The sequence below is a fragment of the Heterodontus francisci genome, unplaced genomic scaffold, assembly GCF_036365525.1.
Source record: "Heterodontus francisci isolate sHetFra1 unplaced genomic scaffold, sHetFra1.hap1 HAP1_SCAFFOLD_241, whole genome shotgun sequence".
NCBI lineage: Eukaryota > Metazoa > Chordata > Chondrichthyes > Heterodontiformes > Heterodontidae > Heterodontus > Heterodontus francisci.
This window is the reverse complement of record NW_027142246.1, coordinates 293,365-360,179: the sequence shown is the minus strand read 5'-3', so window position 1 is coordinate 360,179 and position 66,815 is coordinate 293,365.

The following is a 66,815-nucleotide window of genomic DNA, read 5'->3' as shown; positions in this document are numbered from 1 at the left end:
TAGTTTGAGGGTCTGCATTAGTTTGAGGGGCTGCATTATTTTGAGGGGCTGCCTTAGTTTGAGGGGCTGCCTTAGTTTGAGGGGTTGGCTTAGTTTGAGGGGCTGCCTTAGATAGACTTCGGCATTAGTTTGAGGGGCTGCATTCGATTGAGGGTCTGCATTAGTTGATGGGCTGCATTATTTTGAGAGGCTGCCTTAGTTTGAGGTGCTGCCTTTGTTTGAGGGGTTGGCTTAGTTTGAGGGGCTGCCTTAGATTGAGGGGCTGCATTCGTTTGAGGGGGTGCCTTAGTTTGAGAGGCTGCCTTAGTTTGAGGGGCTGCCTTTGTTTGAGCGGCTGCCTTAATTTGAGAGGCTGCCTTAGTTTGAGCGGCTGCCTTAGTTTGTGCGGCTGCCTTAGTTTGAGAGTCTGCCTTACTTTGAGCGGCTGCCTTACTTTGAGGGGCTGCCTTAGTTTGAGAGTCTGCCTTAGTTTGAGCGGCTGCCTTAGTTTGAGGTTCTGCCTTACTTTTGGAGGCTGCCTTAGTTTGACAGGAGGCCTTAGTTTGAGAGGCTGCATTAGTTTGAGGGGCCGCCTTAATTTGAGCGGCTGCATTAGTTTGAGGGGCTGCCTTTGGTTGAGGCGCTCCACTAGTTTGAGTGTCTGCCTTACTTTGAGAAGCTGCCTTAGTTTGACAGGCTACCTTAGTTTGAGCGGCTGCCCTGGTTTGAGAGGCTGCCTGAGTTTGAGGGGCTGCATTAGTTTGTGCGCCTGATTAGTTTGAGGGGTAGGCTTCGTTTGAGGGGCTGCATTAGTTTGATGGGCTGCTTTAGTTTGAGCGGCTGCCTTAGTTGAGGGGCTGCCTTAGCTTCAGAGGCTGCCTGAGTTTAAGGGGCTGCCTTAGTTTGAGCGGCTGCATTAGTTTGAGGGGCTGCCTTAATTTGAACGGCTGCATTAGTTTGAGGTGCTGCCTTTCGTTGAGGGGCTCCCTTAGATTGAGGGTCTGCCTTAGTTTGAGAGGCTGCCTGAGTTTGAGGGGCTGCCTTAGTTTGAGCGGCTGCATTAGTTTGAGGGGTAGGCTTAGTTTGAGGGGCTCCCTTTGATTGAGTGGCTTCATTAGTTTGAGAGTCTGCCTTTGATTCAGTGGCTGCATTAGTTTGAGGGGAGGAATTCGATTGAGGGACTGCCTTAGATTGAGGGGCTGCATTAGTTTGATGGGCTGCTTTAGTTTGAGCGGCTGCCTTAGTTGAGGGGCTGCCTTAGATTGAGGGACTGCATTAGTTTGAGCGGCCGCCTTAGTTTGAGGGGGTGCCTTAGTTTGAGGGGCTGCCTTAGATTGAGCGGATGACTTAGTTTGAGCGGATGACTTAGTTTGAGAGGTTGGCTTAGTTTGAGATCCCGCCTTAGTTTGAGCGGCTGCCTTAGTTTGAGGGCCTGCCTTAGTTTGAGAGTCTGCCGTAGTTTGAGCGGCTGCCTTAGTTTGAGGGTCTGCCTTACTTTGAGAGGCTGCCTGAGTTTGAGGGGCTGCCTTAGTTTGAGCGGCTGCCTGAGTTTGAGGGGCTGCCTTAGTTTGAGCGGCTGCATTAGTTTGAGGGGTAGGCTTAGTTTGAGGGCTGCCTTTGATTGAGTGGCTGCATTAGTTTGAGAGTCTGCCTTTGATTGAGTGGCTTCATTAGTTTGAGGGGCTGCCTTAGATTGAGGGGCTGCCTGAGATTGAGGGGCTGCATTAGTTTGATGGGCTGCTTTAGTTTGAGCGGCTGCCTTATTTGAGGGGCTGACTTAGATTGAGGGACTGCCTTAGTTTGAGCGGCTGCCTTAGTTTGATGGGCTGCCTTAGTTTGAGGGGCTGCCTTAGTTTGAGGGGCTACCTTAGTTTGAGGGGCTGCCTTAGATTGAGCGGCTGACTTAGTTTGAGAGGTTGGCTTAGTTTGAGAGACCGCCTTAGTTTGAGCGGCTGCCTTAGTTTGAGGGCCTGCCTTAGTTTGAGAGGCTGCCTTAGTTTGACTGTCTGCCTTTGGATGAGGGGCTCCCTTAGTTTGTGGGGCTGCTTTACTTTAAGGGGCTGCAATAGTTTGAGAATCTGCCTTACTTTGAGAAGCTGCCTGAGTTTGAGGGGCTGCCTTAGTTTGAGCGGCTGCATTAGTTTGAGGGGCTGCCTTTGGTTGAGGCGCTCCCTTAGTTTGTGGGGCTGCCTTAGTTTGAGTGGTTGGCTTAGATTGAGGGGCTGCCTTTGGTTGAGGCGCTCCCTTAGTTTGAGGGGCTGCCTTAGTTTGAGGGGCTGCCTTAGTTTGAGGGGCTGCCTTAGTTTGAGTGGTTGGCTTAGTTTGAGGGGCTGCCTTTGATTGAGTTGCTGCATTAGTTTGAGAGTCTGCCTTTGATTGAGTGGCTGCATTATTTTGAGGGGCTGCCTTAGATTGAGGGGCTGCATTAGTTTGAGGGGTTGCAATAGTTTGAGGGGTTGCAATAGTTTGAGGGGCTGCCTTAGATTGAGGGGCTGCCTTAGATTGAGGGGCTGCATTAGTTTGAGGGGCTGCATTAGTTTGAGGGGCTGCATTACTTTGAGGGGATGCCTTAGTTTGAGGGGCTGCCTTGGATAGAGTTCTGCATTAGTTTGAGGTGCTGCCATAGTTTGAGAGGCTGCCTAAGTATGAGGGGCTGCTTTAGTTTGAGAGTCTGCCATAGTTTGAGGGGCTGCCATAGTTTGAGGGGCTGCCTTAATTTGAGCGGCTGCCTTAGTTTGAGGGGCTGCTTTAGTTTGAGCGGCTGTCTTAGATTCATGGGCTGCATTAGTTTGAGCGGCTGTCTCAGTTTTAGGGTCTGCCTTAGTTTGAGCGGCTGCATTAGTTTGAGGGGCTGCCTTAGTTTGAGCGGAAGACTTAGTTTGAGCGGCTGCCATAGATTGAGGGGCTGCCTTAGTTTGAGCGGCTGACTTTGTTTGAGGGGCTGCATTAGTTTGAGGGTCTGCCTTAGTTTAACGGGCTGCCTTAGATTGAGGGGCTGCATTTATTTGAGGGGCTGCATTAATTTGAGGGGCTGCTTTAGTTTGAGGTGCTGCCTTAGTTTGAGTGGTTGGCTTAGTTTGAGTGGCTGCTTTTGATTGAATGGCTGCATTGGTTTGAGAGTCTGCCTTAGTTTGAGGGGATGCCTCAGTTTGAGGTTTTGGCTAGTTAGAGGGGTGCCTTTGTTTGAGTGGCTGCATTAGTTTGAGGGGCTGGCTTAGTTTAAGGGGCTGCCTTCGTTTGAGGGGCTGCCTTCGTTTGAGGGGCTGCCTTGGTTTGAGGGGCTGCCTTAATTTGAGCGGCTGCCTAAGTTTGACGGGCTGCCTTAGTTTGAGGGGCTGCCTTGGTTTGAGGGGCTGCCTTGGTTTGAGGGGCTGCATTAGTTTGAGGGGCTGCCTTAGTTTGAGTGGATGGCTTAGTTTGAGGGGCTGCCTTTGATTGAGTAACTGCATTGGTTTGAGTGTCTGCCTTCGTTTGAGGGGATGCCTTAGTTTGAGGTATTGGCTTAGTTAGAGTGGCTGCATTTGATTGAGTGGCTACATTAGTTTGAGGGGCTGGCTTAGTTTAAGCGGCTGCCTTCGTTTGAGGGGATGCATTAGTTTGAGGGGCTGCCTTAGAATGATGGGCTGCCATTGATTGAGGGGCTGCATTAGTTTGAGGGGCTGCATTAGTTTGAGCGGCTGCGTTAGTTTGAGCGGCTGCCTTAGTTTGAGGGGCTTCCTTAGTTTGAGGGGCTTCCTTAGTTTGAGCGGCTGCCTTAGTTTGAGGGGCTGCCTTAGTTTGAGAGGCTGCCTTAGTTTGAGATGCTGCCTTAGTTTGTGAGGCTGCATAGTTTGAGTTGCTGCCTCAGTTTGAGGGGCTGCCTTAGATTTAGGGGCTGCCTTAGTTTGAGAGTCTGCCTTAGTTTGAATGGCTGACATAGTTTGAGAGGCTGCCTTAGTTTGTCTGCCTTACTTTGAGCGGCTGCCTTAGTTTGAGAGGCCGCCTTAGTTTGACAGGCTGCCTTAGTTTGAGCAGCTGCCTTAGTTTGAGAGGCTGCCTGAGTTTGACAGCCTGCCTTAGTTTGAGGGGCTGCCTTACTTTGAGCGGCTGCCTTAGTTTGAGCGGCTGCCTTAGTTTGAGCGGCTGCCTTAGTTTGAGAGGCTGCCTTAGTTTGAGGGGCTGCCTTAGATTGAGGGGCTGCCTTAGATTGAGGGGCTTCATTAGTTTGAGGGGCTGCATTAGTTTGAGGGGCTGCATTACTTTGAAGGGATGCCTTAGTTTGAGGGGCTGCCTTGGATAGAGTTCTGCATTAGTTTGAGGTGCTGCCATAGTTTGAGAGGCTGCCTAAGTATGAGGGGCTGCTTTAGTTTGAGAGTCTGCCATAGTTTGAGGGGATGCCATAGTTTGAGGGACTGCCTTAATTTGAGCGGCTGCCTTAGTTTGAGGGGCTGCTTTAGTTTGAGCGGCTGTCTTAGATTCATGGGCTGCATTAGTTTGAGCGGCTGTCTCAGTTTTAGGGTCTGCCTTAGTTTGAGCGGCTGCATTAGTTTGAGGGGCTGCCTTAGTTTGAGCGGAAGACTTAGTTTGAGCGGCTGCCATAGATTGAGGGGCTGCCTTAGTTTGAGGTTCTGCCTTACTTTTGGAGGCTGCCTTAGTTTGACAGGAAGCCTTAGTTTGAGAGGCTGCATTAGTTTGAGGGGCCGCCTTAATTTGAGCGGCTGCATTGGTTTGAGGGGCTGCCTTTGGTTGAGGCGCTCCACTAGTTTGAGTGTCTGCCTTACTTTGAGAAGCTGCCTTAGTTTGACAGGCTACCTTAGATTGAGCGGCTGCCCTGGTTTGAGAGGCTGCCTGAGTTTGAGGGGCTGCATTAGTTTGTGCGGCTGCATTAGTTTGAGGGGTAGGCTTCGTTTGAGGGGCTGCATTAGTTTGATGGGCTGCTTTAGTTTGAGCGGCTGCCTTAGTTGAGAGGCTGCCTTAGCTTCAGAGGCTGCCTGAGTTTAAGGGGCTGCCTTAGTTTGAGCGGCTGCATTAGTTTGAGGGGCTGCCTTAATTTGAACGGCTGCATTAGTTTGAGGTGCTGCCTTTCGTTGAGGGGCTCCCTTAGATTGAGGGTCTGCCTTAGTTTGAGAGGCTGCCTGAGTTTGAGGGGCTGCCTTAGTTTGAGCGGCTGCATTAGTTTGAGGGGTAGGCTTAGTTTGAGGGGCTCCCTTTGATTGAGTGGCTTCATTAGTTTGAGAGTCTGCCTTTGATTCAGTGGCTGCATTAGTTTGAGGGGAGGAATTCGATTGAGGGACTGCCTTAGATTGAGGGGCTGCATTAGTTTGATGGGCTGCTTTAGTTTGAGCGGCTGCCTTAGTTGAGGGGCTGCCTTAGATTGAGGGACTGCATTAGTTTGAGCGGCCGCCTTAGTTTGAGGGGGTGCCTTAGTTTGAGGGGCTGCCTTAGATTGAGCGGATGACTTAGTTTGAGAGGTTGGCTTAGTTTGAGATCCCGCCTTAGTTTGAGCGGCTGCCTTAGTTTGAGGGCCTGCCTTAGTTTGAGAGTCTGCCGTAGTTTGAGCGGCTGCCTTAGTTTGAGGGTCTGCCTTACTTTGAGAGGCTGCCTGAGTTTGAGGGGCTGCCTTAGTTTGAGCGGCTGCCTGAGTTTGAGGGGCTGCCTTAGTTTGAGCGGCTGCATTAGTTTGAGGGGTAGGCTTAGTTTGAGGGCTGCCTTTGATTGAGTGGCTGCATTAGTTTGAGAGTCTGCCTTTGATTGAGCGGCTGCATTATTTTGATGGGCTGCCTTAGATTGAGGGGCTGCATTAGTTTGAGGGGCTGCATTAGTTTGAGGGGCTGCATTAGTTTGAGGGGGTGCCTTAGATTGAGGGGCTGCCTTAGATTGAGGGGCTGCATTAGTTTGAGGGGCTGCATTAGTTTGAGGGGCTGCATTAGTTTGAGGGGCTGCATTAGATTGAGGGGCTGCATTACTTTGAGGGGATGCCTTAGTTTGAGCGGCTGCCTTAGATAGAGTTCTGCATTAGTTTGAGGCGCTGCATTAGTTTGAGGGGCTGCCATAGTTTGAGGGGCTGCCTTAATTTGAGCGGCTGCCTTAGTTTGAGGGGCTGCATTAGTTTGAGGGGCTGCATTAGTTTGAGCGGCTGTCTTAGTTTGAGGGGCTGCCTTAGTTTGAGAGGCTGCCTGAGTTTGAGGGGCTGCCTTAGACTGAGGGGCTGCATTAGTTTGAGCGGCTGTCTCAGTTTGAGGGGCTGCCTTAGTTTGAGCGGCTGCCTTAGTTTGAGCGGCTGCCTTAGTTTGAGGGGCTGCCTTAGTTTGAGCGGCTGCCTCAGTTTGAGCGGCTGCCATAGTTTGAGGGGCTGCCTTAGTTTGAGGGGCTGCCTTAGTTTGAGAGGCTGCCTGAGTTTGAGGGGCTGCCTTAGACTGAGGGGCTGCATTAGTTTGAGCGGCTGTCACAGTTTGAGGGGCTGCCTTAGTTTGAGCGCCTGCCTTAGTTTGAGGGGCTGCCTTAGTTTGAGCGGATTACTTAGTTTGAGGGGCTGCATTAGTTTGAGCGGCTGCCTTGGTTTGAGGGGCTGCATTAGTTTGAGGGGTTGCCTTAGTTTAAGGGGCTGCCTTAGATTGAGGCGCTGCATATGTTTGAGGGGCTGCATTACTTTGAGGTGCTGCCTTAGTTTGAGGTGCTGCCTTAGTTTGAGTGGTTGGCTTAGTTAGAGGGGCTGCCGTTGATTGAGTGGCTGCATTAGTTTGAGGGGCTGCCTTAGTTTGAGGGGCTGCCTTAGTTTGAGGGGCTGCATTAGTTTGAGGGGGTGCCTTATTTTGAGGGGGTGCCTTAGTTTGAGGGTGTGCCTTAGTTTGAGAGGCTGCCTTAGTTTGAGGGGATGCCTTAGTTTGAGCGGCTGCCTTAGTCTGAGGGGCTGCATTAGTTTGAGGGGGTGCCTTAATTTGAGGGGCTGCCTTAGTTTGAGGGGATGCCTTAGTTTGAGCGGCTGCCTTAGTTTGAGGGGCTTACTTAGTATGAGCGGCTGCCTTAGTTTGAGGGGCTGCCTTTGTTTGAGAGGCTGCCTTCGTTTGAGATGCTTCCTTAGTTTGAGAGGATGCCTTAGTTTGAGCTGCTGCCTTCGTTTGAGGGACTGCCTTAGTTTGAGCGGCTGCCTTAGTTTGAGAGGCTGCCTTAGTTTGAGATGCTGCCTAAGTTTGAGCGGCTGCCTTAGTTTGATGGGCTGCCTTAGTTTGAGCGGCTGCCTTAGTTTGAGCGGCTGACTTAGTTTGAGAGGCTGCCTGAGTTTGAAAGGCTGCCTTCGTTTGAGGGGCTGCCTTACTTTGAGAGGCTGCCTTAGTTTGACAGGCTGCCTTAGTTTGAGCGGCTGCCTCAGTTTGAGCGGCTGCATTAGTTTTTGGGGCTGCCTTTGGTTGAGGCGCTCCCTTAGTTTGAGGGGCTGCATTAGTTTGAGCGGCTGCCTTAGTTTGAGCGGCTGCCTCATATTGAGGGGCTGCATTAGTTTGAGCGGCTGCCTTAGTTTGAGCGGCTGCCTTAGTTTGAGCGGCTGCCTTAGTTTGAGGGGCTTCCTTAGTATGAGCGGCTGCCGCCGTTTGAGAGGCTGCCTTAGTTAGAGATGCTGCTGCCTTTGGTTGAGGCGCTCCCTCAGTTCGATGGGCTGCATTAGTTTGAGCGGCTGCGCAGAGTTTGAGGGGCTGCCTTAGATTGACCGGCTGACTTAGTTTGAGAGTCTGCCTTAGTTTGAGCGGCTGCCTTAGTTTGAGGGGCTGCCTTAGTTTGAGAGTCTGCCTTAGTTTGAGCGGCTGCCTCAGTTTGAGGGTCTGCCTTACTTTGAGTGGCTGCCTTAGTTTGACAGGCTGCCTTAGTTTGAGCGGCTGCCTTAGCTGGAGAGGCTGCCTGAGTTTGAGGGGCTGCCTTAGTTTGAGCGGCTGCATTAGTTTGAGGGGCTGCATTTGGTTGAGGCGCTCCCTTAGTTTGAGGGGTTGCCTGACTTTAAGGGGCTGCATTAGTTTGAGAGTCTGCCTTAGTTTGAGGGGCTGCCTTAGTTTGAGGGGTTGGCTGAGTCTGAGGGGCTGCCTTTGATTGAGTGGCTGCATTAGTTTGAGAGTCTGCCTTTGATTGAGTGGCTGCATTAGTTTGAGGAGCTGCATTAGATTGAGTGTCTGCATTAGTTTGAGGGGCTGCATTATTTTGAGGGGCTGCCATAGTTTGAGTGGCTGCCTTAGTTTGAGGGGTTGGCTTAGTTTGAGGGGCTGCCTTCGATTGAGTGGCTGCATTAGTTTGAGAGTCTGCCTTAGTTTGAGAGTCTGCCTTAGTTTGAGGGGATGCCTTCGTTTGAGGGGTTGGCTTAGTTAGAGGGGCTGCATTAGTTTGAGGGGTTGCATTAGAATGAGGGGCTGCCTTAGATTGAGGGGCTGCATTAGTTTGAGGGAGTGCCTTAGTTTGAGAGGCTGCCTTAGTTTGAGGGGCTGCCTTAGTTTGAGCGGCTGCCTTAATTTGTGAGGCTGTCTTAGTTTGAGTGGCTGTCTTAGTTTGAGCGGCTGCCTTAGTTTGAGAGTCTGCCTTAGTTTGAGCGGCTGCCTTAGTTTGAGGGTCTGCCTTACTTTTAGAGGCTGCCTTAGTTTGAGGGGCTGCCTTAGTTTGAGAGTCTGCAATAGTTTGAGCGGCTGCCTTAGTTTGAGCGGCTGCCTTACTTTTAGAGGCTGCCTTAGTTTGAGGGGATGCCTTAATTTGAGCGGCTGCATTAGTTTGAGGGGCTGCCTTTGGTTGAGGCGCTCCCTTAGTTTGAGGGTCTGCCTTACTTTGACAGGCTGCCTTAGTTTGAGCGGCTGCATTTGTTTGATGGGCTGCCTTAGATTGAGGGCTGCCTTAGTTTGAGGGGCTGCCTTAGTTTGAGGGCCTGCCTTAGTTTGAGGGGCTGCATTAGTTTGATGGGCTGCCTTAGTCGAGGGGCTGCCTTAGATTGAGGGGCTGCCTTAGATTGAGGGGCTGCATTAGTTTGAGCGGCTGCCTTAGTTTGAGGGGCTGCCTTAGTTTGAGGGGCTGCCTTAGATTGAGAGTCTGCCTTAGTTTGAGCGGCTGCCTTAGTTTGAGCGGCTGCCTTAGTTTGACAGGCTGCCTCAGTTTCAGCGGCTGCCTTTGTTTGAGAGGCTGACTGAGTTTGAGGGGCTGCCTTAATTTGAGCGGCTGCATTAGTTTGAGGGGCTGCCTTTGGTTGAGGCGCTCCCTTAGTTTGTCGGGCTGCCTTACTTGAAGGGGCAGCGTCAGTTTGAGAGTCTGCCTTAGTTTGAAGGGCTGCCTTAGTTTGTGGGGTTGGCTTAGTTTGAGGTGCTGCCTTTGATTGAGTGGCTGCATTAGTTTGAGAGTCTCCCTTAGATTGAGTGGCTGCATTAGTTTGAGGGGCTGCCTTTGATTGAGGGGCTGCATTAGTTTGAGGGGCTGCATTGGTTTGAGTGGGTACATTAGTTTGAGGGGCTGCCTTAGATTGAGGGGCTACATTAGTTTGAGGGGCTGCCTTAGTTTGAGGGGCTGCCTTAGGTAGAGTTCTGCATTAGTTTGAGGGGCTGCATTAGTTTAAGGGGCAGTCTTAGTTTGAGAGGCTGCCTAAGTTTGAGGGGCTGCCTTCGTTTGAGAGTCTGCCATAGTTTGAGGGGCTGCCTTAATTTGAGCGGCTGCCTTAGTTTGAGGGGCTGCATTAGTTTGAGCGACTGTCTTAGTTTGAGGGGCTGCCTTAGTTTGAGCGGCTGCCTTAGATTGAGAGGCTGCCTGAGTTTGAGGGGTTGCATTAGAATGAGGGGCTGCCTTAGATTGAGGGGCTGCATTAGTTTGAGGGAGTGCCTTAGTTTGAGGGCCTGCCTTAGTTTGAGGGGCTGCATTAGTTTGATGGGCTGCCTTAGTCGAGGGGCTGCCTTAGATTGAGGGGCTGCCTTAGATTGAGGGCTGCCTTAGTTTGAGGGGCTGCCTTAGTTTGAGGGCCTGCCTTAGTTTGAGGGGCTGCATTAGTTTGATGGGCTGCCTTAGTCGAGGGGCTGCCTTAGATTGAGGGGCTGCCTTAGATTGAGGGGCTGCATTAGTTTGAGCGGCTGCCTTAGTTTGAGGGGCTGCCTTAGTTTGAGGGGCTGCCTTAGATTGAGAGTCTGCCTTAGTTTGAGCGGCTGCCTTAGTTTGAGCGGCTGCCTTAGTTTGAGCGGCTGCCTTAGTTTGACAGGCTGCCTCAGTTTCAGCGGCTGCCTTTGTTTGAGAGGCTGACTGAGTTTGAGGGGCTGCCTTAATTTGAGCGGCTGCATTAGTTTGAGGGGCTGCCTTTGGTTGAGGCGCTCCCTTAGTTTGTCGGGCTGCCTTACTTGAAGGGGCAGCGTCAGTTTGAGAGTCTGCCTTAGTTTGAAGGGCTGCCTTAGTTTGTGGGGTTGGCTTAGTTTGAGGTGCTGCCTTTGATTGAGTGGCTGCATTAGTTTGAGAGTCTCCCTTAGATTGAGTGGCTGCATTAGTTTGAGGGGCTGCCTTTGATTGAGGGGCTGCATTAGTTTGAGGGGCTGCATTGGTTTGAGTGGGTACATTAGTTTGAGGGGCTGCCTTAGATTGAGGGGCTACATTAGTTTGAGGGGCTGCCTTAGTTTGAGGGGCTGCCTTAGGTAGAGTTCTGCATTAGTTTGAGGGGCTGCATTAGTTTAAGGGGCAGTCTTAGTTTGAGAGGCTGCCTAAGTTTGAGGGGCTGCCTTCGTTTGAGAGTCTGCCATAGTTTGAGGGGCTGCCTTAATTTGAGCGGCTGCCTTAGTTTGAGGGGCTGCATTAGTTTGAGCGACTGTCTTAGTTTGAGGGGCTGCCTTAGTTTGAGCGGCTGCCTTAGATTGAGAGGCTGCCTGAGTTTGAGGGGCTGCATTAGTTTGAGGGAGTGCCTTAGTTTGAGAGGCTGCCTTAGTTTGAGGGTCTGCCTTAGTTTGAGTGGCTGCCTTAATTTGTGAGGCTGTCTTAGTTTGAGCGGCTGCCTTTGTTTGAGCGGCTGCCTTAGTTTGAGAGTCTGCATTAGTTTGAGCGGCTGCCTTAGTTGGAGGGGCTGCCTTAGTTTGAGAGTCTGCCTCAGTTTGAGCGGCTGCCTTAGTTTGAGGGTCTGCCTTAATTTTAGAGGCTGCCTTAGTTTGAGGGGCTGCCTTAATTTGAGCGGCTGCATTAGTTTGAGGGGCTGCTTTTAGTTGAGGCGCTCCCTTAGTTTGAGGGTCTGCCTTAGTTTGAGAGTCTGCCTTAGTTTGAGCGGTCTCCTTAGTTTGAGGGGCTGCCTTAATTTGAGCGGCTGCATTAGTTTGAGGGGATGCCTTTGGTTGAAGCGCTCCCTTAGTTTGAGGTTCTGCCTTACTTTGACAGGCTGCCTTAGGTTGAGCGGCTGCGTTAGCTTGAGAGGCTCCCTGGGTTTGAGGGGCTGCCTTCGTTTGAGCGGCAGCATTAGTTTGAGAGTCTGCCTTTGATTGAGTGGCTGCATTAGTTTGAGGGGCTGACTTAGTTTGAGTGGCTGACGTAGTTTGAGGGGCTGCATTTGTTTGATGGGCTGCCTTAGATTGAGGACTGCATTAGTTTGAGGGGCTGCCTTAGTTTGAGGGTCTGCCTTAGTTTGAGGGGCTGCCTTAGTTTGAGGGGCTGCCTTAGTTTGAGGGGCTGCCTTAGTTTGAGCGGCTGCCTTAGTTTGAGGGGTTGCCTTACTTTAAGGGGTTGCCTTTGTTTGAGGGGTTGCCTTAGTTTGAGAGTCTGCCTTAGTTTGAGCGGCTGCCTTAGTTTGAGCGGCTGCCTTAGTTTGACAGGCTGCCTTAGTTTCAGCGGCTGCCTTGGTTTGAGAGGCTGCCTGAGATTGAGGGGCTGCCTTAGTTTGAGCGGCTGCATTAGTTTGAGGGGCTGCCTTTGGTTGAGGCGCTCCCTTAGTTTGTCGGGCTGCCTTACTTGAAGGGGCAGCGTCAGTTTGAGAGTCTGCCTTAGTTTGAAGGGCTGCCTTAGTTTGTGGGGTTGGCTTAGTTTGAGGGGCTGCCTTTGATTGAGTGGCTGCATTAGTTTGAGAGTCTGCCTTTGATTGAGTGGCTGCATTAGTTTGAGGGGCTGCCTTTGATTGAGGGGCTGAATTAGTTTGAGGGGCTGCATTGGTTTGAGTGGGTACATTAGTTTGAGGGGCTGCCTTAGATTGAGGGGCTGCCTTAGTTTGAGGGGCTGCCTTAGGTAGAGTTCTGCATTAGTTTGAGGGGCTGCATTAGTTTAAGGGGCAGCCTTAGTTTGAGAGGCTGCCTAAGTTTGAGGGGCTGCCTTCGTTTGAGAGTCTGCCATAGTTTGAGGGGCTGCCTTAATTTGAGCGGCTGCCTTAGTTTGAGGGGCTGCATTAGTTTGATCGACTGTCTTAGTTTGAGGGGCTGCCTTAGTTTGAGCGGCTGCCTTAGATTGAGAGGCTGCCTGAGTTTGAGGGGCTGCTTTAGACTGAGGGGCTGCATTAGTTTGAGCGGCTGTCTCAGTTTGAGGGGCTGCCTTAGTTTGAGCGGCTGCCTTAGTTTGAGCGGCTGCCTTAGTTTGAGGGGCTGCCTTAGTTTGAGCGGCTGCCTTGGTTTGAGGGGCTGCATTGGTTTGATGGGATGCTTTATTTTGAGCGGCTGCCTTAGTTGAGGGGCTGCCTCAGATTGAGGGGCTGCCTTAGTTTGAGGGTCTGCCTTAGTTTGAGGGTCTGCCTTAGTTTAAGGGTCTGCCTTAGTTTAAGGGGCTGCCTTAGATTGAGCGGCTGACTTAGTTTGAGAGGCTGCCTTAGTTTGAGAGGCTGCCTTAGTTTGAGCGGCTGCCTTAGTTTGAGGGGTTGCCTTAGTTTGAGAGTCTTCCTTAGTTTGAGCGGCTGCCTTGGTTTGACAGGCGGCCTTAGTTTCAGCGGCTGCCTTAGTTTGAGAGGCTGCCTGAGTTTGATGGGCATCCTTAGTTTGAGCGGCTGCATTAGTTTGAGGGGCTGCCTTTTGTTGAGGCGCTCCCTTAGTTTGTAGGGCTGCCTTACTTTAAGGGGCAGCGTCAGTTTGAGAGTCTGCCTTAGTTTGAGGGGCTGCCTTAGTTTGAGGGGCAGCCTTTGATTGAGTGGCTGCATTAGTTTGAGAGTCTGCCTTTGATTGAGTGGCTGCCTTAGTTTGAGGGGCTGCCTTAGATTGAGGGGCTGCATTAGTTTGAGGGACTGCATTAGTTTGAGGGGCTGCATTAGTTTGAGGGGCTGCATTAGTTTGAGTGGGTCCATTAGTTTGAGGGGCTGCCTTAGATTGAGGGGCTGCATTAGTTTGAGGGGCTGCATTAGTTTGAGGGGCTGCATTAGTTTGAGGGGCTGCCTTAGATAGAGTTCTGCATTAGTTTGAGGGGCTGCATTAGTTTAAGTGGCAGCCTTAGTTTGAGAGGCTGCCGAAGTTTGAGGGGCTGCCTTCGTTTGAGAGTCTGCCACAGTTTGAGGGGCTGCCTTAATTTGAGCGGCTGCCTTAGTTTGAGGGGCTGCATTAGTTTGAGCGACTGTCTTAGTTTGAGGGGCTGCCTTAGTTTGAGCGGCTGCCTTAGATTGAGAGGCTGCCTGAGTTTGAGGGGCTGCTTTTGACTGAGGGGCTGCATTAGTTTGAGCGGCTGTCTCAGTTTGAGGGGCTGCCATAGTTTGAGCGGTTGCCTGAGTTTGAGGGGCTGCCTTAGTTTAAGCGGCTGCCAGTTTGAGCGGCTGCCTTGGTTTGAGGGGCTGCATTACTTTGAGGGGCAGTCTTATATTAAGGGGCTGCCTGAGATTGTGGGGCTGCATTAGTTTGAGAGTCTGCCTTACTTTGAGGGGATGCCTTAGTTTGAGGGGTTGGCTTTGTTTGAGGGGCTGCCTTAGATTGAGTGGCTGCATTAGTTTGAGAGTCTGCCTTAGTATGAGGGGATGCCTTAGTTTGATGGGTTGGCTTAGTTATAGGGGCTGCCTTAGTTTGAGGGGCTGCCTTTGGTTGAGGCGCTCCCTTAGTTTGAGGGGCTGCCTTACTTTAAGGGGCTGCATTAGTTTGAGAGTCTGCCTTAGTTTGAGGGGCTGCCTTAGTTTGAGTGGGAGGCTGAGTTTGAGGGGCTGCCTTTGATTGAGTGGCTGCATTAGTTTGAGAGCTTGCCTTTGATTCAGTGGCTGCATTAGTTTGAGGGGCTGTATTAGATTGAGGGTCTGCATTTGTTTGATGGGCTGCCTTAGTTTGAGGGGCTGTCTTAGTTTGAGGGGCTGTCTTAGTTTGAGGGGTTGGCTTAGTTTGAGGGGCTGCCTTAGATTGAGTGGCTGCATTAGTTTGAGAGTCTGCCTTAGTTTGAGGGGCTGCCTTAGTTTGAGGGGCTGCATTAGTGTGAGCGGTTGCATTAGAATGAGTGGCTGCCTTAGATTGAGGGGCTGCCTTAGTTGGAGAGTCTGCCTTAGTTTGAGGGGCTGCCTTAGTTTGAGGGGTTGGCTGAGTTTGAGGAGCTGCCTTTGATTGAGTGGCTGCCTTAGTTTGAGAGTCTGCCTTTGATTGAGTGACTGCATTAGTTTGAGGGTCAGCATTAGTTTGAGGGTCTGCATTAGTTTGAGGGTCTGCATTAGTTTGAGGGTCTGCATTAGTTTGAGGGGCTGCATTATTTTGAGGGGCTGCCTTAGTTTGAGGGGCTGCCTTAGTTTGAGGGGTTGGCTTAGTTTGAGGGGCTGCCTTAGATTGAGTGGCTGCATTAGTTTGAGAGTCTGCCTTAGTTTGAGGGGATGCCTTCGTTTGAGGTGTTGGCTTAGTTAGAGGGGCTGACTTGGTTTGAGCGGCTGCCTTAGTTTGAGGGTCTGCCTTACTTTTAGAGTCTCCCTTAATTTGAGGGGCTGCATTAGTTTGAGGGGTTGCATTAGAATGAGGGGCTGCCTTAGATTGAGGGGCTGCATTACATTTCAGGGAGTGCCTTAGTTTGAGAGGCTGCCTTACTTTGAGGGGCTGACTTAGTTTGAGCGGCTGCCTTAATTTGAGAGTCTGTCTTAGTTTGAGCGGCTGCCTTAGTATGAGCGGCTGCCTTAGTTTGAGGGTCTGCCTTACTTTTAGAGGCTGCCTTAGTTTGAGGGGCTGCCTTAATTTGAGCGGCTGCATTAGTTTGAGGGGCTGCTTTAAATGAGGCGCTCCCTTAGTTTGAGGGTCTGCCTTAGTTTGAGAGTCTGCCGTGGTTTTAGAGTCTGCCTTAGTTTGAGCGGCTGCCTTAGTTTGAGGGTCTGCCTTACTTTTAGAGGTTGCCTTAGTTTGAGGGGCTGCCTTAATTTGAGCGGCTGCATTGGTTTGAGGGGCTGCCTTTGGTTGAGGCGCTCCCTTAGTTTGAGGGTCTGCCTTACTTTGACAGGCTGCATTATTTTGAGCGGCTGCGTTAGTTTGAGAGGCTGCCTGGGTTTGAGGGGCTGCCTTAGTTTGAACGGCTGCATTAGTTTGAGAGTCTGCCTTTGATTGAGTGGCTGCATTAGTTTGAGGGGCTGACTTAGTTTGAGGGGCTGACGTAGTTTCAGGGGCTGCATTTGTTTGATGGGCTGCCTGAGATTGAGGGCTGCCTTAGTTTGAGGGGCTGCCTTAGTTTGAGGGGCTGCCTTAGTTTGAGGGGCTGCATTGGTTTGATGGAATGCTTTATTTTGAGCGGCTGCCTTAGTTGAGGGGCTGCCTCAGATTGAGGGGCTGCCTTAGTTTGAGGGTCTGCCTTAGTTTGAGGGTCTGCCTTAGTTTAAGGGGCTGCCTTAGATTGAGCGGCTGACTTAGTTTGAGAGGCTACCTTAGTTTGAGAGGCTGCCTTAGTTTGAGCGGCTGCCTTAGTTTGAGGGGTTGCCTCAGTTTGAGAGTCTTCCTTAGTTTGAGCGGCTGCCTTGGTTTGACAGGCGGCCTTAGTTTCAGCGGCTGCCTTAGTTTGAGAGGCTGCCTGAGTTTGATGGGCTGCCTTAGTTTGAGCGGCTGCATTAGTTTGAGGGGCTGCCTTTTGTTGAGGCGCTCCCTTAGTTTGTAGGGCTGCCTTACTTTAAGGGGCAGCGTCAGTTTGAGAGTCTGCCTTAGTTTGAGGGGCTGCCTTAGTTTGAGGGGCTGCCTTTGATTGAGTGGCTGCATTAGTTTGAGAGTCTGCCTTTGATTGAGTGGCTGCCTTAGTTTGAGAGGCTGCCTTAGATTGAGGGGCTGCATTAGTTTGAGGGGCTGCATTAGTTTGAGGGGCTGCATTAGTTTGAGGGGCTGCATTAGTTTGAGTGGGTACATTAGTTTGAGGGGCTGCCTTAGATTGAGGGGCTGCATTAGTTTGAGGGGCTGCATTAGTTTGAGGGGCTGCATTAGTTTGAGGGGCTGCCTTAGATAGAGTTCTGCATTAGTTTGAGGGGCTGCATTAGTTTAAGTGGCAGCCTTAGTTTGAGAGGCTGCCTAAGTTTGAGGGGCTGCCTTAATTTGAGCGGCTGCCTTAGTTTGAGGGGCTGCATTAGTTTGAGCGACTGTCTTAGTTTGAGGGGCTGCCTTAGTTTGAGCGGCTGCCTTAGATTGAGAGGCTGCCTGAGTTTGAGGGGCTGCTTTAGACTGAGGGGCTGCATTAGTTTGAGCGGATGTCTCAGTTTGAGGGGCTGCCTTAGTTTGAGCGGCTGCCTGAGTTTGAGGGGCTGCCTTAGTTTAAGCGGCTGCCAGTTTGAGCGGCTGCCTTGGTTTGAGGGGCTGCATTACTTTGAGGGGGGTTTTAGATTAAGGGGCTGCCTGAGATTGAGGGGCTGCATTAGTTTGAGAGTTTGCCTTAGTTTGAGGGGATGCCTTAGTTTGAGGGGTTGGCTTTGTTTGAGGGGCTGCCTTAGATTGAGTGGCTGCATTAGTTTGAGAGTCTGCCTTAGTATGAGGGGATGCCTTAGTTTGATGGGTTTGCTTAGTTATAGGGGCTGCCTTAGTTTGAGGGGCTGCCTTTGGTTGAGGCGCTCCCTTAGTTTGAGGGGCTGCCTTACTTTAAGGGGCTGCATTAGTTTGAGAGTCTGCCTTAGTTTGAGGGGCTGCCTTAGTTTGAGTGGCAGGCTGAGTTTGAGGGGCTGCCTTTGATTGAGTGGCTGCATTAGTTTGAGAGCTTGCCTTTGATTCAGTGGCTGCATTAGTTTGAGGGGCTGTATTAGATTGAGGGTCTGCATTTGTTTGAGGGGCTGCATTAATTTGAGGGGCTGCCTTAGTTTGAGGGGCTCCCTTAGTTTGAGGGGCTGTCTTAGTTGGAGGGGTTGGCTTAGTTTGAGGGGCTGCCTTAGATTGAGTGGCTGCATTAGTTTGAGAGTCTGCCTTAGTTTGAGGGGATTACTTAGTTTGAGGGGCTGCCTTAGTTTGAGGGGCTGCATTAGTTTGAGCGGTTGCATTAGAATGAGGGGCTGCCTTAGATTGAGGGGCTGCATTAGATTGAGGGGCTGCATTAGTTTGAGAGTCTGCCTTAGTTTGAGGGGCTGCCTTAGTTTGAGGGGTTGGCTGAGTTTGAGGGGCTGCCTTTGATTGAGTGGCTGCATTAGTTTGAGAGTCTGCCTTTGATTGAGTGGCTGCATTAGTTTGAGGGTCTGCATTAGTTTGAGGGTCTGCATTAGTTTGAGGGTCTGCATTAGTTTGAGGGGCTGCATTATTTTGAGGGCTGCCTTAGTTTGAGGGGCTGCCTTAGTTTGAGGGGTTGGCTTAGTTTGAGGGGCTGCCTTAGATTGAGTGGCTGCATTAGTTTGAGAGTCTGCCTTAGTTTGAGGGGATGCCTTCGTTAGAGGGGCTGCCTTGGTTTGAGCGGCTGCCTTAGTTTGAGGGTCTGCCTTACTTTTAGAGGCTCACTTAATTTGAGGGGCTGCATTAGTTTGAGGGGTTGCATTAGAATGAGGGGCTGCCTTCGATTGAGGGGCTGCATTACATTTGAGGGAGTGCCTTAGTTTGAGAGGCTGCCTGATTTTGAGGGGCTGACTTAGTTTGAGCGGCTGCCTTAGTTTGAGCGGCTGCCTTAGTTTGAGAGTCTGCATTAGTTTGAGCGGCTGCCTTAGTTTGAGGTGCTGCCTTAGTTTGAGAGTCTGCCTTAGTTTGAGCGGCTGCCTTAGTTTGAGGGTCTGCCTTACTTTTAGAGGCTGCCTTAGTTTGAGGGGCTGCCTTAATTTGAGAGGCTGCATTAGTTTGAGGGGCTGCTTTTAATGAGGCGCTCCCTTAGTTTGAGGGTCTGCCTTAGTTTGAGAGTCTGCCTTAGTTTGAGCGGCTGCCTTAGTTTGAGGGTCTGCCTTACTTTTAGAGGCTCCCTTAGTTTGAGGGTCTGCCTTACTTTGACATGCTGCCTTAGTTTGAGCGGCTGCGTTAGTTTGAGAGGCTGCCTGGGTTTGAGGGGCTGCCTTCGTTTGAGCGGCTGCATTAGTTTGAGAGTCTGCCTTTGATTGAGTGGCTGCATGAGTTTGAGGGGCTGACTTAGTTTGAGGTGCTTACGTAGTTTGAGGTGCTGACGTAGTTTGAGGTGCTGACGTAGTTTGAGGGGCTGCATTTGTTTGATGGGCTGCCTTAGTTTGAGGGGCTGCATTAGTTTGAGGGGCTGCCTTAGATTGAGGGGCTGCATTAGTTTGATGGGATGCTTTATATTGAGCGGCTGCCTTAATTGAGGGGCTGCCTTAGATTGAGGGGCTGCCTTAGATTGAGCGTCTGACTTAGTTTGAGAGGCTGCCTTAGTTTGTGAGTCTGCCTTAGTTTGAGCGGCTGCCTTAGTTTGAGGGGTTGCCTTAGTTTGAGAGTCTGCCTTAGTTTGAGAGTCTGCCTTAGTTTGAGAGTCTGCCTTAGTTTGAGCGGCTGCCTTAGTTTGACAGGCTGCCTTAGTTTCAGCGGCTGCCTTAGTTTGAGAGGCTGCCTGAGTTTGAGGGGCTGCCTTAGTTTGAGCGGCTGCATTAGTTTGAGGGGCTGCCTTTGATTGAGGTGCTGCATTAGTTTGAGGGCAGCATTGGTTTGAGTGGGTACATTAGTTTGAGGGGCTGCCTTAGATTGAGGGGCTGCATTAGTTTGAGGGGCTGCATTAGTTTGAGGGGCTGCATTAGTTTGAGGGGCTGCCTTAGTTTGAGGGGCTGCCTCAGGTAGAGTTGTGCATTAGTTTCAGGGGCTGCATTAGTTTAAGGGGCAGCCTTAGTTTGAGAGGCTGCCTAAGTTTGAGGGGCTGCCTTTGTTTGAGAGTCTGCCATAGTTTGAGGGGCTGCCTTAATTTGAGCGGCTGCCTTAGTTTGAGGGGCTGCATTAGTTTGAGCGACTGTCTTAGTTTGAGGGGCTGCCTTAGTTTGAGCGGCTGCCTTAGATTGAGAGGCTGCCTGAGTTTGAGGGGCTGCTTTAGACTGAGGGGCTGCATTAGTTTGAGCGGCTGTCTCAGTTTGAGGGGATGCCTTAGTTTGAGCGGCTGCCTGAGTTTGAGGGGCTGTCTCAGTTTGAGGGGTTGCCTTGGTTTGAGGGGCTGCCTTTGGTTGAGGCGCTCCCTTAGTTTGAGAGGCTGCCTTACTTTAAGGGGCTGCATTAGTTCGAGAGTCTGCCTTAGTTTGAGGGGCTGCCTTAGTTTGAGTGGTTGGCTGAGTTTGAGGGGCTGCCTTTGATTGAGTGGCTGCATTAGTTTGAGAGCTTGCCTTTGATTGAGTGGCTGCATTAGTTTGAGGGGCTGCATTAGATTGAGGGTCTGCATTAGTTTGAGGGGCTGCATTATTTTGAGGGGCTGCATTATTTTGAGGGGCTGCATTATTTTGAGGGGCTGCCTTAGTTTGAGGGGCTGTCTTAGTTTGAGGGGTTGGCTTCGTTTGAGGGGCTGCCTTAGATTGAGTTGCTGCATTAGTTTGAGAGTCTGCCTTAGTTTGAGGGACTCCTTAGTTTGAGGGGTTGGCTTAGTTTGTGGGGCTGCCTTAGTTTGTGGGGCTGCATTAGTTTGAGGGGTTGCATGAGAATGAGGGGCTGCCTTCGATTGAGGGGCTGCATTAGTTTGAGAGTCTGCCTTAGTTTGAGGGGCTGCCTTAGTTTGAGGGGTTGGCTGAGTTTGAGGGGCTGCCATTGATTGAGGGGCTGCATTAGTTTGAGAGTCTGCCTTTGATTGAGTGGCTGCATTAGTTTGAGGGGCTGCATTAGATTGAGGGTCTGCATTAGATTGAGGGTCTGCATTAGTTTGAGGGGCTGCATTATTTTGAGGGACTGCCTTAGTTTGAGGGGTTGGCTTAGTTTGTGGGGCTGCCTTAGATTGAGTGGCTGCATTAGTTTGAGAGTCTGCTTTAGTTTGAGGGGATGCCATCGTTTGAGGGGTTGGCTTAGTTAGTGGGGCTGCCTTAGTTTGAGGGGCTGCCTTAGTTTGAGGGGCTGCATTAGTTTGAGGGGTTGCATTAGAATGAGGGGCTGCCTTAGATTGAGGGGCTGCATTACTTTGAGTGGCTGCATTAGTTTGAGAGTCTGCCTTAATATGAGGGGCTGCCTTAGTTTGATGGATTGGCTGAGTTAGAGGGGCTGCCTTAGTTTGAGGGGCTGCCTTTGGTTGAGGCGCTCCCTTAGTTTGAGGGGCTGCCTTACTTGAAGGGGCTGCATTAGTTTGAGAGTCTGCCTTAGTTTGAGCGGCTGCCTTAGTTTGAGGGTCTGCCTTACTTTTAGAGGCTGCCTTAGTTTGAGCGGCTGCGTTAGTTTGAGAGGCTGCCTGGGTTTGAGGGGCTGCCTTCGTTTGTGCGGCTGCATTAGTTAGAGAGTCTGCCTTTGATTGAGTGGCTGCATTAGTTCGAGGGGCTGACTTAGTTTGAGGGGCTGACGTAGTTTGAGGGGCTGCATTAGTTTGAGGGGCTGCATTAGATTGAGGGGCTGCATTAGTTTGAGGGGCTGCCTTCGTTTGAGAGTCTGCCATAGTTTGAGGGGCTGCCTTAATTTGAGCGGCTGCCTTAGTTTGAGGGGCTGCATTAGTTTGAGCGACTGTCTTAGTTTGAGGGGCTGCCTTAGTTTGAGCGGCTGCCTTAGATTGAGAGGCTGCCTGAGTTTGAGGGGCTGCTTTAGACTGAGGGGCTGCATTAGTTTGAGCGGCTGTCTCAGTTTGAGGGGATGCCTTAGTTTGAGCGGCTGCCTGAGTTTGAGGGGCTGTCTCAGTTTGAGGGGCTGCCTTAGTTTGAGGGGCTGCCTTGGTTTGAGGGTCTGCATTAGTTTGAGGGGCTGTCTTAGATTGAGGGGCTGCCTCAGTTTGAGGGGCTGCCTTTGGTTGAGGCGCTCCCTTAGTTTGAGAGGCTGCCTTACTTTAAGGGGCTGCATTAGTTTGAGAGTCTGCCTTAGTTTGAGGGGCTGCCTTAGTTTGAGTGGTTGGCTGAGTTTGAGGGGCTGCCTTTGATTGAGTGGCTGCATTAGTTTGAGAGCTTGCCTTTGATTGAGTGGCTGCATTAGTTTGAGGGGCTGCATTAGATTGAGGGTCTGCATTAGTTTGAGGGGCTGCATTATTTTGAGGGGCTGCATTATTTTGAGGGGCTGCCTTAGTTTGAGGGGCTGTCTTAGTTTGAGGGGTTGGCTTCGTTTGAGGGGCTGCCTTAGATTGAGTTGCTGCATTAGTTTGAGAGTCTGCCTTAGTTTGAGGGACTCCTTAGTTTGAGGGGTTGGCTTAGTTTGTGGGGCTGCCTTAGTTTGTGGGGCTGCATTAGTTTGAGGGGTTGCATGAGAATGAGGGGCTGCCTTCGATTGAGGGGCTGCATTAGTTTGAGAGTCTGCCTTAGTTTGAGGGGCTGCCTTAGTTTGAGGGGTTGGCTGAGTTTGAGGGGCTGCCATTGATTGAGGGGCTGCATTAGTTTGAGAGTCTGCCTTTGATTGAGTGGCTGCATTAGTTTGAGGGGCTGCATTAGATTGAGGGTCTGCATTAGATTGAGGGTCTGCATTAGTTTGAGGGGCTGCATTATTTTGAGGGACTGCCTTAGTTTGAGGGGTTGGCTTAGTTTGTGGGGCTGCCTTAGATTGAGTGGCTGCATTAGTTTGAGAGTCTGCTTTAGTTTGAGGGGATGCCATCGTTTGAGGGGTTGGCTTAGTTAGTGGGGCTGCCTTAGTTTGAGGGGCTGCCTTAGTTTGAGGGGCTGCATTAGTTTGAGGGGTTGCATTAGAATGAGGGGCTGCCTTAGATTGAGGGGCTGCATTACTTTGAGTGGCTGCATTAGTTTGAGAGTCTGCCTTAATATGAGGGGCTGCCTTAGTTTGATGGATTGGCTGAGTTAGAGGGGCTGCCTTAGTTTGAGGGGCTGCCTTTGGTTGAGGCGCTCCCTTAGTTTGAGGGGCTGCCTTACTTTAAGGGGCTGCATTAGTTTGAGAGTCTGCCTTAGTTTGAGCGGCTGCCTTAGTTTGAGGGTCTGCCTTACTTTTAGAGGCTGCCTTAGTTTGAGCGGCTGCGTTAGTTTGAGAGGCTGCCTGGGTTTGAGGGGCTGCCTTCGTTTGTGCGGCTGCATTAGTTAGAGAGTCTGCCTTTGATTGAGTGGCTGCATTAGTTTGAGGGGCTGCATTAGTTTGAGGGGCTGCCTTCGTTTGAGAGTCTGCCATAGTTTGAGGGGCTGCCTTAATTTGAGCGGCTGCCTTAGTTTGAGGGGCTGCATTAGTTTGAGCGACTGTCTTAGTTTGAGGGGCTGCCTTAGTTTGAGCGGCTGCCTTAGATTGAGAGGCTGCCTGAGTTTGAGGGGCTGCTTTAGACTGAGGGGCTGCATTAGTTTGAGCGGCTGTCTCAGTTTGAGGGGATGCCTTAGTTTGAGCGGCTGCCTGAGTTTGAGGGGCTGTCTCAGTTTGAGGGGCTGCATTAGTTTGAGGGGCTGCCATGGTTTGAGGGTCTGCATTAGTTTGAGGGGCTGTCTTAGATTGAGGGGCTGCCTTAGTTTGAGGGGCTGCCTTTGGTTGAGGCGCTCCCTTAGTTTGAGAGGCTGCCTTACTTTAAGGGGCTGCCTTAGTTTGAGAGTCTGCCTTAGTTTGAGGGGCTGCCTTAGTTTGAGTGGTTGGCTGAGTTTGAGGGGCTGCCTTTGATTGAGTGGCTGCATTAGTTTGAGAGCTTGCCTTTGATTGAGTGGCTGCATTAGTTTGAGGGGCTGCATTAGATTGAGGGTCTGCATTAGTTTGAGGGGCTGCATTATTTTGAGGGGCTGCATTATTTTGAGGGGCTGCCTTAGTTTGAGGGGCTGTCTTAGTTTGAGGGGTTGGCTTCGTTTGAGGGGCTGCCTTAGATTGAGTTGCTGCATTAGTTTGAGAGTCTGCCTTAGTTTGAGGGACTCCTTAGTTTGAGGGGTTGGCTTAGTTTGTGGGGCTGCCTTAGTTTGTGGGGCTGCATTAGTTTGAGGGGTTGCATGAGAATGAGGGGCTGCCTTCGATTGAGGGGCTGCATTAGTTTGAGAGTCTGCCTTAGTTTGAGGGGCTGCCTTAGTTTGAGGGGTTGGCTGAGTTTGAGGGGCTGCCATTGATTGAGGGGCTGCATTAGTTTGAGAGTCTGCCTTTGATTGAGTGGCTGCATTAGTTTGAGGGGCTGCATTAGATTGAGGGTCTGCATTAGATAGAGGGTCTGCATTAGTTTGAGGGGCTGCATTATTTTGAGGGACTGCCTTAGTTTGAGGGGTTGGCTTAGTTTGTGGGGCTGCCTTAGATTGAGTGGCTGCATTAGTTTGAGAGTCTGCTTTAGTTTGAGGGGATGCCATCGTTTGAGGGGTTGGCTTAGTTAGTGGGGCTGCCTTAGTTTGAGGGGCTGCCTTAGTTTGAGGGGCTGCATTAGTTTGAGGGGTTGCATTAGAATGAGGGGCTGCCTTAGATTGAGGGGCTGCATTACTTTGAGTGGCTGCATTAGTTTGAGAGTCTGCCTTAATATGAGGGGCTGCCTTAGTTTGATGGATTGGCTGAGTTAGAGGGGCTGCCTTAGTTTGAGGGGCTGCCTTTGGTTGAGGCGCTCCCTTAGTTTGAGGGGCTGCCTTACTTTAAGGGGCTGCATTAGTTTGAGAGTCTGCCTTAGTTTGAGCGGCTGCCTTCGTTTGAGGGTCTGCCTTACTTTTAGAGGCTGCCTTAGTTTGAGCAGCTGCGTTAGTTTGAGAGGCTGCCTGGGTTTGAGGGGCTGCCTTCGTTTGTGCGGCTGCATTAGTTAGAGAGTCTGCCTTTGATTGAGTGGCTGCATTAGTTCGAGGGGCTGACTTAGTTTGAGGGGCTGACGTAGTTTGAGGGGCTGCATTTGTTTGATGGGCTGCCTTAGATTGAGGGCTGCATTAGTTTGAGGGGCTGCCTTAGTTTGAGGGGCTGCCTTAGTTTGAGGGGCTGCATTAGATTGAGGGTCTGCATTTGTTTGAGCGGCTGCATTATTTTGAGGGGATTCCTTAGTTTGAGGGGTTGGCTTAGTTAGAGGGGCTGCCTTAGTTTGAGGAGCTGCATTAGTTTGAGGGGTTGCATTAGAATGAGGGGCTGCCTTCGATTGAGGGGCTGCATTAGTTTGAGAGTCTGCCTTAGTTTGAGGGGCTGCCTTACTTTGAGGGTTTGGCTGAGTTTGAGGGGCTGCCTTTGATTGAGGGGCTGCATTAGTTTGAGAGTCTGCCTTTGATTGAGTGGCTGCATTAGTTTGAGTGGCTGCATTAGTTTGAGGGGCTGCATTAGTTTGAGGGGCTGCATTAGTTTGAGGGGCTGCATTAGTTTGAGGGTCTGCATTAGTTTGAGGGGCTGCATTATTTTGAGGGGCTGCCTTAGTTTGAGGGGTTGGCTTAGTTTGTGGGGCTGCCTTAGATTGAGTGGCTGCATTAGTTTGACAGTCTGCTTTAGTTTGAGGGGATGCCTTCGTTTGAGGGGTTCGCTTAGTTCGAGGGGCTGCCTTAGTTCGAGCGGCTGCCTTAGTTTGAGGGGCTGCATTAGTTTGAGGGGTTGCATTAGAATGAGGGGCTGCCTTAGATTGAGGGGCTGCATTATTTTGAGGGAGTGCCTTAGTTTGAGAGGCTTCCTTACTTTGAGGGGCTGCCTTAGTTTGAGCGGCTCCCTTAATTTGAGAGGCTGCCTTAGTTTGAGCGGCTGCCTTAGTTTGACGGCTGCCTTAGTTTGAGAGTCTGCATTAGTTTGAGCGGCTGCCTTAGTTTGAGGGGCTGCCTTAGTTTGAGAGTCTGCCTTAGTTTGAGCGGCTGCCTTAATTTGAGGGTCTGCCTTACTTTTAGAGGCTGCATTAGTTTGAGGGGCTGCATTAGTTTGAGGGGCTGCCTTAATTTGAGCGGCTGCATTAGTTTGAGGGGCTGCTTTTAGTTGAGGCGCTCCCTTAGTTTGAGGGTCTGCCTTAGTTTGAGAGTCTGCCTTAGTTTGAGCGGCTGCCTTAGTTTGAGGGTCTGCCTTACTTTTAGAGGCTGCCTTAGTTTGAGCGGCTGCGTTAGTTTGAGAGGTTGCCTGGGTTTGAGGGGCTGCCTTCGTTTGTGCGGCTGCATTAGTTAGAGAAATCTGCCTTTGATTGAGTGGCTGCATTAGTTTGAGGGGCAGACTTAGTTTGAGGGGCTGAAGTAGTTTGAGGGGCAGCATTTGTTTGATGGGCTGCCTTAGATTGAGGGGCTGCATTAGTTTGAGGGGCTGCATTAGTTTGAGGGGCTGCATTAGTTTGAGGGGCTGCCATAGTTTGAGGGGCTGCATTAGTTTGATGGGAAGCTTTATTTTGAGCGGCTGCCTTAGTTGAGGGGCTGCCTTAGATTGAGGGGCTGCATTAGTTTGAGCGACTGACTTAGTTTGAGAGGCTGCCTTAGTTTGAGAGTCTGCCTTAGTTTGAGCGGCTGCCTTAGTTTGAGGGGTTGCCTTAGTTTGAGAGTCTGCCTTAGTTTGAGTGGCTGCCTTAGTTTGACAGGCTGCCTTAGTTTCAGCGGCTGCCTCAGTTTCAGCGGCTGCCTCAGTTTGAGAGGCTTCCTGAGTTTGAGGGGCTGCCTTAGTTTGAGCGGCTGCATTAGTTTGAGGGGCTGCCTTTGCTTGAGGCGCTCCCTTAGTTTGCAGGGCTGCCTTCCTTTCAGGTGCAGCGTCAGTTTGAGAGTCTGCATTAGTTTGAGGGGCTGCCTTAGTTTGTGTGGTTGGCTTAGTTTGATGGGCTGCCTTTGATTGAGTGGCTGCATTAGTTTGAGGGGCTGCCTTTGATTGAGGGGCTGCATTAGTTTGAGGGGCTGCATTGGTTGGAGTGGGTACATTAGTTTGAGGGGCTGCCTTAGATTGAGGGGCTGCCTTAGATTGAGGGGCTGCATTAGTTTGAGGGGCTGCATTAGTTTGAGGGGCTGCATTAGTTTGAGGGGCTGCATTAGTTTGAGCGGCTGCCTTAGGTAGAGTTCTGCATTAGTTTGAGGGGCTGCATTATTTTGAGGGGCAGCCTTAGTTTGAGAGGCTGCCTAAGTTTGAGGGGCTGCCTTCGTTTGAGAGACTGCCATAGTTTGAGGGGCTGCCTTAATTTGAGCGGCTGCCTTAGTTTGAGGGGCTGCATTAGTTTGAGCGACTGTCTTAGTTTGAGGGGCTGCCTTAGTATGAGCGACTGCCTTAGATTGAGAGGCTGCCTGAGTTTGAGGGGCTGCTTTAGATTGAGGGGCTGCATTAGGTTGAGCGGCTGTCTCAGTTTGAGGGGCTGCCTTAGTTTGAGCGGCTGCCTTAGTTTGAGGGGCTGCCTTAGATTGAGGGGCTGCATTACTTTGAGTGGCTGCATTAGTTTGAGAGTCTGCCTTAATATGAGGGGATGCCTTAGTTTGATGGATTGGCTGAGTTAGAGGGGCTGCCTTAGTTTGAGGGGCTGACTTTGGTTGAGGCGCTCCCTTAGTTTGAGGGGCTGCCTTACTTTAAGGGGCTGCATTAGTTTGAGAGTCTGCCTTAGTTGAGCGGCTGCCTTAGTATGAGGGTCTGCCTTACTTTTAGAGGCTGCCTTAGTTTGAGCGGCTGCGTTAGTTTGAGAAGCTGCCTGGGTTTGAGGGGCTGCCTTCGTTTGTGCGGCTGCATTAGTTAGAGAGTCTGCCTTTGATTGAGTGGCTGCATTAGTTTGAGGGGCTGACTTAGTTTGAGGGGCTGACGTAGTTTGAGGGGCTGCATTTGTTTGATGGGCTGCCTTAGATTGAGGGCTGCATTAGTTTGAGGGGCTGCATTAGTTTGAGGGGCTGCCTTAGTTTGAGGGGCTGCATTAGATTGAGGGTCTGCATTTGTTTGAGCGGCTGCAATATTTTGAGGGGCTGCCTTAGTTTGAGGGGCTGCCTTAGTTTGAGGGGCTGTCTTAGTTTGAGGGGTTGGCTTAGTTTGAGCGGCTGCCTTAGATTGAGTGGCTGCATTAGTTTGAGAGTCTGCCTTAGTTTGAGGGGATTCCTTAGTTTGAGGGGTTGGCTTAGTTTGAGGGGCTGCCTTAGTTTGAGGGGCTGCATTAGTTTGAGGGGTTGCATTAGAATGAGGGGCTGCCTTCGATTGAGGGGCTGCATTAGTTTGAGTGTCTGCCTTAGTTTGAGGGGCTGCCTTACTTTGAGGGGTTGGCTGAGTTTGAGGGGCTGCCTTTGATTGAGGGGCTGCATTAGTTTGAGAGTGTGCCTTTGATTGAGTGGCTGCATTAGTTTGAGTGGCTGCATTAGTTTGAGGGGCTGCATTAGTTTGAGGGGCTGCATTAGATTGAGGGTCTGCATTAGTTTGAGGGGCTGCATTATTTTGAGGGGCTGCATTATTTTGAGGGGCTGCCTTAGTTTGAGGGGTTGGCTTAGTTTGTGGGGCTGCCTTAGATTGGGTGGCTGCATTAGTTTGACAGTCTGCTTTAGTTTGAGGGGATGCCTTCGTTTGAGGGGTTCGCTTAGTTCGAGGGGCTGCCTTAGTTTGAGGGGCTGCATTAGTTTGAGGGGTTGCATTAGAATGAGGGGCTGCCTTAGATTGAGGGGCTGCATTATTTTGAGGGAGTGCCTTAGTTTGAGAGGCTGCCTTACTTTGAGGGGCTGCCTTAGTTTGAGCGGCTCCCTTAATTTGAGAGGCTGCCTTAGTTTGAGCGGCTGCCTTAGTTTGACGGCTGCCTTAGTTTGAGAGTCTGCATTAGTTTGAGCGGCTGCCTTAGTTTGAGGGGCTGCCTTAGTTTGAGAGTCTGCATTAGTTTGAGCGGCTGCCTTAATTTGAGGGTCTGCCTTACTTTTAGAGGCTGCATTAGTTTGAGGGGCTGCCTTAATTTGAGCGGCTGCATTAGTTTGAGGGGCTGCTTTTAGTTGAGGCGCTCCCTTAGTTTGAGGGTCTGCCTTAGTTTGAGAGTCTGCCTTAGTTTGAGCGACTGCCTTAGTTTGAGGGTCTGCCTTACTTTTAGAGGCTGCCTTAGTTTGAGCGGCTGCGTTAGTTAGAGAAATCTGCCTTTGATTGAGTGGCTGCATTAGTTTGAGGGGCTGACTTAGTTTGAGGGGCTGAAGTAGTTTGAGGGGCAGCATTTGTTTGATGGGCTGCCTTAGATTGAGGGGCTGCATTAGTTTGAGGGGCTGCATTAGTTTGAGGGGCTGCATTAGTTTGAGGGGCTGCATTAGTTTGAGGGGCTGCATTAGTTTGATGGGATGCTTTATTTTGAGCGGCTGCCTTAGTTGAGGGGCTGCCTTAGATTGAGGGGCTGCATTAGTTTGAGCGATTGACTTAGTTTGAGAGGCTGCCTTAGTTTGAGAGTCTGCCTTAGTTTGAGCGGCTGCCTTAGTTTGAGGGGTTGCCTTAGTTTGAGAGTCTGCCTTAGTTTGAGCGGCTGCCTTAGTTTGTCAGGCTGCCTTAGTTTCAGCGGCTGCCTCAGTTTCAGCGGCTGCCTTAGTTTGAGAGGCTTCCTGAGTTTGAGGGGCTGCCTTAGTTTGAGCGGCTGCATTAGTTTGAGGGGCTGCCTTTGGTTGAGGCGCTCCCTTAGTTTGCAGGGCTGCCTTCTTTTCAGGTGCAGCGTCAGTTTGAGAGTCTGCATTAGTTTGAGGGGCTGCCTTAGTTTGTGTGGTTGGCTTAGTTTGATGGGCTGCCTTTGATTGAGTGGCTGCATTAGTTTGAGGGGCTGCCTTTGATTGAGGGGCTGCATTAGTTTGAGGGGCTGCATTGGTTGGAGTGGTTACATTAGTTTGAGGGGCTGCCTTAGATTGAGGGGCTGCCTTAGATTGAGGGGCTGCATTAGTTTGAGGGGCTGCATTAGTTTGAGGGGCTGCATTAGTTTGAGGGGCTGCCTTAGTTTGAGGGGCTGCCTTAGGTAGAGTTCTGCATTAGTTTGAGGGGCTGCATTATTTTGAGGGGCAGCCTTAGATTGAGAGGCTGCCTAAGTTTGAGGGGCTGCCTTCGTTTGAGAGACTGCCATAGTTTGAGGGGCTGCCTTAATTTGAGCCGCTGCCTTAGTTTGAGGGGCTGCATTAGTTTGAGCGACTGTCTTAGTTTGAGGGGCTGCCTTAGTATGAGCGACTGCCTTAGATTGAGAGGCTGCCTGAGTTTGAGGGGCTGCTTCAGACTGAGGGGCTGCATTAGTTTGAGCGGCTGTCTCAGTTTGAGGGGCTGCCTTAGTTTGAGCGGCTGCCTGAGTTTGAGGGGCTGTCTTAATTTGAGGGGCTGCCTTAGTTTGAGGGGCTGTCTTGGTTTGAGGGGCTGCATTAGTTTGAGGGGCTGTCTTAGATTAAGGGGCGACTTAGATTGAGGGACAGCATTAGTTTGAGAGTCTGCCTTAGTTTGAGGGGATGCCTTAGTTTGAGGGGTTGGCTTTGTTTGAGGGGCTGACTGAGATTGAGTGGCTGCATTAGTTTGAGAATCTGCCTTAATATGAGGGGATGCCTTAGTTTGATGGGCTGGCTTAGTTAGAGGGGCTGCCTTACTTTCAGGGGCAGAGTCAGTTTGAAAGTCTGCATTAGTTTGAGGGGCTGCCTTAGTTTGTGGGGTTGGCTTAGTTTGAGGGGCTGCCTTCGATTGAGTGGCTGCATTAGTTTGAGAGACTGCCTTTGATTGAGTGGCTGCATTGGTTTGAGGGGCTGCCTTTGATTGAGGGGCTGCATTAGTTTGAGGGGCTGCATTGGTTGGAGTGGGTACATTAGTTTGAGGGGATGCCTTAGATTGAGGGGCTGCCTTAGATTGAGGGGCTGCATTAGTTTGAGGGGCTGCATTAGTTTGAGGGGCTGCAATAGTTTGAGGGGCTGCCTTAGTTTGAGGGGCTGCCTTAGGTAGAGTTCTGCATTAGTTTGAGGGGCTGCATTATTTTGAGGGGCAGCCTTAGTTTGAGAGGCTGCCTAAGTTTGAGGGGCTGCCTTCGTTTGAGAGACTGCCATAGTTTGAGGGGCTGCCTTAATTTGAGCGGCTGCCTTAGATTGAGAGGCTGCCTGAGTTTGAGGGGCTGCTTTAGACTGAGGGGCTGCATTAGTTTGAGCGGCTGTCTCAGAGTGAGGGGCTGCCTTAGTTTGAGCGGCTGCCTGAGTTTGAGGGGCTGCCTTAGTTTGAGCGGCTGCCTTAGTTTGAGGGGCTGCTTGGTTTGAGGGGCTGCATTAGTTTGAGGGGCTGTCTTAGATTAAGGGGCGACTGAGATTGAGGGACTGCATTAGTTTGAGAGTCTGCCTTAGTTTGAGGGGATGCCTTAGTTTGAGGGGTTGGCTTTGTTTCAGGGGCTGACTGAGATTGAGTGGCTGCATTAGTTTGAGAATCTGCCTTTATATGAGGGGATGCCTTAGTTTTATGGGCTGGCTTAGTTAGAGGGGCTGCCTTAGTTTGAGGGGCTGCCTTTGCTTGAGGCGCTCCCTTAGTTTGAGGGGCTGCCTTCGATTGAGGGGCTGCATTAGTTTGAGAGTCTGCCTTAGTTTGAGGGGCTGCCTTAGTTTGAGGGGTTGGCTGAGTTGGAGGGGCTGCCTTTGATTGAGTGGCTGCATTAGTTTGAGCGTCTGCCTTAGTTTGAGGGGATTCCTTAGTTTGAGGGGTTGGCTTAGTTAGAGGCGCTCCCTTAGTTTGAGGGTCTGCCTTAGCTTGAGAGTCTGCCTTAGTTTGAGCGGCTGCCTTAGTTTGAGGGTCTGCCTGACTTTTAGAGGCTGCCTTAGTTTGAGCGGCTGCGTTAGTTTGAGAGGCTGCCTGGGTTTGAGGGGCTGCCTTCGTTTGTGCGGCTGCATTCGTTAGAGAGTCTGCCTTTGATTGAGTGGCTGCTTTAGTATGAGGGGCTGACTAAGTTTGAGGGGCTGACGAAGTTTGAGGGGCTGCATTTGTTTGATGGGCTGCCTTAGATTGAGGGCTGCATTAGTTTGAGGGGCTGCATTAGTTTGAGGGGCTGCCTTAGTTTGAGGGGCTGCATTAGTTTGATGGGATGCTTTATTTTGAGCGGCTGCCTCAGTTGAGGGGCTGCCTTAGATTGAGGGGCTGCATTAGTTTGAGCGACTGACTTAGTTTGAGAGGCTGCCTTAGTTTGAGAGTCTGCCTTAGTTTGAGCGGCTGCCTTTGTTTGAGGGGTTGCCTTAGTTTGAGAGTCTGCCTTAGTTTGAGAGTCTGCCTTAGTTTGAGCGGCTGCCTTAGTTTGACAGGCTGCCTTAGTTTCAGCGGCTGCCTTTGTTTCAGCTGCTGCCTTAGTTTGAGAGGCTTCCTGAGTTTGAGGGGCTGCCTTAGTTTGAGCGGCTGCATTAGTTTGAGGGGCTGCCTTTGGTTGAGGCGCTCCCTTAGTTTGCAGGGCTGCCTTATTTTCAGGGGCAGCGTCAGTTTGAGAGTCTGCATTAGTTTGAGGGGCTGCCTTAGTTTGAGGGGCTGACGAAGTTTGAGGGGCTGACGAAGTTTGAGGGGCTGCATTTGTTTGATGGGCTGCCTCAGATTGAGGGCTGCATTAGTTTGAGGGGCTGCATTAGTTTGAGGGCTGCCTTAGTTTGAGGGGCTGCATTAGTTTGATGGGATGCTTTATTTTGAGCGGCTGCCTCAGTTGAGGGGCTGCCTTAGATTGAGGGGCTGCATTAGTTTGAGCGACTGACTTAGTTTGAGAGGCTGCCTTAGTTTGAGAGTCTGCCTTAGTTTGAGCGGCTGCCTTTGTTTGAGGGGTTGCCTTAGTTTGAGTGTCTGCCTTAGTTTGAGAGTCTGCCTTAGTTTGAGCGGCTGCCTTAGTTTGACAGGCTGCCTCAGTTTCAGCGGCTGCCTTTGTTTCAGCTGCTGCCTTAGTTTGAGAGGCTTCCTGAGTTTGAGGGGCTGCCTTAGTTTGAGCGGCTGCATTAGTTTGAGGGGCTGCCTTTGGTTGAGGCGCTCCCTTAGTTTGCAGGGCTGCCTTATTTTCAGGGGCAGCGTCAGTTTGAGACTCTGCATTAGTTTGATGGGCTGCCTTAGTTTGTGGGGTTGGCTTAGTTTGAGGGGCTGCCTTTGATTGAGTGGCTGCATTAGTTTGAGAGACTGCCTTTGATTGAGTGGCTGCATTAGTTTGAGGGGCTGCCTTTGATTGAGGGGCTGCATTAGTTTGAGGGGCTGCATTAGTTTGAGGGGCTGCATTAGTTTGAGGGGCTGCCTTAGTTTGAGGGGCTGCCTTAGGTAGAGTTCTGCATTAATTTGAGGGTCTGCATTATTTTGAGGGGCAGCCTTAGTTTGAGAGGCTGCCTAAGTTTGAGGGGCTGCCTTCGTTTGAGAGACTGCCATAGTTTGAGGGGCTGCATTAGTTTGAGGGGCTGCATTAGTTTGAGCGACTGTCTTAGTTTGAGGGGCTGCCTTAGTATGAGCGGCTGCCTTAGATTGAGAGGCTGCCTGAGTTTGAGGGGCTGCTTTAGACTGAGGGGCTGCATTAGTTTGAGCGGCTGTCTCAGTTTGAGGGGCTGCCTTAGTTTGAGGGGCTGCCTTAGTTTGAGCGGCTGCCTTAGTTTGAGGGGCTGCCTTGGTTTGAGGGGCTGCATTAGTTTGAGGGGCTGTCTTAGATTAAGGGGCCGACTTAGATTGAGGGGCTGCATTAGTTTGAGAGTCTGCCTTAGTTTGAGGGGATGCCTTAGTTTGAGGGGTTGGCTTTGTTTGAGGGGCTGCCTGTGATTGAGTGGCTGCATTAGTTTGAGAATCTGCCTTAATATGAGGGAATGCCTTAGTTTGATGGGCTGGCTTAGTTAGAGGGGCTGCCTTAGTTTGAGGGGCTGCCTTTGGTTGAGACGCTCCCTTAGTTTGAGGGGCTGCCTTCGATTGAGGGTCTGCATTAGTTTGAGAGTCTGCCTTAGTTTGAGGGGCTGCCTTAGTTTGAGGGGTTGGCTGAGTTTCAGGGGCTGCCTTTGATTGAGTGGCTGCATTAGTTAGAGCGTCTGCCTTAGTTTGAGGGGATTCCTTAGTTTGAGGGGTTGGCTTAGTTAGAGGGGCTGCCTTAGTATGAGGGGTTGCATTAGAATGAGGGGCTGCCTTCGATTGAGGGGCTGCATTAGTTTGAGAGTCTGCCTTAGTTTGAGGGGCTGCCTTAGTTTGAGGGGCTACCTTAGTTTGAGGGGTTGGCTGAGTTTGAGGGGCTGCCTTAGATTGAGTGGCTGCATTAGTTTTAGAGTCTGCCTTTGATTGAGTGGCTGCATTAGTTTGAGGGGCTGCATTAGATTGAGGGTCTGCATTAGTTTGAGGGGCTGCATTATATTGAGGGGCTGCCTTAGTTTGAGGGTTTGGCTTAATTTGAGGGGCTGCCTTAGATTGAGTGGCTGCATTAGTTTGAGAGTCTGCCTTAGTTTGAGGGGATGCCTTCGTTTGAGGGGTTGGCTTAGTTAGAGGGGCTGCCTTAGTTTGAGGGGCTGCCTTAGTTTGAGGGGCTGCATTAGTTTGAGGGGTTGCATTAGAATGAGGGGCTGCCTTAGATTGAGGGGCTGCATTACTTTGAGGGAGTGCCTTATTTTGAGAGGCTCCCTTACTTTAAGGGGCTGCCTTAGTTTGAGCGGCTGCCTTAATTTGAGAGGCTGCCTTAGTTTGAGCAACTGACTTAGTTTGAGCGGCTGCATTAGTTTGAGCGACTGTCTTAGTTTGAGGGGCTGCCTTAGTATGAGCGGCTGCCTTAGATTGAGAGGCTGCCTGAGTTTGAGGGGCTGCTTTAGACTGAGGGGCTGCATTAGTTTGAGCGGCTGTCTCAGTTTGAGGGGCTGCCTTAGTTTGAGCGGCTGCCTGAGTTTGAGGGGCTGCCTTAGTTTGAGCGGCTGCCTTAGTTTGAGGGGCTGCCTTGGTTTGAGGGGCTGCATTAGTTTGAGGGGCTGTCTTAGATTAAGGGGCGACTTAGATTGAGGGACTGCATTAGTTTGAGAGTCTGCCTTAGTTTGAGGGGATGCCTTAGTTTGAGGGGTTGCCTTGGTTTGAGGGGCTGCATTAGTTTGAGGGGCTGTCTTAGATTATGGGGCGACTTTGATTGAGGGACTGCATTAGTTTGAGAATCTGCCTTAATATGAGGGGATGCCTTAGTTTGATGGGCTGGCTTAGTTCGAGGGGCTGCCTTAGTTTGAGGGGCTGCCTTTGGTTGAGGCGCTCCCTTAGTTTGAGGGGCTGCCTTCGATTGAGGGGCTGCATTAGTTTGAGAGTCTGCCTTAGTTTGAGAGTCTGCCTTAGTTTGAGTGTCAGCCTTAGTTTGAGGGGCTGCCTTAGTTTGAGGGGTTGGCTGAGTTTGAGGGGCTGCCTTTGATTGAGTGGCTGCATTAGTTTGAGCGTCTGCCTTAGTTTGAGGGGATTCCTTAGTTTGAGGGGTTGGCTTAGTTAGAGGCGCTCCCTTAGTTTGAGGATCTGCCTAAGTTTGAGAGTCTGGCTTAGTTTGAGCGGCTGCCTTAGTTTGAGGGTCTGCCTTACTTTTAGAGGCTGCCTTAGTTTGAGCGGCTGCGTTAGTTTGAGAGGCTGCCTGGGTTTGAGGGGCTGCCTTCGTTTGTGCGGCTGCATTAGTTAGAGAGTCTGCCTTTGATTGAGTGGCTGCTTTAGTTTGAGGGGCTGACTTAGTTTGAGGGGCTGACGTAGTTTGAGGGGCTGCATTTGTTTGATGGGCTGCCTTAGATTGAGGGCTGCATTAGTTTGAGGGGCTGCATTAGTTTGAGGGGCTGCCTTAGTTTGAAGGGGCTGCCTTAGTTTGAGGGGCTGCCTTAGTTTGATGGGATGCTTTATTTTGAGCGGCTGCCTTAGTTGAGGGGCTGCCTTCGATTGAGGGGCTGCAGTAGTTTGAGAGGCTGACTTAGTTTGAGAGGCTGCCTTAGTTTGAGAGTCTGCCTTAGTTTGAGCGGCTGCCTTTGTTTGAGGGGTTGCCTCAGTTTGAGAGTCTGCCTTAGTTTGAGAGTCTGCCTTAGTTTGAGCGGCTGCCTTAGTTTGAGAAGCGTCCTGAGTTTGAGGGGCTGCCTTAGTTTGAGCGGCTGCATTAGTTTGAGGGGCTGCCTTTGGTTGAGGCGCTCCCTTAGTTTGCAGGGCTGCCTTACTTTCAGGGGCAGCGTCAGTTTGAGAGTCTGCATTAGTTTGAGGGGCTGCCTTTGTTTGTGGGGTTGGCTTAGTTTGAGGGGCTGCCTTTGATTGAGTGGCTGCATTAGTTTGAGGGGCTGCCTTTGATTGAGGGGCTGCATTAGTTTGAGGGGCTGCATTGGTTGGAGTGGTTACATTAGTTTGAGGGGCTGCCTTAGATTGAGGGGCTGCCTTAGATTGAGGGGCTGCCTTAGATTGAGGGGCTGCATTAGTTTGAGGGGCTGCATTAGTTTGAGGGGCTGCCTTAGTTTGAGGGGCTGCCTTAGATTGAGAGTCTGCCATAGTTTGAGGGGCAGCATTATTTTGAGGGGCAGCCTTAGTTTGAGAGGCTGCCTAAGTTTGAGAGTCTGCCATAGTTTGAGGGGCAGCATTATTTTGAGGGGCTGCCTTAGTTTAAGGGGCTGCCTTAGTTTGATGGGTTGGCTTAGTTTGAGGGGCTGCCTTAGATTGAGTGGCTGCATTAGTTTTAGAGTCTGCCTTAGTTTGAGGGGATGCCTTAGTTTGAGGGGTTGGCTTAGATTGAGGGGCTGCATTAGTTTGAGGGGTTGCATTAGATTGAGGGGCTGCTTTAGATTGAGGGGCTGCTTTAGATTGAGGGGCTGCATTAGTTTGAGGAGCTGCATTAGTTTGAGGGTGTGCCTTAGTTTGAGAGGCTGCCTTACTTTGAGGGGCTGCCTTAGTTTGAGCGGCTGCCTTAATTTCAGAGGCTGCCTTCGTTTGAGCGGCTGCCTTCGTTTGAGCGGCTGCCTTAGTTTGAGCGGCTGCCTTAGTTTGAGCGGCTGCCTTAGTTTGAGAGTCTGCATTAGTTTGAGCGGCTGCCTTAGTTTGAGGGTCTGCCGTACCTTTAGAGGCTGCCTTAGTTTGAGGGGCTGCCTTAATTTGAGCGGCTGCATTAGTTTGAGGGGCTGCTTTTAGTTGAGGCGCTCCCTTAGTTTGAGGGTCTGCCTTAGTTTGAGAGTCTGCCTTAGTTTGAGCGGTTGCCTTAGTTTGAGGGTCTGCCTTACTTTTAGAGGCTGCCTTAGTTTGAGGGGCTGCCTTAATTTGATCGGCTGCATTAGTTTGAGGGGCTGCCTTTGGTTGAGGCGCTCCCTTAGTTTGAGGGTCTGCCTTACTTTGACAGGCTGCCTTATTTTGAGCGGCTGCGTTAGTTTGAGAGGCTGCCTGGGTTTGAGGGGCTGCCTTACATTGAGCGGCTGCATTAGTTTGAGAGTCTGCCTTTGATTGAGTGGCTGCATTAGTTTGAGGGGCTGACTTAGTTTGAGGGGCTGACGTAGTTTGAGGGGCTGCATTTGTTTGATGGGCTGCCTTAGATTGAGGGGTGCATTAGTTTGATGGGATGCTTTATTTTGAGCGGCTGCCTTAGTTGAGGGGCTGCCTTAGTTGAGGGGCTGCCTCAGATTGAGGGGCTGCCTTAGTTTGAGGGGCTGCCTTAGTTTGAGGGGCTGCCTTAGTTTGAGGGGCTGCCTTAGATTGAGGGGTGCATTTGTTTGATGGGATGCATTATTTTAAGCGGCTGCCTTAGTTGAGGGGCTGCCTCAGATTGAGGGGCTGCCTTAGTTTGAGCGGCTGCCTTAGTTTGAGGTGCTGCCTTAGTTTGAGGGGCTGCCTTAGATTGAGGGGCTGCCTTAGTTTGAGAGGCTGCCTTAGTTTGAGAGGCTGCCTTAGTTTAAGCGGCTGCCTTAGTTTGAGGGGTTGCCTTAGTTTGAGAGTCTGCCTTAGTTTGAGCGGCTGCCTTAGTTTGACAGGCTGCCTTAGTTTCAGCAGCTGCCTTAGTTTGAGAGGCTGCCTGAGTTTGAGGGGCTGCCTTAGTTTGAGCGGCTGCATTAGTTTGAGGGGCTGCCTTTGGTTGAGGCGCTCCCTTAGTTTGTAGGGCTGCCTTACTTTAAGGGGCAGCGTCAGTTTGAGAGTCTGCCTTAGTTTGAGGGGATGCCTTAGTTTGAGGGGCTGCCTTTGATTGAGTGACTGCATTAGTTTGAGAGTCTGCCTTTGATTGAGTGGCTGCATTAGTTTGAGGGGCTGCCTTAGTTTCAGGGGCTGCATTAGTTTGAGGGGCTGCATGAGTTTGAGGGGGTGCATTAGTTTGAGGGGCTGCCTTTGGTTGAGGGGCTGCATTAGTTTGAGGGGCTGCATTAGTTTGAGTGGCTACATTAGTTTGAGGGGCTGCCTCAGATTGTGGGGCTGCATTAGTTTGAGGGGCTGCATTAGTTTGAGGGGCTACATTAGTTTGAGGGGCTGCCTTAGATAGAGTTCTGCATTAGTTTGAGGGGCTGCATTAGTTTAAGGGGCAGCCTTAGTTTGATCGGCTGCCTAAGTTTGAGGGGCTGCCTTCGTTTGAGAGTCTGCCATAGTTTGAGGGGCTGCATTAATTTGAGCGGCTGCCTTAGTTTGAGGGGCTGCCTTAATTTGAGCGGCTGCATTAGTTTGAGGGGCTGCCTTTGGTTGAGGCGCTCCCTTAGTTTGAGGGTCTGCCTTACTTTGACAGGCTGCCTTATTTTGAGCGGCTGCGTTAGTTTGAGAGGCTGCCTGGGTTTGAGGGGCTGCCTTACATTGAGCGGCTGCATTAGTTTGAGAGTCTGCCTTTGATTGAGTGGCTGCATTAGTTTGAGGGGCTGACTTAGTTTGAGGGGCTGACGTAGTTTGAGGGGCTGCATTTGTTTGATGGGCTGCCTTAGATTGAGGGGTGCATTAGTTTGATGGGATGCTTTATTTTGAGCGGCTGCCTTAGTTGAGGGGCTGCCTTAGTTGAGGGGCTGCCTCAGATTGAGGGGCTGCCTTAGTTTGAGGGGCTGCCTTAGTTTGAGGGGCTGCCTTAGTTTGAGGGGCTGCCTTAGATTGAGGGGTGCATTTGTTTGATGGGATGCATTATTTTAAGCGGCTGCCTTAGTTGAGGGGCTGCCTCAGATTGAGGGGCTGCCTTAGTTTGAGCGGCTGCCTTAGTTTGAGGTGCTGCCTTAGTTTGAGGGGCTGCCTTAGATTGAGGGGCTGCCTTAGTTTGAGAGGCTGCCTTAGTTTGAGAGGCTGCCTTAGTTTAAGCGGCTGCCTTAGTTTGAGGGGTTGCCTTAGTTTGAGAGTCTGCCTTAGTTTGAGCGGCTGCCTTAGTTTGACAGGCTGCCTTAGTTTCAGCAGCTGCCTTAGTTTGAGAGGCTGCCTGAGTTTGAGGGGCTGCCTTAGTTTGAGCGGCTGCATTAGTTTGAGGGGCTGCCTTTGGTTGAGGCGCTCCCTTAGTTTGTAGGGCTGCCTTACTTTAAGGGGCAGCGTCAGTTTGAGAGTCTGCCTTAGTTTGAGGGGATGCCTTAGTTTGAGGGGCTGCCTTTGATTGAGTGACTGCATTAGTTTGAGAGTCTGCCTTTGATTGAGTGGCTGCATTAGTTTGAGGGGCTGCCTTAGTTTCAGGGGCTGCATTAGTTTGAGGGGCTGCATGAGTTTGAGGGGGTGCATTAGTTTGAGGGGCTGCCTTTGGTTGAGGGGCTGCATTAGTTTGAGGGGCTGCATTAGTTTGAGTGGCTACATTAGTTTGAGGGGCTGCCTCAGATTGTGGGGCTGCATTAGTTTGAGGGGCTGCATTAGTTTGAGGGGCTACATTAGTTTGAGGGGCTGCCTTAGATAGAGTTCTGCATTAGTTTGAGGGGCTGCATTAGTTTAAGGGGCAGCCTTAGTTTGATCGGCTGCCTAAGTTTGAGGGGCTGCCTTCGTTTGAGAGTCTGCCATAGTTTGAGGGGCTGCATTAATTTGAGCGGCTGCCTTAGTTTGAGGGGCTGCATTAGTTTGAGCGACTGTCTTAGTTTGAGGGGCTGCCTTAGTTTGAGCGGCTGCCTTAGATTGAGAGGCTGCCTGAGTTTGAGGGGCTGCTTTAGACTGAGGGGCTGCATTACTTTGAGCGGCTGTCTCAGTTTGAGGGGCTGCCTTACTTTGAGCGGCTGCCTGAGTTTGAGGGGCTGCCTTAGTTTGAGCGGCTGCCTTAGTTTGAGGGGCTGCCTTAGTTTGAGCAGCTGCCTTGGTTTGAGGGGCTGCATTAGTTTGAGGGGCTGTCTTAGATTAAGGGGCTGCCTTAGATTGAGGGGCTGCATTAGTTTGAGAGTCTGCCTTAGTTTGAGGGGATGCCTTAGTTTGAGGGGTTGGCTTTGTTTGAGGGGCTGCCTTAGATTGAGTGGCTGCATTAGTTTGAGAGTCTGCCTTAGTATGAGGGGATGCCTTAGTTTGATGGGTTGTCTTAGTTAGAGGGGCTGCCTTAGTTTGAGGGGCTGCCTTTGGTTGAGGCGCTCCCTTAGTTTGAGGGGCTGCCTTACTTTAAGGGGCTGCGTTAGTTTGAGAGTCTGTCTTAGTTTGAGGGGCTGCCTTAGTTTGAGTGGTTGGCTGAGTTTGAGGGGCTGCCTTTGATTGAGTGGCTGCATTAGTTTGAGAGCTTGCCTTTGATTGAGTGGCTGCATTAGTTTGAGGGGCTGCATTAGATTGAGGGGCTGCATTTGTTTGAGGGGCTGCATTACTTTGAGGGGCTTCCTTAGTTTGAGGGGTTGGCTTAGTTTGAGGGGCTGTCTTAGATTGAGTGGCTGCATTAGTTTGAGAGTCTGCATTAGATTGAGGGTCTGCATTAGTTTGAGGGGCCGCATTATTTTGAGGGGCTGCCTTAGTTTGAGGGGCTGCCTTAGTTTGAGGGGTTGGCTTAGTTTGAGGGGCTGCCTTAGATTGAGTGGCTGCATTAGTTTGAGAGTCTGCCTTAGTTTGAGGGGATGCCTTAGTTTGAGGGGATGCCTTAGTTTGAGGGGTTGGCTTAGATTGAGGGGCTGCCTTAGTTTGAGGGGCTGCCTTAGTTTGAGGGACTGCATTAGTTTGAGGGGTTGCATTAGAATGAGGGGCTGCTTTAGATTGAGGGGCTGCATTAGTTTGAGGGGCTGCATTAGTTTGAGGGAGTGCCTTAGTTTGAGAGGCTGCCTCAGTTTGAGCGGCTGCCTTAATTTCAGAGGCTGCCTTCGTTTGAGCGGCTGCCTTAGTTTGAGCGGCTGCCTTAGTTTGAGATCCTGCATTAGTTTGAGCGGCTGCCTTAGTTTGAGGGGCTGCCTTACTTTTAGAGGCTGCCTTAGTTTGAGGGGCTGCCTTAATTTGAGCGGCTGCATTAGTTTGAGGGGCTGCTTTTAGTTGAGGCACTCCCTTAGTTTGAGGGTCTGCCTTAGTTCGAGAGTCTGCCTTAGTTTGAGCGGCTGCCTTAGTTTGAGGGTCTGCCTTACTTTTAGAGACTGCCTTAGTTTGAGGGGCTGCCTTAATTTGAGCGGCTGCATTAGTTTGAGGGGCTGCCTTTGGTTGAGGCGCTCCCTTAGTTTGAGGGTCTGCCTTACTTTGACAAGCTGTCTTAGTTTGAGCGTCTGCGTTAGTTTGAGAGGCTGCCTGGGTTTGAGGGGCTGCCTTAGTTTGAGCGGCTGCATTAGTTTGAGAGTCTGGCTTTGATTGAGTGGCTGCATTAGTTTGAGGGGCTGCATTGGTTTGAGTGGGTACATTAGTTTGAGGGGCTGCCTTAGATTGAGGGGCTGCATTAGTTTGAGGGGCTGCATTGGTTTGAGTGGGTACATTATTTTGAGGGGCTGCCTTAGATTGAGGGGTTGCATTAGTTTGAGGGGCTGCATTAGTTTGAGGGGCTGCATTAGTTTGAGGAGCTGCCTTAGTTTGAGGGGCTGCCTCAGGTAGAGCTCTGCATTAGTTTGAGGGGCTGCATTAGTTTAAGGGGCAGCCTTAGTTTGAGAGGCTGCCTAAGTTTGAGGGGCTGCCTGCGTTTGAGAGTCTGCCATAGTTTGAGCGGCTGCCTTAATTTGAGCGGCTGCCTTAGTTTGAGGGGCTGTATTAGTTTGAGCGACTGTCTTAGTTTGAGCGACTGTCTTTCTTTGAGGGGCTGCCTTAGTTTGAGCGGCTGCCTTAGATTGAGAGGCTGCCTGAGTTTGAGGGACTGCTTTAGACTGAGGGGCTGCATTAGTTTGAGCGGCTGTCTCAGTTTGAGGCGATGCCTTAGTTTGAGCGGCTGCCTGATTTTGAGGGGCTGCCTTAGTTTGAGTGGCTGCCTTAGTTTGAGGGGCTGCCTTAATTTGAGCGGCTGCCTTGGTTTGAGGGTCTGCATTAGTTTGAGAGTCTGCCTTAATATGAGGGGATGCCTTAGTTTGATGGGTTGGCTTAGTTAGAGGGGCTGCCTTAGTTTGAGGGGCTGCCTTTGGTTGAGGCGCTCCCTTAGTTTGAGAGGCTGCCTTACTTTAAGGGGCTGCATTAGTTTGAGAGTCTGCCTTAGTTTGAAGGGCTGCCTTAGTTTGAGTGGTTGGCTGAGTTTGAGGGGCTGCCTTTGATTGAGTGGCTGCATTAGTTTGAGAGCTTGCCTTTGATTGAGTGGCTGCATTAGTTTGAGGGGCTGCATTAGATTGAGGGTCTGCATTTGTTTGAGGGGCTGCATTATTTTGAGGGGCTGCCTTAGTTTGTGGGGCTGTCTTTGTTTGAGGGGTTGGCTTCGTTTGAGGGTCTGCCTTAGATTGAGTGGCTGCATTAGTTTGAGAGTCTGCCTTACTTTGAGGAGATTACTTAGTTTGAGGGGTTGGCTTAGTTTGAGGGGTTGGCTTAGTTTGAGGGGCTGCCTTAGTTTGAGGGGCTGCCTTAGTTTGAGGGGCTGCCTTAGTTTGAGGGGCTGCATTAGTTTGAGGGGTTGCATTAGAATGAGGGGCTGCCTTCGATTGAGGGGCTGCATTAGTTTGAGAGTCTGCCTTAGTTTGAGGGGCTGCCTTAGTTTGAGGGGTTGGCTGAGTTTGCGGGGCTGCCTTTGATTGAGGGGCTGCATTAGTTTGAGAGTCTGCCTTTGATTGAGTGACTGCATTAGTTTGTGGGGCTGCATTAGATTTAAGGTTCTGCATTAGTTTGAGGGGCTGCATTATTTTGAGGGGCTGCCTTAGTTTGAGGGGTTGGCTTAGTTTGTGGGGCTGCCTTAGATTGAGTGGCTGCATTAGTTTGAGAGTCTGCTTTAGTTTGAGGGGATGCCTTCGTTTGAGGGGTTGGCTTAGTTAGTGGGGCTGCCTTAGTTTGAGGGGCTGCCTTAGTTTGAGGGGCTGCATTAGTTTGAGGGGTTGCATTAGAATGAGGGGCTGCCTTAGATTGAGGGGCTGCATTACTTTGAGTGGCTGCATTCGTTTGAGAGTCTGCCTTAATATGAGGGGATGCCTTAGTTTGATGGGTTGGCTTAGTTAGAGGGGCTGCCTTAGTTTGAGGGGCTGCCTTTGGTTGAGGCGCTCCCTTAGTTTGAGGGGCTGCCTTACTTTAAGGGGCTGCATTAGTTTGAGAGTCTGCCTTAGTTTGAGGGGCTGCCTTAGATTGAGTGGTTGGCTGAGTTTGAGGGGCTGCCTTTGATTGAGTGTCTGCATTAGTTTGAGAGCTTGCCTTTGATTGAGGCTCTGCATTTGTTTGAGCGGCTGCATTATTTTGAGGGGCTGCCTTAGTTTGAGGGGCTGTCTTAGTTTGAGGGGTTGGCTTAGTTTGAGGGGCTGCCTTAGATTGAGTGGCTGCATTAGTTTGAGAGTCTGCCTTAGTTTGAGGGGATTCCTTAGTTTGAGGGGTTGGCTTAGTTTGAGGGGCTGCCTTAGTTTGAGGGGCTGCATTAGTTTGAGGGGTTGCATTAGAATGAGGGGCTGCCATCGATTGAGGGGCTGCATTAGTTTGAGAGTCTGCCTTAGTTTGAGGGGCTGCCTTACTTTGAGGGGTTGGCTGAGTTTGAGGGGCTGCCTTTGATTGAGGTGCTGCATTAGTTTGAGAGTCTGCCTTTGATTGAGTGGCTGCATTAGATTGAGGGTCTGCATTAGATTGAGGGTCTGCATTAGTTTGAGGGTCTGCATTATTTTGAGGGGCTGCCTTAGTTTGAGGGGTTGGCTTAGTTTGTGGGGCTGCCTTAGATTGAGTGGCTGCATTAGTTTGAGAGTCTGCTTTAGTTTGAGGGGATGCCTTCGTTTGAGAGGTTGGCTTAGTTAGAGGGGCTGCCTTAGTTTGAGGGGCTGCATTAGTTTGAGGGGTTGCATCAGAATGAGGGGCTGCCTTAGATTGAGGGGCTGCATTACTTTGAGGGTGTGCCTTAGTTTGAGAGGCTGCATTACTTTGAGGGGCTGCCTTAGTTTGAGCGGCTCCCTCAATTTGAGAGGCTGCCTTAGTTTGAGCGGCTGCCTTAGTTTGAGCGGCTGCCTTAGTTTGAGCGGCTGCCTTAGTTTGACGGCTGCCTTAGTTTGAGAGTCTGCATTAGTTTGAGCGGCTGCCTTAGTTTGAGGGGCTGCCTTAGTTTGAGGGGCTGCCTTAGTTTGAGAGTCTGCCTTAGTTTGAGCGGCTGCCTTAATTTGAGGGTCTGCCTTACTTTTAGAGGCTGCATTAGTTTGAGGGGCTGCCTTAATTTGAGCGGCTGCATTAGTTTGAGGGGCTGCTTTTAGTTGAGGCGCTCCCTTAGTTTGAGGGTCTGCCTTAGTTTGAGGGTCTGCCTTAGTTTGAGCGGCTGCCTTAGTTTGAGGGTCTGCCTTACTTTTAGAGGCTGCCTTAGTTTGAGCGGCTGCGTTAGTTTGAGAGTCTGCCTTTGATTGAGTGGCTGCATTAGTTTGAGGGGCTGACTTAGTTTGAGGGGCTGACTTAGTTTGAGGGGCTGACGTAGTTTGAGGGGCTGCATTTGTTTGATGGGCTGCCTTAGATTGAGGGCTGCATTAGTTTGAGGGGCTGCATTAGTTTGAGGGGCTGCATTAGTTTGAGGGGCTGCCTTAGTTTGAGGGGCTGCATTAGATTGAGGGTCTGCATTTGTTTGAGCGGCTGCATTATTTTGAGGGGTTGCCTTAGATTCAGGGGCTGTCTCAGTTTGAGGGGTTGGCTTAGTTTGAGGGGCTGCCTTACATTGAGTGGCTGCATTAGTTTGAGAGTCTGCCTCAGTTTGAGGGGATTCCTTAGTTTGAGGGGTTGGCTTAGTTAGAGGGGCTGCCTTAGTTTGAGGGGCTGCATTAGTTTGAGGGGTTGCATTAGAATGAGGGGCTGCCTTCGATTGAGGGGCTGCATTAGTTTGAGAGCCTGCCTTAGTTTGAGGGGCTGCCTTACTTTGAGGGGTTGGCTGAGTTTGAGGGGCTGCCTTTGATTGAGGGGCTGCATTAGTTTGAGAGTCTGCCTTTGATTGAGTGGCTGCATTAGTTTGAGGGGCTGCATTAGATTGAGGGTCTGCTTTAGTTAGAGGGGCTGCATTATTTTGAGGGGCTGCCTTAGTTTGAGGGTTTGGCTTAGTTTGTGGGGCTGCCTTAGATTGAGTGGCTGCATTAGTTTGAGAGTCTGCTCTAGTTTGAGGGGATGCCTTCGTTTGAGGGGTTGGTTTAGTTTGAGGGGCTGCCTTAGTTTGAGGGGCTGCATTAGTTTGAGGGGTTGCATTAGAATGAGGGCTGCCTTAGATTGAGGGGCTGCATTACTTTGAGGGAGTGCCTTAGTTTGAGAGGCTGCCTTACTTTGAGGGGCTGCCTTAGTTTGAGCGGCTCCCTTAATTTGAGAGGCTGCCTTAGTTTGAGCGGCTGCCTTAGTTTGAGGGTCTGCATTAGTTTGAGCGGCTGCCTTAGTTTGAGGGGCTGCATAAGTTTGAGAGTCTGCCTTAGTTTGAGCGGCTGCCTTAATTTGAGGGTCTGCCTTACTTTTAGAGGCTGCATTAGTTTGAGGGGCTGCCTTAATTTGAGCGGCTGCATTAGTTTGAGAGTCTGCCTTAGTTTGAGCGGCTGCCTTAATTTGAGGGTCTGCCTTACTTTTAGAGGCTGCATTAGTTTGAGGGGCTGCCTTAATTTGAGCGGCTGCATTAGTTTGAGGGGCTGCTTTTAGTTGAGGCGCTCCCTTAGTTTGAGGGTCTGCCTTAGTTTGAGAGTCTGCCTTAGTTTGAGCGGCTGCTTTAGTTTGAGGGTCTGCCTTACTTTTAGAGGCTGCCTTAGTTTGAGTGGCTGCGTTAGTTTGAGAGGCTGCCTGGGTTTGAGAGTCTGCCTTTGATTGAGTGGCTGCATTAGTTTGAGGGGCTGACTTAGTTTGAGGGGCTGACTTAGTTTGATGTGCTGACGTAGTTTGAGGGGCTGCATTTGTTTGATGGGCTGCCTTAGATTGAGGGCTGCATTAGTTTGAGGGGCTGCATTAGCTTGAGGGGCTGCCTTAGTTTGAGGGGCTGCCTTAGTTTGAGGGGCTGCATTAGTTTGATGGGATGCTTTATTTTGAGCGGCTGCCTTAGTTGAGGGGCTGCCTTAGATTGAGGAGCTGCATTCGTTTGAGCGACTGACTTAGTTTGAGAGGCTGCCTTAGTTTGAGAGTCTGCCTTAGTTTGAGCGGCTGCCTTAGTTTGAGGTGTTGCCTTAGTTTGAGAGTCTGCCTTAGTTTGAGCGGCTGCCTTAGTTTGACAGGCTGCCTCAGTTTCAGCGGCTGCCTTAGTTTCAGCGGCTGCCTTAGTTTGAGAGGCTTCCTGAGATTGAGGGGCTGCCTTAGTTTGAGCGGCTGCATTAGTTTGAGGGGCTGCCTTTGGTTGAGGCGCTCCCTTAGTTTGCAGGGCTGCCTTACTTTCAGGGGCAGCGTCAGTTTGAGAGTCTGCCTTAGTTTGAGGGGCTGCCTTAGTTTGTGGGGTTGGCTTAGTTTGAGGGGCTGCCTTTGATTGAGTGGCTGCATTAGTTTGAGAGACTGCCTTTGATTGAGTGGCTGCATTAGTTTGAGGGGCTGCATTGGTTGGAGTGGGTACATTAGTTTGATGGGCTGCCTTAGATTGAGGGGCTGCATTAGTTTGAGGGGCTGCATTAGTTTGAGGGGCTGCATTAGTTTGAGGGGCTGCATTAGTTTGAGGGGCAGCCTTAGGTAGAGTTCTGCATTAGTTTGAGGGGCTGCATTATTTTGAGGGGCAGCCTTAGTTTGAGAGGCTGCCTAAGTTTGAGGGGCTGCCTTCGTTTGAGAGACTGCCATAGTTTGAGGGGCTGCCTTAATTTGAGCGGCTGCCTTAGTTTGAGGGGCTGCATTAGTTTGAGCGGCTGCCTTAGATTGAGAGGCTGCCTGAGTTTGAGGGGCTGCTTTAGACTGAGGGGCTGCATTAGTTTGAGCGGCTGTCTCAGTTTGAGGGGCTGCCTTAGTTTGAGCGGCTGCCTTAGTTTGAGCGGCTGCCTGAGTTTGAGGGGCTGCCTTAGTTTGAGCGGCTGCCTTAGTTTGAGGGGCTGCCTTGGTTTGAGGGGCTGCATTAGTTTGAGAGTCTGCCTTAGTTTGAGGGGATGCCTTAATATGAGGGGATGCCTTAGTTTGATGGGCTGGCTTAGTTAGAGGGGCTGCCTTAGTTTGAGGGGCTGCCTTTGGTTGAGGCGCTCCCTTAGTTTGAGGGGCTGCCTTCGATTGAGGGACTGCATTAGTTTGAGAGTCTGCCTTAGTTTGAGGGGCTGCCTTAGTTTGAGGGGTTGGCTGAGTTTGAGGGGCTGCCTTTGATTGAGTGGCTGCATTAGTTTGAGGGTCTGCCTTAGTTTGAGGGGATTCCTTAGTTTGAGTGGTTGGCTTAGTTAGAGGGACTGCCTTAGTATGAGGGGCTGCATTAGTTTGAGTGGTTGCATTAGAATGAGGGGCTGCCTTCGATTGAGGGGCTGCCTTAGTTTGAGGGGTTGGCTGAGTTTGAGGGGCTGCCTGTGATTGAGTGGCTGCATTAGTTTGAGAGTCTGCCTTTGAGTGAGTGGCTGCATTAGTTTGAGGGGCTGCATTCGATTGAGGGGCTGCATTAGATTGAGGGTCTGCTTTAGTTTGAGGGGCTGCATTATTTTGAGGGGCTGCCTTAGTTTGAGGACTTGGCTTAATTTGAGGGGCTGCCTTAGATTGAGTGGCTACATTAGTTTGAGAGTCTGCCTTAGTTTGAGGGGATGCCTTCGTTTGAGGGGTTGGCTTAGTTAGAGGGGCTGCCTTAGTTTGAGGGGCTGCCTTAGTTTGAGGGGCTGCCTCAGTTTGAGGGGCTGCATTAGTTTGAGGGGTTGCATTAGAATGAGGGGCTGCCTTAGATTGAGGGGCTGCATTACTTTGAGGGAGTGCCTTATTTTGAGAGGCTGCCTTACTTTGAGGGGCTGCCTTAGTTTGAGCGGCTGCCTTAATTTGAGAGGCTGCCTTAGTTTGAGCGGCTGACTTAGTTTGAGCGGCTGCCTTAGTTTGAGAGTCTGCATTATTTTGAGCGGCTGCCTTAGTTTGAGGGGCTGCCTTAGTTTGAGGGGCTGCCTTAGTTTGAAAGTCTGCCTTACTTTTCGAGGCTGCATTAGTTTGAGGGGCTGCCTTAATTTGAGCGGCTGCATTAGTTTGAGGGGCTGCTTTTTGTTGAGGCGCTCCCTTAGTTTGAGGGTCTGCCTTAGTTTGAGAGTCTGCCTTAGTTTGAGCGGTTGCCTTAGTTTGAGGGTCTGCCTTACTTTTAGTGGCTGCCTTAGTTTGAGGGGCTGCCTTAATTTGAGCGGCTGCATTAGTTTGAGGGGCTGCCTTTGGTTGAGGCGCTCCCTTAGTTTGAGGGTCTGCCTTCCTTTGACAGGCTGCCTTATTTTGTGCGGCTGCGTTAGTTTGAGAGGCTGCCTGATTTGAGGGGCTGCCTTACTTTGAGCGGCTGCACTGGTTTGAGAGTCTGCCTTTGATTGGGTGGCTGCATTAGTTTGAGGGGCTGACTTAGTTTGAGGGGCTGACGTAGTTTGAGGGGCTGCATTTGTTTGATGGGCTTCCTTAGATTGAGGGGTGCATTAGTTTGATGGGATGCTTTATTTTGAGCGGCTGCCTTAGTTGAGGGGCTGCCTCAGATTGAGGGGCTGCATTAGTTTGAGCGGCTGCCTTAGTTTGAGGGGCTGCCTTAGTTTGAGGGGCTGCCTTAGATTGAGCGGCTGACTTAGTTTGAGAGGCTGCCTTAGTTTTTGAGTCTGCCTTAGTTTAAGCGGCTGCCTTAGTTTGAGGAGTTGCCTTAGTTTGAGAGTCTGCCTTAGTTTGAGAGTCTGCCTTAGTTTGAGCGGCTGCCTTAGTTTGACAGGCTGCCTTAGTTTCAGCGGCTGCCTTAGTTTGAGAGGCTGCCTGAGTTTGAGGGGCTGCCTTAGTTTGAGCGGCTGCATTAGTTTGAGGTGCTGCCTTTGGTTGAGGCGCTCCCTTAGTTTGTAGGGCTGCCTTACTTTAAGGGGCAGCGTCAGTTTGAGAGTCTGCCTTAGTTTGAGGGGCTGCCTTAGTTTGAGGGGCTGCCTTTGATTGAGTGACCGCATTAGTTTGAGAGTCTGCCTTTGATTGAGTGGCTGCATTAGTTTGAGGGGATGCCTTAGATTCAGGGGCTGCCTTAGATTCAGGGGCTGCATTAGTTTGAGGGGCTGCATTAGTTTGAGGGGGTGCATTAGTTTGAGGGGCTGCCTTTGATTGAGGGGCTGCCTTTGATTGAGGGGCTGCATTAGTTTGAGTGGCTACATTAGTTTGAGGGGCTGCCTTAGATTGTGGGGCTGCCTTAGATTGTGGGGCTGCATTAGTTTGAGGGGCTGCATTATTTTGAGGGGCTGCATTAGTTTGAGGGGCTGCCTTAGATAGAGTTCTGCATTAGTTTGAGGGGCTGCATTAGTTTAAGGGGCAGCCTTAGTTTGATAGGCTGCCTATGTTTGAGGGGCTGCCTTCGTTTGACAGTCTGCCATAGTTTGAGGGGCTGCATTAATTTGAGCGACTGTCTTAGTTTGAGGGGCTGCCTTAGTTTGAGCGGCTGTCTTAGTTTGAGGGGCTGCCTTAGTTTGAGCGGCTGCCTTAGATTGAGAGGCTACCTGAGTTTGAGGGGCTGCTTTAGACTGAGGGGCTGCATTAGTTTGAGCGGCTGTCTCAGTTTGAGGGGCTGCCTTAGTTTGAGCGTCTGCCTGAGTTTGAGGGGCTGCCTTAGTTTGAGGGGCTGCCTTAGTTTGAGGGGCTGCCTTAGTTTGAGGGGCTGCCTTAGTTTGAGCGGCTGCCTTAGTTTGAGGGGCTGCCTTAGTTTGAGCAGCTGCCTTGGTTTGAGGGGCTGCATTAGTTTGAGGGGCTGTCTTAGATTAAGGGGCTGCCTTAGATTGAGGGGCTGTATTAGTTTGAGAGGATGCCTTAGTTTGAGGGGTTGGCTTTGTTTGAGGGGTTGGCTGAGTTTGAGGGGCTGCCTGTGATTGAGTGGCTGCATTAGTTTGAGAGTCTGCCTTTGAGTGAGTGGCTGCATTAGTTTGAGGGGCTGCATTAGATTGAGGGGCTGCATTAGATTGAGGGTCTGCATTAGTTTGAGGGGCTGCATTATTTTGAGGGGCTGCCTTAGTTTGAGGACTTGGCTTAATTTGAGGGGCTGCCTTAGATTGACTGGCTACATTAGTTTGAGAGTCTGCCTTAGTTTGAGAGGATGCCTTCGTTTGAGAGGTTGGCTTAGTTAGAGGGGCTGCCTTAGTTTGAGGGGCTGCCTCAGTTTGAGGGGCTGCATTAGTTTGAGGGGTTGCATTAGAATGAGGGGCTGCCTTAGATTGAGGGGCTGCATTACTTTGAGGGAGTGCCTTATTTTGAGAGGCTGCCTTACTTTGAGGGGCTGCCTTAGTTTGAGCGGCTGCCTTAATTTGAGAGGCTGCCTTAGTTTGAGCGGCTGACTTAGTTTGAGCGGCTGCCTTAGTTTGAGAGTCTGCATTATTTTGAGCGGCTGCCTTAGTTTGAGGGGCTGCCTTAGTTTGAGGGGCTGCCTTAGTTTGAAGGTCTGCCTTACTTTTCGAGGCTGCATTAGTTTGAGGGGCTGCCTTAATTTGAGCGGCTGCATTAGTTTGAGGGGCTGCTTTTTGTTGAGGCGCTCCCTTAGTTTGAGGGTCTGCCTTAGTTTGAGAGTCTGCCTTAGTTTGAGCGGTTGCCTTAGTTTGAGGGTCTGCCTTACTTTTAGTGGCTGCCTTAGTTTGAGGGGCTGCCTTAATTTGAGCGGCTGCATTAGTTTGAGGGGCTGCCTTTGGTTGAGGCGCTCCCTTAGTTTGAGGGTCTGCCTTCCTTTGACAGGCTGCCTTATTTTGTGCGGCTGCGTTAGTTTGAGAGGCTGCCTGATTTGAGGGGCTGCCTTACTTTGAGCGGCTGCACTGGTTTGAGAGTCTGCCTTTGATTGGGTGGCTGCATTAGTTTGAGGGGCTGACTTAGTTTGAGGGGCTGACGTAGTTTGAGGGGCTGCATTTGTTTGATGGGCTTCCTTAGATTGAGGGGTGCATTAGTTTGATGGGATGCTTTATTTTGAGCGGCTGCCTTAGTTGAGGGGCTGCCTCAGATTGAGGGGCTGCATTAGTTTGAGCGGCTGCCTTAGTTTGAGGGGCTGCCTTAGTTTGAGGGGCTGCCTTAGATTGAGCGGCTGACTTAGTTTGAGAGGCTGCCTTAGTTTTTGAGTCTGCCTTAGTTTAAGCGGCTGCCTTAGTTTGAGGAGTTGCCTTAGTTTGAGAGTCTGCCTTAGTTTGAGCGGCTGCCTTAGTTTGACAGGCTGCCTTAGTTTCAGCGGCTGCCTTAGTTTGAGAGGCTGCCTGAGTTTGAGGGGCTGCCTTAGTTTGAGCGGCTGCATTAGTTTGAGGTGCTGCCTTTGGTTGAGGCGCTCCCTTAGTTTGTAGGGCTGCCTTACTTTAAGGGGCAGCGTCAGTTTGAGAGTCTGCCTTAGTTTGAGGGGCTGCCTTAGTTTGAGGGGCTGCCTTTGATTGAGTGACCGCATTAGTTTGAGAGTCTGCCTTTGATTGAGTGGCTGCATTAGTTTGAGGGGCTGCCTTAGATTCAGGGGCTGCCTTAGATTCAGGGGCTGCATTAGTTTGAGGGGCTGCATTAGTTTGAGGGGGTGCATTAGTTTGAGGGGCTGCCTTTGATTGAGGGGCTGCCTTTGATTGAGGGGCTGCATTAGTTTGAGTGGCTACATTAGTTTGAGGGGCTGCCTTAGATTGTGGGGCTGCCTTAGATTGTGGGGCTGCATTAGTTTGAGGGGCTGCATTATTTTGAGGGGCTGCATTAGTTTGAGGGGCTGCCTTAGATAGAGTTCTGCATTAGTTTGAGGGGCTGCATTAGTTTAAGGGGCAGCCTTAGTTTGATAGGCTGCCTATGTTTGAGGGGCTGCCTTCGTTTGACAGTCTGCCATAGTTTGAGGGGCTGCATTAATTTGAGCGACTGTCTTAGTTTGAGGGGCTGCCTTAGTTTGAGCGGCTGTCTTAGTTTGAGGGGCTGCCTTAGTTTGAGCGGCTGCCTTAGATTGAGAGGCTACCTGAGTTTGAGGGGCTGCTTTAGACTGAGGGGCTGCATTAGTTTGAGCGGCTGTCTCAGTTTGAGGGGCTGCCTTAGTTTGAGCGTCTGCCTGAGTTTGAGGGGCTGCCTTAGTTTGAGGGGCTGCCTTAGTTTGAGGGGCTGCCTTAGTTTGAGGGGCTGCCTTAGTTTGAGCGGCTGCCTTAGTTTGAGGGGCTGCCTTAGTTTGAGCAGCTGCCTTGGTTTGAGGGGCTGCATTAGTTTGAGGGGCTGTCTTAGATTAAGGGGCTGCCTTAGATTGAGGGGCTGTATTAGTTTGAGAGGATGCCTTAGTTTGAGGGGTTGGCTTTGTTTGAGGGGTTGGCTGAGTTTGAGGGGCTGCCTGTGATTGAGTGGCTGCATTAGTTTGAGAGTCTGCCTTTGAGTGAGTGGCTGCATTAGTTTGAGGGGCTGCATTAGATTGAGGGGCTGCATTAGATTGAGGGTCTGCATTAGTTTGAGGGGCTGCATTATTTTGAGGGGCTGCCTTAGTTTGAGGACTTGGCTTAATTTGAGGGGCTGCCTTAGATTGACTGGCTACATTAGTTTGAGAGTCTGCCTTAGTTTGAGAGGATGCCTTCGTTTGAGAGGTTGGCTTAGTTAGAGGGGCTGCCTTAGTTTGAGGGGCTGCCTCAGTTTGAGGGGCTGCATTAGTTTGAGGGGTTGCATTAGAATGAGGGGCTGCCTTAGATTGAGGGGCTGCATTACTTTGAGGGAGTGCCTTATTTTGAGAGGCTGCCTTACTTTGAGAGTCTGCCTTTGATTGGGTGGCTGCATTAGTTTGAGCGGCTGACTTAGTTTGAGCGGCTGACTTAGTTTGAGGGGCTGCATTTGTTTGATGGGCTTCCTTAGATTGAGGGGTGCATTAGTTTGATGGGATGCTTTATTTTGAGCGGCTGCCTTAGTTGAGGGGCTGCCTCAGATTGAGGGGCTGCATTAGTTTGAGCGGCTGCCTTAGTTTGAGGGGCTGCCTTAGTTTGAGGGGCTGCCTTAGATTGAGCGGCTGACTTAGTTTTAGAGGCTGCCTTAGTTTGAGAGTCTGCCTTAGTTTAAGCGGCTGCCTTAGTTTGAGGGGTTGCCTTAGTTTGAGAGTCTGCCTTAGTTTGAGCGGCTGCCTTAGTTTGACAGGCTGCCTTAGTTTCAGCGGCTGCCTTAGTTTGAGCGGCTGCATTAGTTTGAGGGGCTGCCTTTGGTTGAGGCGCTCCCTTAGATTGTAGGGCTGCCTTACTTTAAGGGGCAGCGTCAGTTTGAGAGTCTGCCTTAGTTTGAGGGGCTGCCTTAGTTTGAGGGGCTGCCTTTGATTGAGTGAATGCTTTAGTTTGAGAGTCTGCCTTTGATTGAGTGGCTGCATTAGTTTGAGGGGATGCCTTGGATTCAGGGGCTGCCTTAGATTCAGGGGCTGCATTAGTTTGAGGGGCTGCATTAGTTTGAGGGGGTGCATTAGTTTGAGGGGCTGCCTTTGATTGAGGGGCTGCATTAGTTTGAGGGGCTGCATTAGTTTGAGTGGCTACATTAGTTTGAGGGGCTGCCTTAGATTGTGGGGCTGCCTTAGATTGTGGGGCTGCATTAGTTTGAGGGGCTGCATTAGTTTGAGGGGCTGCATTAGTTTGAGAGTCTGCCTTATTTTAAGCGGCTGCCTTAGTTTGAGGAGTTGCCTTAGTTTGAGAGTCTGCCTTAGTTTGAGCGGCTGCCTTAGTTTGACAGGCTGCCTTAGTTTCAGCGGCTGCCTTAGTTTGAGAGGCTGCCTGAGTTTGAGGGGCTGCCTTAGTTTGAGCGGCTGCATTAGTTTGAGGTGCTGCCTTTGGTTGAGGCGCTCCCTTAGTTTGTAGGGCTGCCTTACTTTAAGGGGCAGCGTCAGTTTGAGAGTCTGCCTTAGTTTGAGAGTCTGCCTTAGTTTGAGGGGCTGCCTTAGTTTGAGGGGCTGCCTTTGATTGAGTGACTGCATTAGTTTGAGAGTCTGCCTTTGATTGAGTGGCTGCATTAGTTTGAGGGGATGCCTTAGATTCAGGGGCTGCCTTAGATTCAGGGGCTGCATTAGTTTGAGGGGCTGCATTAGTTTGAGGGGCTGCATTAGTTTGAGGGGGTGCATTAGTTTGAGGGGCTGCCTTTGATTGAAGGGCTGCCTTTGATTGAGGGGCTGCATTAGTTTGAGTGGCTACATTAGTTTGAGGGGCTGCCTTAGATTGTGGGGCTGCCTTAGATTGTGGGGCTGCATTAGTTTGAGGGGCTGCATTAGTTTGAGGGGCTGCATTAGTTTGAGGGGCTGCCTTAGATAGAGTTCTGCATTAGTTTGAGGGGCTGCATTAGTTTAAGGGGCAGCCTTAGTTTGATAGGCTGCCTATGTTTGAGGGGCTGCCTTCGTTTGACAGTCTGCCATAGTTTGAGGGGCTGCATTAATTTGAGCGACTGTCTTAGTTTGAGGGGCTGCCTTAGTTTGAGCGGCTGTCTTAGTTTGAGGGGCTGCCTTAGTTTGAGCGGCTGCCTTAGATTGAGAGGCTACCTGAGTTTGAGGGGCTGCTTTAGACTGAGGGGCTGCATTAGTTTGAGCGGCTGTCTCAGTTTGAGGGGCTGCCTTAGTTTGAGCGTCTGCCTGAGTTTGAGGGGCTGCCTTAGTTTGAGGGGCTGCCTTAGTTTGAGGGGCTGCCTTAGTTTGAGCGGCTGCCTTAGTTTGAGGGGCTGCCTTAGTTTGAGCAGCTGCCTTGGTTTGAGGGGCTGCATTAGTTTGAGGGGCTGTCTTAGATTAAGGGGCTGCCTTAGATTGAGGGGCTGTATTAGTTTGAGAGTCTGCCTTAGTTTGAGGGGATACCTCAGTTTGAGGGGTTGGCTTTGTTTGAGGGGATGCCTTAGATTGAGTGGCTGCATTAGTTTGAGAGTCTGCCTTAGTATGAGGGGATGCCTTAGTTTGATGGGCTGCCTTAGTTTGAGGGGCTGCCTTAGTTTGAGGGGCTGCCTTAGTTTGAGGGGCTGCCTTAGTTTGAGGGGCTGCCTTTGGTTGAGGCGCTCCCTTAGTTTGAGGGGCTGCCTTACTTTAAGGGGCTGCATTAGTTTGAGTGTTTGGCTGAGTTTGAGGGGCTGCCTTTGATTGAGTTGCTGCATTAGTTTGAGAGCTTGCCTTTGATTGAGTGGCTGCATTAGTTTGAGGGGCTGCATTAGTTTGAGCGGCTGCCTTAGATAGAGAGGCTGCCTGAGTTTGAGGGGCTGCTTTAGACTGAGGGGCTGCATTAGTTTGAGCGGCTGTCTCAGTTTGAGGGGCTGCCTTAATTTGAGCTGCTGCCTGAGTTTGAATGGCTGCCTTAGTTTCAGCGGCTGCCTTAGATTGAGGGGCTGCCTTGGTTTGAGGGGCTGCATTAGTTTGAGAGTCTGCCTTAGTTTGAGGGGATGCCTTAGTTTGAGGGGATGCCTTAGTTTGAGAGGTTGGCTTTGTTTGAGGGGCTGCCTGAGATTGAGTGGCTGCATTAGTTTGAGAATCTGCCTTAATATGAGGGGATGCATTAGTTTGATGGGCTGGCTTAGTTAGAGGGGCTGCCTTAGTTTGAGGGGCTGCCTTTGGTTGAGGCGCTCCCTTAGTTTGAGGCGCTCCCTTAGTTTGAGGGGCTGCCTTCGATTGAGGGACTGCATTAGTTTGAGAGTCTGCCTTAGTTTGAGGGGCTGCCTTAGTTTGAAAGGTTGGCTGAGTTTGAGGGGCTGCCTTTGATTGAGTGGCTGCATTAGTTTGAGGGTCTGCCTTAGTTTGAGGGGATTCCTTAGCTTGATGGGTTGGCTTAGTCAGAGGGACTGCCTTAGTATGAGGGGCTGCATTAGTTTGAGGGGTTGCATTAGAATGAGCAGCTGCCTTCGATTGAGGGGTTGCCTTAGTTTGAGGGGTTGGCTGAGTTTGAGGGGCTGCCATTGATTGAGGGGCTGCATTAGTTTGAGAGTCTGCCTTTGAGTGAGTGGCTGCATTAGTTTGAGGGGCTGCATTAGATTGAGGGGCTGCATTAGATTGAGGGTCTGCATTAGTTTGAGGGGCTGCATTATTTTGAGGGGCTGCCTTAGTTTGAGGACTTGGCTTAATTTGAGGGGCTGCCTTAGATTGAGTGGCTACATTAGTATGAGAGTCTGCCTTAGTTTGAGGGGATGCCTTCGTTTGAGGGGTTGGCTTAGTTAGAGGGGCTGCCTTAGTTTGAGGGGCTGCCTCAGTTTGAGGGGCTGCATTAGTTTGAGGGGTTGCATTAGAATGAGGGGCTGCCTTAGATTGAGGGGCTGCATTACTTTGAGGGGCTGCCTTAGTTTGAGCGGCTGCCTTAATTTGAGAGGCTGCCTTAGTTTGAGCGGCTGACTTAGTTTGAGCGGCTGCCTTAGTTTGAGAGTCTGCATTAGTTTGAGCGGCTGCCTTAGTTTGAGCGGCTGCCTTAGTTTGAAGGTCTGCCTTACTTTTAGAGGCTGCATTAGTTTGAGGGGCTGCCTTAATTTGAGCGGCTGCATTAGTTTGAGGGGCTGCTTTTAGTTGAGGCGCTCCCTTAGTTTGAGGGTCTGCCTTAGTTTGAGAGTCTGCCTTAGTTTGAGCGGTTGCCTTAGTTTGAGGGTCTGCCTTACTTTTAGAGGCTGCCGTAGTTTGAGGGGCTGCCTTAATTTGAGCGGCTGCATTAGTTTGAGGGGCTGCCTTTGGTTGAGGCGCTCCCTTAGTTTGAGGGTCTGCCTTCCTTTGACAGGCTGCCTTATTTTGTGCGGCTGCGTTAGTTTGAGAGGCTGCCTGGGTATGAGGGGCTGCCTTACTTTGAGCGGCTGCACTGGTTTGAGAGTCTGCCTTTGATTGGGTGGCTGCATTAGTTGGAGGGGCTGACTTAGTTTGAGGGGCTGACGTAGATTGAGGGGCTGCATTTGTTTGATGGGCTTCCTTAGATTGAGGGGTGCATTAGTTTGATGGGATGCTTTATTTTGAGCGGCTGCCTTAGTTGAGGGGCTGCCTCAGATTGAGGGGCTGCATTAGTTTGAGCGGCTGCCTTAGTTTGAGGGGCTGCCTTAGTTTGAGGGGCTGCCTTAGATTGAGCGGCTGACTTAGTTTTAGAGGCTGCCTTAGTTTGAGAGTCTGCCTTAGTTTAAGCGGCTGCCTTAGTTTGAGGGGTTGCCTTAGTTTGAGAGTCTGCCTTAGTTTGAGCGGCTGCCTTAGTTTGACAGGCTGCCTTAGTTTCAGCGGCTGCCTTAGTTTGAGAGGCTGCCTGAGTTTGAGGGGCTGCCTTAGTTTGAGCGGCTGCATTAGTTTGAGGGGCTGCCTTTGGTTGAGGCGCTCCCTTAGTTTGTAGGGCTGCCTTACTTTAAGGGGCAGCGTCAGTTTGAGAGTCTGCCTTAGTTTGAGGGGCTGCCTTAGTTTGAGGGGCTGCCTTTGATTGAGTGAATGCATTAGTTTGAGAGTCTGCCTTTGATTGAGTGGCTGCATTAGTTTGAGGGGATGCCTTGGATTCAGGGGCTGCCTTAGATTCAGGGGCTGCATTAGTTTGAGGTGCTGCATTAGTTTGAGGGGGTGCATTAGTTTGAGGGGCTGCCTTTGATTGAGGGGCTGCATTAGTTTGAGGGGCTGCATTAGTTTGAGTGGCTACATTAGTTTGAGGGGCTGCCTTAGATTGTGGGGCTGCCTTAGATTGTGGGGCTGCATTAGTTTGAGGGGCTGCATTAGTTTGAGGGGCTGCATTAGTTTGAGGGGCTGCCTTAGATAGAGTTCTGCAATAGTTTGAGGGGCTGCATTAGTTTAAGGGGCAGCCTTAGTTTGATAGGCTGCCTAAGTTTGAGGGGCTGCCTTCGTTTGAGAGTCTGCCATAGTTTGAGGGGCTGCATTAATTTGAGCGGCTGCCTTAATTTGAGGGGCTGCATTAGTTTGAGCGACTGTCTTAGTTTGAGGGGCTGCCTTAGTTTGAGCGGCTGCCTTAGATTGAGAGGCTACCTGAGTTTGAGGGGCTGCTTTAGACTGAGGGGCTGCATTAGTTTGAGCGGCTGTCTCAGTTTGAGGGGCTGCCTTAGTTTGAGCGGCTGCCTGAGTTTGAGGGGCTGCCTTAGTTTGAGCGGCTGCCTTCCATTGAGGGGCTGCCTTAGTTTGAGCGGCTGCCTTGGTTTGAGGGGCTGCATTAGTTTGAGGGGCTGTCTTAGATTAAGGGGCTGCCTTAGATTGAGGGGCTGCATTAGTTTGAGAGTCTGCCTTAGTTTGAGGGGATGCCTTAGTTTGAGGTGTTGGCTTTGTTTGAGGGGCTGCCTTAGATTGAGTGGCTGCATTAGTTTGAGAGTCTGCCTTAGTATGAGGGGATGCCTTAGTTTGATGGGTTGGCTTAGTTAGAGGGGCTGCCTTAGTTTGAGGGGCTGCCTTTGGTTGAGGCGCTCCCTTAGTTTGAGGGGCTGCCTTACTTTAAGGGGCTGCATTAGTTTGAGAGTCTGCCTTAGTTTGAGGGGCTGCCTTAGTTTGAGTGTTTGGCTGAGTTTGAGGGGCTGCCTTTGATTGAGTGGCTGCATTAGTTTGAGAGCTTGCCTTTGATTGAGTGGCTGCATTAGTTTGAGGGGCTGCATTAGATTGAGTGGCTGCATTTGTTTGAGGGGCTGCATTACTTTGAGGGGCTTCCTTAGTTTGAGGGGTTGGCTTAGTTGAGGGGCTGCCTTAGATTGAGTGGCTGCATTAGTTTGAGAGTCTGCCTTAGTTTGAGGGGATTCCTTAGTTTGAGGGGTTGGCTTAGTTGGAGGGGCTGCCTTAGTTTGAGGGGCTGCATTAGTTTGAGGGGTTGCATTAGAATGAGGAGCTGCCTTAGATTGAGGGGCTGCATTAGTTTGAGAGTCTGCCTTTAAGTGAGTGGCTGCATTATTTTGAGGGGCCGCATTATTTTGAGGGGCTGCCTTAGTTTGAGGGGCTGCCTTAGTTTGAGGGGTTGGATTAGTTTGAGGGGCTGCCTTAGATTGAGTGGCTGCATTAGTTTGAGAGTCTGCCTTTGAGTGAGTGGCTGCATTAGTTTGAGAGGCTGCATTAGATTGAGGGTCTGCATTAGTTTGAGGGGCCGCATTATTTTGAGGGGTTGGCATAGTTTGAGGGGCTGCATTAGATTGAGGGGCTGCATTAGTTTGAGAGTCTGCCTTAGTTTGAGGGGATGCCTTCGTTTGAGAGTCTGCCATAGTTTGAGGGGCTGCCTTAGTTTGAGGGGTTGGCTGAGTTTGAGGGGCTGCCTGTGATTGAGTGGCTGCATTAGTTTGAGAGTCTGCCTTTGAGTGAGTGGCTGCATTAGTTTGAGGGGCTGCATTAGATTGAGGGGCTGCATTAGATTGAGGGTCTGCATTAGTTTGAGGGGCTGCATTATTTTGAGGGGCTGCCTTAGTTTGAGGACTTGGCTTAATTTGAGGGGCTGCCTTAGATTGAGTGGCTACATTAGTTTGAGAGTCTGCCTTTGTTTGAGGGGATGCCTTCGTTTGAGGGGTTGGCTTAGTTAGAGGGGCTGCCTTAGTTTGAGGGGCTGCCTCAGTTTGAGGGGCTGCATTAGTTTGAGGGGTTGCATTAGAATGAGGGGCTGCCTTAGATTGAGGGCCTGCATTACTTTGAGGGAGTGCCTTATTTTGAGAGGCTGCCTTACTTTGAGGGGCTGCCTTAGTTTGAGCGGCTGCCTTAATTTGAGAGGCTGCCTTAGTTTGAGCGGCTGACTTAGTTTGAGCGGCTGCCTTAGTTTGAGAGTCTGCATTAGTTTGAGCGGCTGCCTTAGTTTGAGGGGCTGCTTTAGTTTGAGAGTCTGCCTTAGTTTGAGCGGCTGCCTTAGTTTGAAGGTCTGCCTTACTTTTAGAGGCTGCATTAGTTTGAGGGGCTGCCTTAATTTGAGCGGCTGCATTAGTTTGAGGGGCTGCTTTTAGTTGAGGCGCTCCCTTAGTTTGAGGGTCTGCCTTAGTTTGAGAGTCTGCCTTAGTTTGAGCGGTTGCCTTAGTTTGAGGGTCTGCCTTACTTTTAGAGGCTGCCGTAGTTTGAGGGGCTGCCTTAATTTGAGCGGCTGCATTAGTTTGAGGGGCTGCCTTTGGTTGAGGCGCTCCCTTAGTTTGAGGGTCTGCCTTCCTTTGACAGGCTGCCTTATTTTGTGCGGCTGCGTTAGTTTGAGAGGCTGCCTGGGTTTGAGGGGCTGCCTTACTTTGAGCGGCTGCACTGGTTTGAGAGTCTGCCTTTGATTGGGTGGCTGCATTAGTTGGAGGGGCTGACTTAGTTTGAGGGGCTGACGTAGTTTGAGGGGCTGCATTTGTTTGATGGGCTTCCTTAGATTGAGGGGTGCATTAGTTTGATGGGATGCTTTATTTTGAGCGGCTGCCTTAGTTGAGGGGCTGCCTCAGATTGAGGGGCTGCATTAGTTTGAGCGGCTGCCTTAGTTTGAGGGGCTGCCTTAGTTTGAGGGGCTGCCTTAGATTGAGCGGCTGACTTAGTTTTAGAGGCTGCCTTAGTTTTAGAGGCTGCCTTAGTTTGAGAGTCTGCCTTAGTTTAAGCGGCTGCCTTAGTTTGAGGGGTTGCCTTAGTTTGAGAGTCTGCCTTAGTTTGAGCAGCTGCCTTAGTTTGACAGGCTGCCTTAGTTTCAGCGGCTGCCTTAGTTTGAGAGGCTGCCTGAGTTTGAGGGGCTGCCTTAGTTTGAGAGGCTGCATTAGTTTGAGGGGCTGCCTTTGGTTGAGGCGCTCCCTTAGTTTGTAGGGCTGCCTTACTTTAAGGGGCAGTGTCAGTTTGAGAGTCTGCCTTAGTTTGAGGGGCTGCCTTAGTTTCAGGGGCTGCCTTTGATTGAGTGAATGCATTAGTTTGAGAGTCTGCCTTTGATTGAGTGGCTGCATTAGTTTGAGGGGATGCCTTGGATTCAGGGGCGGCCTTAGATTCAGGGGCTGCATTAGTTTGAGGGGCTGCATTAGTTTGAGGGGGTGCATTAGTTTGAGGGGCTGCCTTTGATAGAGGCGCTGCATTAGTTTGAGGGGCTGCATTAGTTTGAGTGGCTGCATTAGTTTGAGGGGCTGCCTTAGATTGTGGGGCAGCCTTAGATTGTGGGGCAGCCTTAGATTGTGGGGCTGCATTAGTTTGAGGGGCTGCATTAGTTTGAGGGGCTGCATTAGTTTGAGGGGCTGCCTTAGATAGAGTTCTGCATTAGTTTGAGGGGCTGCATTAGTTTAAGGGGCAGACTTAGTTTGATAGGCTGCCTAAGTTTGAGGGGCTGCCTTCGTTTGACAGTCTGCCATAGTTTGAGGGGCTGCATTAATTTGAGCGGCTGCCTTAGTTTGAGGGGCTGCATTAGTTTGAGCGACTGTCTTAGTTTGAGGGGCTGCCTTAGTTTGAGCGGCTGCCTTAGATTGAGAGGCTACCTGAGTTTGAGGGGCTGCTTTAGACTGAGGGGCTGCATTAGTTTGAGCGGCTGTCTCAGTTTGAGGGGCTGCCTTAGTTTGAGCGATGGCTGAGTTTGAGGGGCTGCCTTAGTTTGAGCGGCTGCCTTAGTTTGAGCGGCTGCCTTAGTTTGAGGGGCTGCCTTAGTTTGAGCGGCTGCCTTGGTTTGAGGGGCTGCATTAGTTTGAGGGGCTGTCTTAGATTAAGGGGCTGCATTAGTTTGAGAGTCTGCTTAGTTTGAGGGGATGCCTTAGATTGAGGGGTTGGCTTTGTTTGAGGGGCTGCCTTAGATTGAGTGGCTGCATTAGTTTGAGAGTCTGCCTTAGTATGAGGGGATGCCTTAGTTTGATGTGTTGGCTTAGTTAGAGGGGCTGCCTTAGTTTGAGGGGCTGCCTTTGGTTGAGGCGCTCCCTTAGTTTGAGGGGCTGCCTTACTTTAAGGGGCTGCATTAGTTTGAGAGTCTGCCTTAGTTTGAGGGGCTGCCTTAGTTTGAGTGTTTGGCTGAGTTTGAGGGGCTGCCTTTGATTGAGTGGCTGCATTAGTTTGAGAGCTTGCCTTTGATTGAGTGGCTGCATTAGTTTGAGGGGCTGCATTAGATTGAGGGGCTGCATTTGTTTGAGGGGCTGCATTACTTTGAGGGGCTTCCTTAGTTTGAGGGGTTGGCTTAGTTTGAGGGGCTGCCTTAGATTGAGTGGCTGCATTAGTTTGAGAGTCTGCCTTTGAGTGAGTGGCTGCATTAGTTTGAGGGGCTGCATTAGATTGAGGGTCTGCATTAGTTTGAGGGGCCGCATTATTTTGAGTGGTTGGCATAGTTTGAGGGGCTGCATTAGATTGAGGGGCTGCATTAGTTTGAGAGTCTGCCTTAGTTTGAGGGGATGCCTTCGTTTGAGAGTCTGCATTAGTTTGAGCGACTGTCTTAGTTTGAGGGGCTGCCTTAGTTTGAGCGGCTGCCTTAGATTGAGAGGCTGCCTGAGTTTGAGGGGCTGCTTTCGACTGAGGGGCTGCTTTAGACTGAGGGGCTGCTTTAGACTGAGGGGCTGCATTAGTTTGAGCGGCTGTCTCAGTTTGAGGGGCTGCGTGAGTTTGAGGGGCTGCCTTAGTTTGAGCGGCTGCCTTAGTTTGAGGGGCTGCCTTCGTTTGAGCAGCTGCCTTGGTTTGAGGGGCTGCATTAGTTTGAGGGGCTGTCTTAGATTAAGGGGCTGCTTTAGATTGAGGGGCTGCATTAGTTTGAGAGTCTGCCTTAGTTTGAGGGGATGCCTTAGTTTGATGGGTTGGCTTTGTTTGAGGGGCTGCCTTAGATTGAGTGGCTGCATTAGTTTGAGAGTCTGCCTTAGTATGAGGGGATGCCTTAGTTTGATGGGTTGGCTTAGTTAGAGGGGCTGCCTTAGTTTGAGGGGCTGCCTTTGGTTGAGGCGCCCCCTTAGTTTGAGGGGCTGCCTTACTTTAAGGGGCTGCATTAGTTTGAGAGTCTGCCTTAGTTTGAGGGGCTGCCTTAGTTTGAGTGGTTGGCTGAGTTTGAGGGGCTGCCTTTGATTGAGTGGCTGCATTAGTTTGAGAGCTTGCCTTTGATTGAGTGGCTGCATTAGTTTGAGGGGCTGCATTAGATTGAGGGGCTGCATTTGTTTGAGGGGCTGCATTACTTTGAGGGGCTTCCTTAGTTTGAGGGGTTGGCTTAGTTAGAGGGGCTGCCTTAGTTTGAGGGGCTGCATTAGTTTGAGGGGTTGCATTAGAATGTGGAGCTGCCTTAGATTGAGGGGCTGCATTCGTTTAAGGGGCAGCGTCAGTTTGAGAGTCTGCCTTAGTTTGAGGGGCTGCCTTAGTTTGAGGGGCTGCCTTTGATTGAGTGGCTGCATTGGTTTGAGAGTCTGCCTTTCATTGAGTGGCTGCATTAGTTTGAGGGGCTGCCTTAGATTGAGGGGCTGCATTAGATTGAGGGGCTGCATTAGATTGAGGGGCTCCATTAGTTTGAGGGGCTGCATTAGTTTGAGGGGCTGCATTAGTTTGAGGGGCTGCCTTAGATAGAGTTCTGCATTAGTTTGAGGGGCTGCATTAGTTTAAGGGGCAGCCTTTGTTTGAGAGTCTGCCATAGTTTGAGGGGCTGCCTTAATTTGAGCGGCAGCCTTAGTTTGAGGGGGTGCATTAGTTTGAGCGACTGTCTTAGTTTGAGGGGCTGCCTTAGTTTGAGGGGCTGCCTTAGTTTGAGCGGCTGCCTTAGATTGAGAGGCTGCCTGAGTTTGAGGGGCTGCTTTAGACTGAGGGGCTGCATTAGTTTGAGCGGCTGTCTCAGTTTGAGGGGCTGCCTTAGTTTGAGCGGCTGCCTGAGTTTGAGGGGCTGCCTTAGTTTGAGCGGCTGCCTTAGTTTAAGGGGCTGCCTTCGTTTGAGCGGCTGCCTTGGTTTGACGGGCTGCATTAGTTTGAGGGGCTGTCTTAGATTCAGGGGCTGCCTTAGATTGAGGGGTTGGCTTAGTTTGAGAGTCTGCCTCAGTTTGAGGGGCTGCCTTAGTTTGAGTGGTTGGCTGAGTTTGAGGGTCTGGCTTTGATTGAGTTGCTGCATTAGTTTGAGAGCTTGCCTTTGATTGAGTGGCTGCATTAGTTTGAGGGGCTTCATTAGATTGAGGGACTGCATTTATTTGAGGGGCTGCATTATTATGAGGGGCTGCCTTAGATTGACGGGCTGCTTTTGTTTGAGAGTCTGCCTTAGTTTGAGGGGATTCCTTGGTTCGAGGGGTTGGCTTAGTTAGAAGTGCTGCCTTAGTTTGAGGGGCTGCATTAGTTTGAGGGAGTGCCTTAGTTATGGGGGTGCCGTACTTTGAGGGGCTGTCTTAGTTTGAGCGGCTGCCTTAATTTGAGAGGCTGCCTGAGTTTGAGCGGCTGCCTTAGTTTGAGCGGCTGCCTTAGTTTGAGAGTCTGCATTAGTTTGAGCGGCTGCCTTAGTTTGAGGGGCTGCCTTAGTTTGAGAGTCTGCCTTTGTTTGAGCGGCTGCCTTAGTTTGAGGGTCTGCCTTACTTTTATAGGCTGCCTTAGTTTGAGGGGCTGCCTTAATTTGAGCGGCTGCATTAGTTTGAGGGGCTGCCTTTGTTTGAGGCGCTGCATTAGTTTGAGAGTCTGCCTTTGTTTGAGGGGCTGCATTAGATTGAGGGTCTGCATTAGATTGAGGGTCTGCATTAGTTTGAGGGGCTGCATTATTTTGAGGGGCTGCCTCAGTTTGAGGGGCTGCCTTAGTTTGAGGGGTTAGCTTAGTTTGAGGGGCTGCCTTAGATTGAGTGGCTGCATTAGTTTGAGGGGATGCCTTAGTTTGAGGGGATGCCTTAGTTTGAGGGGTTGGCTAAGTTTGAGGGGCTGCCTTAGTTTGAGGGGTTGCATTAGTTTGAGGGGTTGCATTAGAATGAGGGGCTGCCTTAGATTGAGGGGCTGCATTAGTTTGAGGGACTGCCTTAGTTTGAGAGGCTGCCTTACTTTGAGAGGCTGCCTTACTTTGAGGGGCTGTCTTAGTTTGAGCGGCTGCCTTAATTTGAGAGTCTGCCTGAGTTTGAGCGGCTGCCTTAGTTTGAGCGGCTGCCTTAGTTTGAGAGTCTGCATTAGTTTGAGCGGCTGCCTTAGTTTGAGGGGCTGCCTTAGTTTGAGAGTCTGCCTTTGTTTGAGCGGCTGCCTTAGTTTGAGGGTCTGCCTTACTTTTATAGGCTGCCTTAGTTTGAGGGGCTGCCTTAATTTGAGCGGCTGCATTAGTTTGAGGGGCTGCCTTTGTTTGAGGCGCTGCATTAGTTTGAGAGTCTGCCTTTGTTTGAGGGGCTGCATTAGATTGAGGGTCTGCATTAGATTGAGGGTCTGCATTAGTTTGAGGGGCTGCATTATTTTGAGGGGCTGCCTCAGTTTGAGGGGCTGCCTTAGTTTGAGGGGTTAGCTTAGTTTGAGGGGCTGCCTTAGATTGAGTGGCTGCATTAGTTTGAGGGGATGCCTTAGTTTGAGGGGATGCCTTAGTTTGAGGGGTTGGCTAAGTTTGAGGGGCTGCCTTAGTTTGAGGGGTTGCATTAGTTTGAGGGGTTGCATTAGAATGAGGGGCTGCCTTAGATTGAGGGGCTGCATTAGTTTGAGGGAGTGCCTTAGTTTGAGAGGCTGCCTTACTTTGAGAGGCTGCCTTACTTTGAGGGGCTGCCTTAGTTTGAGCGGCTGCATTAATTTGTGAGGCTGCCTTAGTTTGAGCGGCTGGCTTAGTTTGAGCGGCTGCCTCAGTTTGAGAGTGTGCATTAGTTTGAGCGGCTGCCTTAGTTTTAGGGGCTGCCTTAGTTTGAGACTCTTCCTTAGTTTGAGCGGCTGCCTTAGTTTGAGGATCTGCCTTACTTTTAGAGGCTTCCTTAGTTTGAGGGGCTGCCTTAATTTGAGCGCCTGCATTAGTTTGAGGGGCTGCCTTTGGTTGAGGCGCTCCCTTAGTTTGAGAGTCTGCCTTAGTTTGAGTCTGCCTTAGTTTGAGCGGCTGCCTTAGTTTGAGGGTCTGCCTTACTTTTTGAGGCTGCCTTAGTTTGAGGGACTGCCTTAATTTGAGCGGCTGCATTAGTTTGAGGGGCTGCCTTTGGTTGAGGCGCTCCCTTAGTTTGAGGGTCTGCCTTACTTTGACAGGCTGACTTAGTTTGAGCGGCTGCGTTAGTTTGAGAGGCTGCCTGAGTTTGAGGGGCTGCGTTAGTTTGAGCGGCTGCATTAGTTTGAGAGTCTGCCTTTGATTGAGTGGCTGCATTAGTTTGAGGGGCTGACTTAGTTTGAGGGGCTGACGTAGTTTGAGGGGCTGCATTTGTTTGATGGGCTGCCTTAGATTGAGGGCTGCATTAGTTTGAGGGGCTGCCTTAGTTTGAGGGGCTGCCTTAGTTTGAGGGTCTGCCTTACTTTTAGAGGCTGCCTTATTTTGAGGGGCTGCCTTAATTTGAGCGGCTGCATTAGTTTGAGGGGCTGCCTTTGGTTGAGGCGCTGCATTAGTTTGAGAGTCTGCCTTTGATTGAGTGGCTGCATTAGTTTGAGGTGCTGCATTAGATTGAGGGTCTGCATTAGTTTGAGGGTCTGCATTACTTTGAGGAGCTGCCTCAGTTTGAGGGGCTGCCTTAGTTTGAGGGGTTAGCTTAGTTTGAGGGGCTGCCTTAGATTGAGTGGCTGCATTAGTTTGAGTGTCTGCCTTAGTTTGAGGGGATGCCTTAGTTTGAGGGGTTGGCTTAGTTTGAGGGGCTGCCTTAGTTTGAGGGGCTGCATTAGTTTGAGGGGTTGCCTTAGAATGAGGGTTTGCCTTAGATTGAGGGGCTGCCTTAGATTGAGTGGCTGCATTAGTTTGAGAGTCTGCCTTTGAGTGAGTGGCTGCATTAGTTTGAGGGGCTGCATTAGATTGAGGGTCTGCATTAGTTTGAGGGGCCGCATTATTTTGAGGGGTTGGCATAGTTTGAGGGGCTGCATTAGATTGAGGGGCTGCATTAGTTTGAGAGTCTGCCTTAGTTTGAGGGGATGCCTTCGTTTGAGAGTCTGCATTAGTTTGAGCGACTGTCTTAGTTTGAGGGGCTGCCTTAGTTTGAGCGGCTGCCTTAGATTGAGAGGCTGCCTGAGTTTGAGGGGCTGCTTTCGACTGAGGGGCTGCTTTAGACTGAGGGGCTGCTTTAGACTGAGGGGCTGCATTAGTTTGAGCGGCTGTCTCAGTTTGAGGGGCTGCGTGAGTTTGAGGGGCTGCCTTAGTTTGAGCGGCTGCCTTAGTTTGAGGGGCTGCCTTCGTTTGAGCAGCTGCCTTGGTTTGAGGGGCTGCATTAGTTTGAGGGGCTGTCTTAGATTAAGGGGCTGCTTTAGATTGAGGGGCTGCATTAGTTTGAGAGTCTGCCTTAGTTTGAGGGGATGCCTTAGTTTGATGGGTTGGCTTTGTTTGAGGGGCTGCCTTAGATTGAGTGGCTGCATTAGTTTGAGAGTCTGCCTTAGTATGAGGGGATGCCTTAGTTTGATGGGTTGGCTTAGTTAGAGGGGCTGCCTTAGTTTGAGGGGCTGCCTTTGGTTGAGGCGCCCCCTTAGTTTGAGGGGCTGCCTTACTTTAAGGGGCT